The sequence below is a fragment of the Balaenoptera physalus genome (assembly GCF_965194825.1).
Source record: "Balaenoptera physalus genome assembly, chromosome: 15".
Lineage (NCBI taxonomy): Eukaryota > Metazoa > Chordata > Mammalia > Artiodactyla > Balaenopteridae > Balaenoptera > Balaenoptera physalus.
This window is the reverse complement of record NC_138894.1, coordinates 30,514,793-30,586,881: the sequence shown is the minus strand read 5'-3', so window position 1 is coordinate 30,586,881 and position 72,089 is coordinate 30,514,793. Positions and strand designations below refer to the sequence as shown.

Sequence of the window (72,089 nt, the reverse complement as noted above, 5' to 3'; positions counted from 1 at the left end):
CACCTGAATTTAACAACGTTTTGTAGGATGTGATTAAAATTATCACCACATTAAAGTACATGCTCTTAACTCATGTCTGTTCACTCAGCTCTTTGAGGAGATGGACACAGAGCACACATGTCTTCTCTTATACACAGAAGTGAGATGGCTTTCTAAAGGTAGATCACTGGCCTGAGTTTCTGAGTTATGAGAGCTGCTCCAGAGATTTCTTTTCGAAAAACAGTCACCACTGGCATCACATTTCAGTGACACAAAATGGGTTGCAAAAACTTGCTTACTTGTGTGACATATTCAACCTGCTCAACGAACTCAATCTGTCACTTCAGGGGAGAATGATAACTGTGTTCAAGTCAGCAGATAAAGTGGCTGCATTCAAAGCCAAACTGGAATTATGGGGGCAACAAGTGAACATTGGGATTTTTGACATATTTCAAACAGTAGCAAGAGATTTTGAAAGAGACTGAGCCAAGGCCTTCTTTTTCCCAGCTGGTGCATGATCACCTATCTCAGCTTTCAAAAGAGTTTGAGCATTACTTCCCAACTACAAAAGACCTCCAAACTGGGAAACAATGGATCCACGACCCATTTGTGAATAAGCCAGGTGAATCAACTTTCTCTGTGCTAAAGGGGATCAACTGCTTGAGATTGCAAATGACGGTGGCCTTAAAAGTATGTTTCAGACAAATTCAAATCTCCATGTCTGGATTAAAGTCAAGGCAGAATGTCCTGAGATTGCATTGCACAAAAGCACTGAAAAGCCTTCTTTCATTTTGAACATCCTATCTTTGTGAAGCAGGGTTTTCTGCAGTGACAGCAACCAAAATGAGATTATGGTAGACTGGACATAAACAACACACTTCAGGTGTCACTGTCTCCCATCACCCCCTGATGGGACCATCTAGTTGCAGGAAAACAAGCTCAGGGCTCCCACTGATTCTGCATTATGGTGAGCTGTACAATTATTTCATTATATATTACAATGTAATAATAATAGAAATAAAGTGCACAATAAATATAATGCACTTCAGTCATCCCCAAACAATATACCCTCCCCACCCCGGTCCATGGAAAAATTGTCTTCCATGAACCTGGTCCCTGGTGCCAAAAAGCTGGGGGACCACTGATTTAAGGTCACTGTTTCCTCATTGATTTTCTGTCTGAATGATCTATCCATTGATGTTAAGTAGGGTAATAAAGTCCCCTTCTATAATTGTACCACTGTCAATTTCTCCATTTTGTCTATTAATATTTGCTTTATATATTTATGTGCTCCTAAATTAGGTGCATACATGTTTATGAATGTTATATCATCTTCTTGGATTGACTCCTTTATCATTAATATAATGCTCTTCATTGTCTTTTATTATAGATTTTATTTTACTGTCAATTTTGTCTGATATGCATATTGTTATCCCTGCTTTCTTTTATTTATCTTTGCATGAAAGATATCTTTATCTTTTTTCCATCACTTCACTTTTATTCTGTGAGTGTCTTTAGCTCTGAAGTGAGTCTCTTGTAGGCAGCATGTAGATGAGTCTTTTTCACTATTCAATCAGCCATGCTGTGTATCTAAAATAAAAATTGGAGCAGTTAGTCCATTTACATTTTCTTTTAATTGAAGTATACTTGATTTACAACATTGTGTTAGTTTCAGGTACATAGCAAAATGATTCAGTTAAACATATATTACATATATACATGTATATATTCTTTTACAGATTCTTTTCCATTATAGGTTATAACAAGATATTGAATATAGTTCCCTATGTTATACAGCAATTCCTTGCTGTTTAACTATATTATATATAGTAGTGTGTATCTGTTATTCCCCAAATTCTAATTTATTCCCTCCCTTCACCTTTAGTACCATAACATTGTTTCTATGCCTATAACTCTCTTTCTGTTTTGTAAGTAATTTCGTTTGAATCCTTTAAAGATTCCACAAATAAATGATATGATATTTCTCTTCTCTGTCTGACTTACTTCACTTAATATGATAATCTCTAGGTCCATCCATGTTGCTACAAATAGCATTATTTCATCCTCTTTTATGGCTGAGTAATATTCCATTGTATATAAATACCAAATCTTTATGCATTCATAATTTGATAGACATTTAGGGTTTTTTCATGTCTAAGCTATTGTAAATAGTGCTGCTATGAACATTGGAGTGTGTGTACCTTTTTAAATTAGAGTTTTTGTGTAACGTCTCCAGCATTTATTATTTGCAGACATTTTGATGATGGCAATTCTGACGTGTGTGAGGTGATACCTCATTGTAGTTTTGATTTGCATTTCTCCAATATTTAGTGATGTGGAGCATCTTATCGTGTGCCTGTTGGCCATCTGTATATCTTCTTTGGAGAAATGTCTATTTAGGTCTTCTGCCCATTTATTGATTGGTTTGTTAGTTTTTTGATCTTTAGTTGTATGAGCTGTTTTTGCATATTTTGGAAATTAAGCCCTTTTCAGTCTCATCATTTGCAAATATTTTCTCCCAGTCAGTAAGTTGTCTCTTCATTTTGTTTATGGTTTCCTTTACTGTGCAAAAGCTTATAAGTTTGATCAGGTCCCATTTGTTTATTTTTGCTTTAATTTCTTTTGCCTTGGGAAACTGACCTATTGCTATGATATATATCAGAAGATGTTTTGCCTATGCCTTTTGCCTATGTTTTGCCTTCTAGGAGTTTTATAGTGTCTTGTCATATTTAGGTCTTTAAGCCATTTTAAGTTTATTTTTGTACATGGTGTGAGGGAGTGTTATAACTTCATTGATTTATATGCAGCTGTCCAGATTCATCAGCACCAGTTCCTGAAGAGACTGTTTTTCTCTGCTGTATATTCTTGACTCCTGTGTCATGGATGAATAGACCATAGGTGTGTGGTTTATTTCTTGGCTCTCTATTCTGTTCCATTGATCGGTATGTCTGTTTTTGTGCCAATACCACACTGTTTTAATTACTGTAGCTTTGTAGTATTGTCTGGGAGAGCTGTGCCTCCAGTTTTTTTCTTTTTCTTCAGGATTGCTGGGCAATTCTGGGCCTTTTGGGGTTCCATATAAATTTTAGGATTATTTCTCTAGTTCAGTGAAAATTGTCATGGGTAATTTGATAGTGAATGCATTAAATCTGTAGATTGCTTTGGGGAGTATGGCCATTTTTACAATATTAAGTCTCCCAGTCCAAGAGTATGAAATATCTTTCCATTTCTTTGAATCATCTCAAAATACCTTTATCAATGTTTTATAGTTTTCAGCAAATAAGTAATTCACCTCCTTGATCAGATTTATTCCTAGGTTATTTTATTTTTGATTCAATTTTAAATGGGATTGTTTTCTTATTTTCTCATTCTGATATTTCATTGTTAGTTAATGAAATACAAGAGATTTCTGTATGTTAATCTTGTATCCTGCTACCTTGCGGAATTTTTCTCAGTTCTAATAGTTTTTGTGTGGAGTCTTTAGTGTTTTCTATACAGAATATCATTTCATCTGCATTTAATGACAATATTACCTCTTCCCTTCCAAATTGGATATATTTTATTTCATTTTCTTGTCTGATTGCTGTGGTTAGGACTTCCAGCACTATGTTAAATAAAAGTGGAGAGAGTGGACATCCTTGTCTTATTCCAGATTTTAGTAGGAAAGCTTTCAGTTTTTCATGGTTGAGTATTATTTTGGCTGAGGCTTTGTCATAAATGGCTTTTATTGTGTGGAAATATGATCTCTCTATACCCTCCTTAGTGAGAGTTTTTATCATGAATCAATGTTGAATTTTATCAAATGCTTTTTCTGCTTCTATTGAGATGATAATGCAGTTTTTGTGTTTTCATTTGTTGATGTGGTGTATCACACTGATTCATTTGTGTATGTTGAACCATCCTTGTGCCATGGCATGAATCCAACCTGATCATGGTGTGATATTTTTTATGTGTTGTTGGATTCAGTGCATTAGTATTTTGCTGAAGATTTTTGCATCTAAATTCATCAAAGGTATTGACCTGTAATTTTCTGTTTTCATAGTGTCTTTGGTTTTGGTAACAGGGTGACAATTGCTCCCTAGGATGCCTTTGGGAGTGTTCCATACACTTAAATTTTTGGAAGTGTTTGAGAAGAATCAGTAAAGGTTCTTCTTTGTACATTTGGTTAAATTTCTCAGTGAAGCTATCCAACCCTGGACTTTCGTTTGCAGGGAGTGATTTTTTTTATTTAATATCTTTATTGGAGTATAATTGCTTTACAATGGTGTGTTAGTTTCTGCTTTATAACAAAGTGAATCAGCTATACATATACATATATCCCCATATTTCCTCCCTCTTGCACCTCCCACTCACCCTCCCTATCCCACCATTCTGGGTGGTCACAAAGCACCGAGCTGCTCTCCCTATGCTATGCAGCTGCTTCCCACTAGCTATCTATTTTATATTTGGTAGTATATGTAACTCCAAGCCACCCTCTCACTTCGTCCCAGCTTACCCTTCCCCCTCCCTGTGTCCTCAAGTCCATTCTCTACTTCTGCATCGTTATTCCTGTCCTGCCCCTAGGTTCTTCAGAACAATTTCCTTTTTTTTTTTTTTTAGATTCCATATATATGTGTTACATACAGTATTTGCTTTTCTCTTTCTGACTTACTTCACTGTCTATGACAGAGTCTAGGTCCATCCACCTCACTACAAATAACTCAATTTCGTTTCTTTATATGGCTGAGTATTATTCCATTTTATATATGTGCCACATCTTCTTTATCCATTCATCTGTCGATGGACACTTAGGTTGCTTTCATGTCCTGGCTATTGTAAATAGAGCTGCAATGAACATTGTGGTATATCACTATTCTTGAAATATGGTTTTCTCAGGGTATATACCCAGTAGTGGGATTTCTGGGTTGTACAGTAGTTCTATTTTCAGAGATTTAAGGAACCTCCATACTATTCTCCATAGTGGCTGTATCAATTTACATTCCCACCAACAGTGCAAGAGGGTTCCCTTTTCTCCACACCCTCTCCGCATTTATTGTGTGTACGTTTTTGATGATGACCATTCTGACTGCTGTGAGGTGATACCTCATTGTAGTTTTGATTTCCATTTCTCTAATGATATCTGATGTTGAGCATTCTTTCATGTGTTGGTTGGCAACCTGTATATCTTCTTTGGAGAAATGTCTATATAGATCTGCCCATTTTGGATTGGGTTGTTTGTTTTTTTGATATTGAGATGTATGAGCTCCTTGTAATTTTGGAGATGAATCCTTTGTCAGTTGCTTCATTTGCAGTTGTTTTTCATCTTGTCTACTGTTTCCTTTATTGTGCAAAAGATTTTAAGTTTCATTAGGTCCCATTTGTTTATTTTTGTTTGAATTTCCATTTCTCTAGGAGGTGGGTCAAAAAGGATATCACTGTGATTTATGTCATAGAGTGTTGTGCCTATGTTTATCTCTAAGAGTTTTATAGTGTCTGGCCTTACATTTAGGTCTTTAATCCATTTTGAGTTTATTTTTGTGTATGGTGTTAGGGAGTGTTGTAGCTTCATTCTTTTACATGTAGCTCTCCAGTTTTCCCAGCACCACTTATTGAAGAGGCTGTCTTTTCTCCATTGTATATTCTTGCCTCCTTTACCAAAAATAAGGTGACCATATTTGCATGGGTTTATCTCTGGGCTTTCTATCCCGTTCCATTGATCTATATTTCTGTATTTGTTCCAGTACCATACTGTCTTCATTACTGTAACTTTGTAGTATAGTCTGAAGACAGGGAGCCTGATTCCTCCAGCTCCGTTTTTCTTTCTCAAGATTGCTTTGGCTATTCAGGTTCTTTTCTGTTTCCGTATAAATCTTGAAATTTTTTGTTCTACTTCTGTGAAAAATGCCAGTGGTAGTTTGATAGGGATTGCATTGAATCTGTAGATTGCTTTGGGTAGTAGAGTCATTTTCACAATGTTGATTCTTCCAATCCAAGAACATGGTATATCTCTCCATCTGTTTGTATCGTCTTTAATTTCTTTCATCAGTGTCTTATAGTTTTCTGCATACAGGTCTTTTGTCTCCTTAGGTAGGTTTATTCCTAGGTATTTTATTCTTTTCATTGCAATGGTAAATGGGAGTATTTCCTTAATTTCTCTTTCAGATTTTTCATCATTAGTGTAGAGGAATGTAAGAGATTTCTGTGCATTAATTTTATATCCTGCTCCTTTCCAAGTTCGTTGATTACCTCTAGTATTTTCTTGTATCATCTTTAGGATTCTCTATGTATAGTATCATGTCATCTGCAGACAGTGACAGCTTTACTTCTTCTTTTCCAATTTGGATTCCTTTTATTTCTTTTTCTTCTCTGATTGCTGAGGCTAAAACTTCCAAATCTATGTTGAATAATAGTGGTGAGAGTGGACAACCTTGTCTTGTTCCTGACCTTAGAGGAAATAGTTTTAGTTTTTCACCATTGAGAATGATATTGGTTGTGGGTTTGTCATGTATAGCCTTTATTCTGTTGAGGTCAGTTCCCTCTATGCCTACTTTCTGGAGGGTTTTTATCATAAATGGATGTTGAATTTTGTCAAAAGCTTTTTCTGCATCTATTGAGATGATCATATGGTTTTTCTCCTTCAATTTTTTAATATGGTATATCACATTGATTGATTTGCATATATTGAAGAATCTTTGCATTCCTGGGATAAACCCCACTTGATCATGGTTTATGATCCTTTTAATGTGCTGTTGGATTCTGTTTGCTAGTATTTTGTTGAGGATTTTTGCATCTATGTTCATCAGTGATATTGGCTTGTATTTTTCTTTCTTCGTGACATCTTTGTCTGGTTTTGGTATCAGGGTGATGGTAGCCTCGTCGAATGAGTTTGGGAGTGTTCCTCCCTTTGCAATATTTTGGAAGAGTTTGAGAAGAATAGGTGTTAGCTCTTCTCTAAATTTTTGATAGAATTCGCCTGTAAAGCCATTTGGTCCTGGGCGTTTGTTTGTTGGGAGATTTAAAACACAATCTCAATTTCAGTGCTTGTGATTGGTCTGTTTATATTTTTTCCTGATTCACTCTTGGAAGGTTGTGCTTTTCTAAGAATTTGTCCACTTTTTCCAGGTTGTCCATTTTATTGGCATATAGTTCCTTGTAGTATTTTTTCATGATCTTTTGTATTTCTGCTGTGTCAGTTGTTATTTCTCCTTTTTCATTTCTAATTCTATTGATTTGAGTCTTCTCCCTTTTGTTCTTGATCAGTCTGGCTAATGGTTTATCAATTTTTTATATCTTCTCAAAAAACCAGCTTTTAGTTTTATTGATCTTTGTTATCATTTCCTTCATTTCTTTTTCCTTTATTGCTGATCTGATCTTTATGATTTCTTTCCTTCTTCTAACTTTGGGGGTTTTTTTGTTTTTCTTTCTCTAATTGCTTTAGGGGTAAGGTTAGGTTGTTTGTTTGAGATGTTTCTTGTTTCTTGAGGTAGGATTGTATTGTTATGAACTTCCCTCTTAGAACTGCTTTTGCTGCATCCCATAGGTTTGGGGTCATTGTGTTTTCATTGTCATTTGTTTCTAGATATTTTTTGATTTCCTATTTGATTTCTTCAGTGATCTCTTGGTTATGTATTAGTGTATTGTTTAGCCTCCATTTGTTTGTATTTTTTACAGATTTTTCCCAGTAATTTATATATAGTCTCATAGCATTGTGGTTGGAAAAGACACAATATAATTTCAATTTTCTTAGATTTACCAAGGCTTGATTTGTGTCCCAATATATGATCTATCCTGGAGAACGTTCCATGAGCACTTGAGAAGAAAATGTATACTGTTGTTGGATGGAATATCTTACAAATATCAATTAAGTCCATCTTGTGTAACGTATCCTTTAAAGCTTGTGTTTCCTTCTTTATTTTCATTTTGGATGCTCTGTCCATTGGTGAAAGTGGGGTGTTAAAGTCCCCTAAAATGATTGTGTTACTGTCACTTTCCCCTTTTATGGCTGTTAGCATTTGCCTTATATGTTGAAGTGCTTCTATGTTGGGTGCATAAATATTTACACCTGTTATATCTTCTTCTTGGATTGATCCCTTGATCATTATGTAGTGTCCTTCTTTGTCTCTTGTAATAGTCTTTATTTTAAAGTCTATTTTGTCTGATATGAGAATTGCTAGTGCATCTTTCTTTTGATTTCCGTTTGTATGGAATATCTTTTTCCATCCCCTCACTTTCAGTCTGTATATGTCCCTAGGTATGAGGTGAGTGTCTTGTAGACAAAATATATATGGTCTTGTTTTTGTATCCATTCAGCCATTCTATGTCTTTTGGTTGGAACATTTAATCCGTTTCCATTTTAGTTATTTATCAATATGTATGTTCCTATTCCCATTTTCTTAATTGTTTTGGGTTTGTTATTGTAGGTCTTTTCCTTCTCTTGTGTTTCCTGCCTAGAAACGTTGCTTTAACATGTGTTGTAATGTTGGTTTGGTGGTGCTGAATTCTCTTAGCTTTTGCTTGTCTGTAAAATTTAATTTCTCTGTCAAATCTGAATGAGATTCTTGCTGGGTAGAATAATCTTGGTTTTAGGTTTTACCCTTTCATCACTTTATATATGTCCTGCCACTCCCTTCTGGCTTGCAGAGTTCCTGCTGAAAGATCACCTGTTAACCTTATGGGGATTCCCTTGTATATTTTTGGGGTTTTCTTCCCTTGCTGCTTTTAATATTTTTTATTGTATTTAATTTTTCAAAGTTTAATTAATATGTGTCTTGGCATGTTTCTCCTAGTTATATCCTTTATGGGACTCTCTGCACTTCCTGGACTTGATTGACTATTTTCTTTCCCATATTAGGGATGTTTTCAAATATAATCTCTTTAAATATTTTCTCAGTCCCTTTATTTTCCTCTTCTTCTTCTGGGACACCTATAATCCGAATGTTGGTGCGTTTAATATTGTCCCAGAGGTCTCTGAGACTGTCCTCAATTCTTTTCATTCTTTTTTCTTTATTCTGCTCTGCAGTAGTTATTTCCACTATTTTATCTTCCAGGTCACTTATCCGTCGTTCTGCCACAGTTATTCTGCTATTGATTCCTTCTAGAGGATTTTAAATTTCATTTATTAATTTGTTCATCATTGTTTGTTTGCTCTTTAGTTCTTCTAAGTCCTTGTTAAACGTTTTTTTTGTATTTTCTCCATTCTATTTCCAAGATTTTGGATCATCTTTACTATTATTACTCTGAATTCTTTTTCAGGTACACTGCTTATTTCCTCTTCATTTATTTGGTCTGGTGGGATTTTACCTTGTTTCTTCATCTGCTGTGTGTTTCCCTGTCTTCTCATTTTGCTTAACTTACTGTGTTTGGGGTGTCCTTTTCACAGGCTGCAGGTTCGTAGATCCTGTTGTTTCTCATGTCTGCCCACAGTGGGTGAGGTTGATTCAGTGGGTTGTATAGGCTTCTTTCTGGAAGGGACTAGCTCCTGTGTTCTGCTGGATGAGGCTGGATCTTGTCTTTCTGGTGGGCAGGACCTTTTCCTGTGGTGTCTGTGACCTTATTATGATTTGAGGCAGCCTCTCTGCTAATGGGTGGGGTTGTGTTCCTGTCTTGCTTGTTGTTTGGCATAGTGTGTCCAGCACTGCTGCTTGTTGGTCATTGAGTGGAGCTGGGTGTTAGCATTCAGAATGAGATCTCTGTTAGAGCTTTTGCCATTTGATATTACATAGAGCCATGAGGTCTCTGGTGGACCAATGTCCTGAACTCAGCTCTCCCAACTCAGAGGCACAGGCCTGACACCCGGCTTGAGCACCAAGACCCTGTCAGCCACACAGCTCTGAAGAAAAAGAAGAAAAAAGGAAATAAAATAAAATGAAGTTATTAAATTAAAAAATAAAAACTAATTATTAAACATAAAAAAAGTAAAGCATAATTTAAAAAATAGAAAGAAAGAAGAGAGCATCCAAGCTAACAAACAAATCTACCAATGATAACAAGCACTAAAGACTATACTTAAAAAAACAAAAAACAAACAAAAAAGACAGGCAGAACTCCAGGACAAATGGTAAAAGCAAAGCTATATAGACAAAATCACACAAGAAAGCATACACATACCCACTCACAAAAAGGGAAAAAGGAAAAAAATATGTATATCTATATACAAAAAAAAAAAGAGGAAGAGAGCAACTAAATCAATAAACAAATCTACCAATGATAATAAACTCTAAATACTAAACTAAGATAAACATAAAACCAGCAACAAAGTAAATCCAGAAAGCAAACCCCAAGTCTACAGTTGCTCCGAAAGTCCACTGCCTCAATTTTGGGATGATTCTTTGTTTATCCAGGTATCCAGAGACGCAGGGTACATCAAGTAGATTGTGGAGATTTAATTTGCTGCTCCTGAGGCTGCTGGGATAAATTTCCTTTTCTTTTCTTTGTTTGCACAGCTCCTGGGGTTCAGCTTTGGATTTGGCCCTGCCTCTGCATGTTGGTCACCTGAGGGCATCTGTTCCCGCCCACATAGGATGGGGTTAAATGAGTAGCTGATTAGGGGGCTCTGGCTCACTCAGGCCAGGGTGAGGGAGGGGTACGGAATTCGGGGTGAGCCTGTGGCAGCAGAGGCTGGCATGACGTTGCAACAGCTTGAGGTGCACCGTGTGTTCTCCCAGGGAAATTTTTCCTGGATCACAGGACCCTGGCAATGGTGGGCTGTACAGGCTCCCAGGAGGGGAGGTGTGGATAGTGACCTGTGCTTGCACACAGGTTTCTTGGTGGCAGCAGCAGTAGCCTTAGTATTTCCTGCCCGTCTCTGGAGCTCGTTTAGGCTGTGCTCTGAATCCCCTCTCCTCATGCACCCCAAAAGAATGGTCTCTTGCATCTTAGACAGTTCCAGACTTTTTCCTGGACTCCCTCCCAACTTGCTGTGGTGCACTAGCCCCCTTCAGGCTGTGTTCATGCAGCCAACCCCAGTCCTCTCCCTGGGATCTGACCTTCGAAGCTGGAGCCTCAGCTCCCAGCCCCCACCCACCCTGGAGGGTGAGCAGAAAAACCTCTCAAGCTGGTGAGTGCTGGTCGGCACCGATCCTCTGTGCAGGAATCTCTCCACTTTGCCCTCTGCACCCCTGTTGTTATGCTCTCTTCCATGGCTCCAAAGCTTCCCCCCCTGCCAACCCCCATCTTTGCCAGTGAAGGGGCTTCCTAGTGTGTGGAAACTTTTCCCCCTTCAGAGCTCCCTCCCAGAGGTGCAGATCCCATCCCTATTCTTTTGTCTCTGTTTTTCCTCTTTTCTTTTGCCCTAGCCTGGTATGTGGGGAGTTTCTTGTCTTTTGGGAAGTCTGAGGTCTTCTGCCAGCGTTCAGTAAGTGTTCTGTAGGAGCTGTTCCATATATAGATGTATTTCTGATGTATTTGTGGAGAGAAAGGTGATCTCCACGTCTCACTCCTCTGCCATTTTGAAGGTCTCCTGCAGGGAGTTTTTAAACTACACATTCTCTTTCACTTCTAGTGATCAGTCGATGTAAATTATCAGTTTCTTCTTGATTCAGTTTTGGTGGGCTGTATATTTCTAGAAACTTTTCCATCTTCTAGGTTGTCCAATTTGTTGTCAGATAATTGTTCACAGTATTCTCTTATATATATATTTGTATTTCTGCAGTCTTGATTGTAATTTCTCCTGTTCCATTTCTTATGTTCTTTATTTGGGTCCTCTCTTTTCCTCTTGGTGAGTCTTGAGAGAGGTTTGTTAATTTTATTCATTCTTTCCAAAAACCAGCTCTTGGTTTTATTGATTTGTTTGTATTTTTTTAACATCTTTATTGGAGTATAATTGCTTTACAATGGTGTGTCAGTTTCTGTTTTATAACAAAGTGAATCAGTTATACATATACATATGTTCCCATATCTCTTCCCTCTTGCATCTCCCTCCCTCCCACCCCTGTAGGTGGTCACAAAGCACCAAGTTGATCTCCCTGTACTATGCGGCTGCTTCCCACTAGCTATCTATTTTACGTTTGGTATTGTATATATGTCCATGCCACTCTCTCACTTTGTCACAGCTTACCCATCCCCCTCTCCATATCCTCAAGTCCATTCTTTAGTAGGTCAGTGTCTTTATTCCTGTCTTGCCCCTAGGTTCTTCATGAACTTCCTCTTTTTTTTCCCCTAGATTCCATATATATCTGTTAGCATTTGATATTTCTTTTTATCTTTCTGACTTACTTCACTCTGTATGACAGAGTCTAGGTCCATCCACCTCACTGCAAATAACTCAATTTCGTTTCTTTTTATGGCTGAGTAATATTCCATTGTATATATGTGCCACATGTTCTTTATCCATTCATCTGTTGATGGACACTTAAGTTGTTTCCATGTCTTAGCTATTGTAAATAGAGCTGCAATGAACATTTTGGTACATGACTCTTTTTGAATTATGGTTTTCTCAGGGTATATGCCCAATAGTGGGATTGCTGGGTCATATGGTAGTTCTATTTTTAGTTTTTTAAAGAACCTCCAGACTGTTCTCCATAGTGGCTGTATCAATTTACATTCCCACCAACAGTGCAAGAGTGTTCCCTTTTCCCCACACCCTCTCCAGCATATATTGTTTCTAGATCTTTTGATGATGACCATTCTGACTGGTGTGAGATAATATCTCATTGTAGTTTTGATTTGCATTTCTCTAATGGTTAATGATATTGAGCATTCTTTCACGAGTTTGTCGGCAATCTGTATATCTTCTTTGGAGAAATGTCTATTTAGGTCTTCTGCCCATTTTTGGATTGGGTTCTTTGATTTTTGATATTGAGCTGCATGAGCTGCTTGTAAATTTTGGAGATTAATCCTTTGTCAGTTGCTTCATTTGTAAATATTTTCTCCAATTCTGAGTGTTTTCTTTTGGTCTTGTTTATGGTTTCCTTTGCTGTGAAAAAGCTTTTAAGTTTTATTAGGTCCCATTTGTTTATTTTTGTTTTTATTTTCATTTCTCTAGTAGTTGGGTCAAAAAGGATCTTGCTGTGATTTATGTCATAGAGTGTTCTGCCTATGTTTTCCTCTAAGAGTTTGATAGTGTCTGGCGTTACATTCACGTCTTTAATCCATTTTGAGTTTATTTTTGTGTATGGTGTTAGGGAGTGTTCTAATTTCATACTTTTACATGTACCTGTCCAGTTTTCCCAGCACCACTTATTGAAGAGGCTGTCTTTTCTCCACTGTATATGTTTGCCTCCTTTATCAAAGATAAGGTGACCATATGTGCATGGGTTTATCCCTGGGCTTTCTATCTTGTTCCGTTGATCTATGTTTCTGTTTTAGTGCCAGTACCATACTGTCTTGATTACTGTAGCTTTGTAGTATAGTCTGAAGTCAGGGAGTCAGATTCCTCCAGCTCCATTTTTCTTTCTCAAGATGGCTTTGACTATTCAGTCTCTTTTGTGTTTCCATACAAACTGTGAAATTTTTTGTTCTAGTTCTGTAAAATATGCCAGTGGTAGTTTGATAGGGATTGCATTGAATCTGTAGATTGTTTTGGGTAGTAGAGTCATTTTCACAATGTTGATTCTTCCAATCCAAAAACATGGTATATCTCTCCATCTATTTGTATCATCTTTAATTTCTTTCATCAGTGTCTTATAATTTTCTGCATACAGGTCTTTTGTCTCCTTAGGTAGGTTTATTCCTAGATATTTTATTCATTTTGTTGCAATGGTAAAAGGGAGTATTTTCTTAATTCCACTTTCAGATTTTTCATCATTAGTGTATAGGAATGAAAGAGCTTTCTGTGCACTAATTTTGTATCCTGCTACTTTACCAAATTCATTGTTAAGCGCTAGTAGTTTTCTGGTAGCATCTTTAGGATTCTCTATGTATAGTATCATGTCATCTGCAAAGAGTGACAGCTTTACTTCTTCTTTTCCGATTTGGATTCCTTTTATTTCTTTTTCTTCTCTGATTGCTGTGGCTAACACTTCCAAAACTATGTTGAATAATAGTGGTGAGAGTGGGCAACCTTGTCTAGCTCCTGATCTTAGTGGAAATGTTTTCAGTTTTTCACCATTGAGGATGATGTTGGCTGTGGGTTTGTCATATATGGCCTTTATTATGTTGAGGAAAGTTCCCTCTATGCCTACTTTCTGCAGGGCTTTTATCATAAATGGGTGTTGAATTTTGTCGAAAGCTTTCTCTGCATCAATTGAGATGATCATATGGTTTTTCTCCTTCAATTTGTTAATATGGTGTATCACATTGACTGATTTGAGTATACTGAAGAATCCTTTCATTCCTGGAATAAACCCCACTTGATCATGGTGTATGATCCTTTCAATGTGCCATTGGATTCTGTTTTCTAGTATTTTGTTGAGGATTTTTGCATCTATGTTCATCAGTGATATTGACCTGTATTTTTCTTTCTTTGTGACATATTTGTCTGGTTTTGGTATCAGGGAGATGTTGCCTCGTAGAATGAGTTTGGGAGTGTTCCTCCCTCTGCAATATTTTGGAAGAGTTTGAGAAGGATAGGTGTTAGCTCTTCTTTAAATGTTTGATTGAATTCACCTGTAAAGGCATCTGGTCCTGGGCTTTTGTTTGTTGGAAGATTTTTAATCACAGTTTCAATTTCAGTGCTTGTGATTGGTCTGTTCGTATATTGTATTTCTTCCTGGTTCAGTCTCAGGCAGGTTGTGCATTTCTAATAATTTGTCCATTTCTTCCAGGCTGTCCAGTTTATTTTCATAGAGTTGCTTGTAGTAATCTCTCATGATCGTTTCTATTTCTGCAGTGTCAGTTGTTACTTCTACTTTTTCATTTCTAATTCTAATGATCTGAGTCTTCTCCCTTTTTTTGTTGATGAATCTGGCTAATGGTTTATCAATTTTGTTTATCTTCTCAAAGAACTAGCTTTTAGTGTTATTGAACTTTGCTATCATTTCCTTCATTTCTTTTTCATTTATTTCTGATCTGATCTTTATGGTTTCTTTCCTTCTGCTATCTTTGGGGTTTTTTTGTTCTTCTTTCTCTAATTGCTTTAGGTGCAAGGTTAGGTTGTTTATTTGAGATGTTTCTTGTTTCTTAAGGTAGGATTGTATTGCTATAAACCTCCCACTTTGAACTGTTTTTGCTGCATCCCACAGATTTTGGGTCGTCGTGTTTTCATTGTCATTTGTTTCTATGTATTTTTAAATTTCCTCTTTGATTTCTTCAGTGATCTCTTGGTTATTAAGTAGTGTATTGTTTAACCTCCATGTGTTTGGTTTTTTTACAGATCTTTCCCTGTAATTGATATCTAATCTCATAGCGTTGTGGTCAGAAAAGGTACTTGATACGATTTCAATTTTCTTAAATTTACCAAGGATTGATTTGTGTCCCAAGATATGATCTATCCTGGAGAATGTTCCATGAGCACTTGAGAAGAAGGTATATTCTGTTCTTTTTGGATGGAATGTCCTATCAATATCAGTTAAGTCCATCTTGTTTAATGTATCATTTAAAGCTTGTGTTTCCTTATTTATTTTCATTTTGGATGCTCTGTCCATTGGTGAAAGTGGGGTGTTAAAGGCCCCTAGTATGATTGTGTTACTGTTGACTTCCCCTTTTATCGTTGTTAGTATTTGCCTTATGTATTTAGGTGCTCCTATGTTGGGTGCATAAATATTTACAACTGTTATATATTCTTGGATTGATCCCTGGATCATTATGTAGTGTCATTCTTTGTCTCTTGTAATAGTCTATATTTTAACATCTATTTTGTCTGATATGAGAATTTCTGCTCCAGCTTTCTTTTGATTTCCATTTGCATGGAATATCTTTTTCCATCCCCGCACTTTCATTCTGTATGTTTCCCTAGGTCTGAAGTTGGTCTCTTGTAGACAGCATATATACGGGTCTTGTTTTTGTATCCATTCAGCTAGTCTGTGTCTTTTGGTGGGAGCTTTTAATCCATTTACATTTAAGGTAATTATCAATATGTATGTTCCTATTCCCATTTTCTTAATTGTTTTGGGTTTGTTATTGTAGGTCTTTACCTTCTCTTGTGTTTCCTGCCTAGAGAAGTTCCTTTAGCATTTCTTGTAAAGCTGGTTTGATGGTGCTGAACTCTCTCCGCTTTTCTTGTCTGTAAAGTCTTTAATTTCTCCATCAAGTCTGAATGAGATCCTTGCTGGGTAGAGTAATCTTGGTTGTAGGTTTTTCTCCTTCATCACTTTAAATATGCCCTGCCACCCCCTTCTGGCTTGCAGAGTTTCTGCTTAAAGATCAGCTGTTATCCTTATGGTGATTACGTTTTGTGTTATTTGCTATTTTTCCCTTGCTGCTTTTTTTTTAATCAATCATCAATTTTATACACATCACTGTATACATGTCAATCCCAATTGCCCAATTCAGCACACCACCATCCTCACCCCACCACAGTTTTCCCCCCTTGGTGTCCATATGTTTGCTCTCTACATCTGTGTCTCAACTTTTGCCCTGCATCCCGGTTCATCTGTACCATTTTTCTAGGTTCCACATACATGCGTTAATATACGATATTTGTTTTTCTCTTTCTGACTTACTTCACTCTGTATGACAGTCTCTAGATCCATCCACTTCTCAACAAATGACTCAATTTCGTTCCTTTTTATGGCTGAATAGTATTCCATTGTATATATGTACCACAACTTCTTTATCCATTCATCTCTCAATGGGCATTTTGTTGCTTCCATGACCTGGCTATTGCAAATAGTGCTGCAATGAACATTGGGGTGCATGTGTCTTTTTGAATTATGGTTTTCTCTGGGTATATGCCCAGTAGTGGGATTGCTGGGTCATATGGTAATTCTATTTTTAGTTTTTTAAGGAACCTCCATATTGTTCTCCATAGTGGCTGTATCAATTTACTTTCCCACCAAAAGTGCAAGAGGGTTCCCTTTTCTCCACACCCTCTCCAGCATTTGTTGTTTGTAGATTTTCTGATGATGCCCATTCTAACTGGTGTGAGGTGATACCTCATTGTAGTTTTGATTTGCATTTTTCTAATAACTAGTGATGTTGAGCATCTTTTCATGTGCTTCGTGGCCATCTGTATGTCTTCTTTGGAGAAATATCTATTTAGGTCTTCTGCCCATTTTTGGATTGGGTTGTTTGTTTCTTTAATATTGAGCTGAATGAGCTGTTTATATATTTTGGAGATTAATCCTTTGTCCGTTGATTCATTTGCAAATATTTTCTCCCATTCTGAGGGTGGTCTTTTCATCTTGTTTATGGTTTCATTAGCTATGCAAAAGCTTTGAAGTTTCATTAGGTCCCATTTGTTTATTTTTGTTTTTATTTCTGTTATTCTAGGAGGTGGATCAAAAAAGATCTTGCTGTGATTTATGTCAAACTGTGTTCTTCCTATGTTTTCCTCTAAGAGTTTTATAGTGTCCAGTCTTACATTTAGGTCTCTAATCCATTTTGAGTTTAATTTTGTGTATGATTTTAGGGAGTATTCTAATTTCATTCTTTTACATGTGGCTGTCCAGTTTTCCCAGCACCACTTATTGAAGAGACTGTCTTTTCTCCACTGTATATCTTTGCCTCCTTTGCCATAGATTAGTTGACAATAGGTGTGTGGGTTTATCTCTCGTCTTTCTATCTTGTTCCATTGATCTATGTTGCTGTTTTTGTGCCAGTACTATATTGTCTTGATTACTGTAGCTTTGTAGTATAGTCTGAAGTCAGGGAGTCTGATTCCTCCAGCTCCATTTTTTTCCCTCAAGACTGCTTTGGCTATTCGGGGTCTTTTGTGTCTCCATACAAATTTTAAGATGATTTGTTCTAGTTCTGTAAAAAAATGCCATTGGTAATTTGATAGGGATTGCATTGAATCTGTAGATTGCTTTGGGTAGTATAGTCATTTTCACAATATTGATTCTTCCAATCCAAGAACATGGTATATCTCTCCATCTGTTGGTATCATCTTTAATTTCTTTCATCAGTGTCTTATAGTTTTCTGCATACAGGTCTTTTGTCTCCCTAGGTAGGTTTATTCCTAGGTATTTTATTCTTTTTGTTGCAATGGTAAATGGGAGTGTTTCCATAATTTCTCTTTCAGATTTTTCATCATTAGTGTATAGGAATGCAAGAGATTTCTGTGCATTAATTTTGTATCCTGCAACTTTACCAATTCATTAATTAGATCTAGTAGTTTTCTGGTGGCAGTTTTAGGATTCTCTATGTATAGTATCATGTCATCTGCAAACAGTGGCAGTTTTACTTCTTCTTTTCCAATTTGTATTCATTTTATTTCTTTTTCTTCTCTGATTGCCGTGGCTAGGACTTCAAAACTATGTTGAATAATAGTGATGACAGTGGAATCCTTGTCTCATTCCTGATCTTAGAGGAAAAGCTTTTAGTTTTTCACCGTTGAGAATGATGTTTGCTGTTGGCTTGTCGTATATGGCCTTTATTATGTTGAGGTAGGTTCCCCATATGTCTACTTTTTGGAGAGTTTTTTTCATAAATGGGTGTTGAATTTTGTCAAAAGCTTTTTCTGCATCGATTGAGAAGATCATATGGTTTTTATTCTTCAATTTGTTAATATGGTGTATGACATTGATGGATTTGCGTATATTGAAGAATACTTGCATCCCTGGGATAAATCCCACTTGATCGTGGTTTATGATCCTTTTAATGTGTTGTTGGATTCTGTTTGCCAGTATTTTGTTGAGGATTTTTGCGTCTATATTCATCAGTGATATTGGTCTGTAATTTTCTTTTTTTGTAGTATCTTTGTCTGGTTTTGGTATCAGGGTGATGGTGACCTCATAGAATGAGTTTGGGGGTGTTCCTTTCTCTGCAATTTTTTGGAAGAGTTTGAGAAGGATGGGTGTTAGCTCTTCTCTAAATGTTTGATAGAATTCACCTGTGAAGCCATCTGGTGCTGGACTTTTGTTTGTTGGAAGATTTTTAATCACAATTTCAACTTCATTACTTGTGATTGGTCTGTTCATATTTTCTATTTCTTCCTGGTTCAGTCTTGGAAAGTTATATCTTTCTAAAATGTGTCCATTTCTTCCAGGTTGTCCATTTTATTGGCATAGAGTTGCTTGTAGTAGTCTCTTAGGATGTTTTGTATTTCTGTGGTGTCTGTTGTAACTTCTCCTTTTTCATTTCTGATTTTATTGATTTGAGACCTCTCCCTCTTTTTCTTGATGAGTCTGGCTAATGACTTATCAATTTTGTTTATCTTCTCAAAGAACCAGCTTTTAGTTTTATTGATATTTGCTATTGCTTTCTTTGTTTCTATTTCATTTATTTCTACTCTGATCTTTATGATTTCTGTCTTTCTGTTAATTTGGGTTTTCTTTGTTCTTCTTTCTCTAGTTTCTTTAGGTGTAAGTTTAGATTGTTTACTTGAGATTTTTCTTGTTTCTTTAGGTAGGCTTGTATAGCTATAAACTTCCCTCTTAGAACTGCTTTTGCTGCATCCCATAGGTTTTCAGTCGTTGTGTTTTCATTGTCCTTTGTCTCTAGGTATTTTTTGATTTCTTCTTTGATTTCTTCAGTGAGCTCTTGGTTATTTAGTGACGTATTATTTAGCCTCCATGTGTTTGTGTTGTTTACCTTTTTTTCCTTGTAATTCATTTCTAATCTCATAGTGCTGTGGTCAGAAAAGATGCTTGATATGATTTCAATTTTCTTAAATTTACTGAGGCTTGATTTGTGACCCAAGATGTGATCTATCCTGGAGAATGTTCCTTGCGCACTTGAGAAGAACGTGTAATCTGCTGTTTATGGATGGAATGTCCTATAAATATCAATTAAATCTATCTGGTCTATTGTGTCATTTAAAGCTTTTGTTTCCTTATTAATTTTCTGTCTGGATGATCTGTCCATTGGTGTAAGTGAGGTGTTAAAGTCCCCTACTATTATCGTGTTACTGTCGATATCCTCTTTTATAGCTGTTAGTAGTTGCCTTATGTATTGAGGTGCTCCTATGTTGGGTGCATATATATTTATAATTGTTATATCTTCTTCTTGGATTCATCCCTTTATCATTATGTAGTGTAAATTTCCTTATCTCTTGTAACATTCTTTATTTTAAAGTCTATTTTATCTGATATGAGTATAGCTACTCCAGCTTTATTTTGATTTCCATTTGCATGGAATATCTTTTTCCATCCCCTCACTTTCAGTCTGTATGTGTCCCTAGGTCTAAAGTGGGTCTCTTGTAGACAGCATATGTATGGGTCTTGTTTTTGTATCCATTCAGCCAGTCTGTGTCTTTTGGTTGGAGCATTTAATCCATTCACCTTTAAGGTAATTATAGATATGTATGTTCCTATTCCCATTTTCTTAATTGTTTTGGGTTTGTTTTTGTAGGTCCTTTTCTTCTCTTGTGTTTCCCACTTAGAGAAGTTCCTTTAGCATTTGTTGTAGCGCTGGTTTGGTGGTGCTGAATTGTCTTAGCTTTTGCTTGTCTGTAAAGCTTTTGATTTCTCCATCAAATCTAAATGAGATCCTTGCCGGGTAGAGTAATCTTGGTTGTAGGTTCTTCCCTTTCATCACTTTAAGTATATCATGCCACTCCCTTCTGGCTTGTAGACTTTCTGCTGAGAAATCAGATGTTAACCTTATGGGAGTTCCCTTGTATGTTATTTGTCATTTTTCCCTTGCTGCTTTTAATATGTTTTCTTTGTATTTAATTTTTGATAGTTTGATTAATTTGTTTGATTAGTTTGATTAGTTTGTGTCTTGGCGTGTGTCTCCTTGGTTTTATCCTGTATGGGGCTCTATGTGTTTCCTGGACTTGATTACCTATTTCCTTTCCCATATTAAGGAAGTTTTCAACTATAATCTCTTCAAATATTTTCTCGGTCCCTTTCTTTTTCTCTTCTTCTTCTGGGACCCCTATAATTCGAATTTTGGTGCATTCAATCTTGTCCCAGACGTCTCTGAGTCTGTCCTCAATTCTTTTCATTCTTTTTGTCTTTATTCTGCTCTGCAGTAGTTATTTCCACTATTTTATCTTCCAGGTCACTGATCCGTTCTTCTGCCTCAGTTATTCTGCTATTGATCCCTTCTAGAGAATTTTTAATTTCATTTATTGTGTTGTTCATCATTGTTTGTTTGCTCTTTAGTTCTTCTAGGTACTTGTTAAACGTTTTTTGTACTTTCTCCATTCTATTTCCATGATTTTTGATCATCCTTACTATCATTATTCTGAATTCTTTTTCATGTAGACTGCCTCTTTCCTCTTCATTTGTTAGGTCTGGTGGGATTTTACCTTGCTCCTTCATCTGCTGTGTGTTTCTCTGTGTTCTTATTTTGCTTAACTTACTGTTTTGGGGGGTCTCCTTTTTGCAGGCTGCAGGTTCGTAGTTTCCATTGTTTTTGGTGTCTGCCCCCAGTGTAAGGTTGGTTCAGTGGGTTGTGTAGGCTTCCTGGTGGAGGGGACTAGTGCCTGTGTTCTGGTGGATGAGGCTGGATATTGTCTTTCTGGTGGACAAGTCCACGTCTGGTGGTGTGTTTTGGGGTGTCTGTGGCCTTATTATGATTTTAAGCATCCTCTCTGTTAATGGATGGGGCTGTGTTCCTGTCTTGCTAGTTGTTTGGCATAGGGTGTCCAGCACTGTAGCTTCCTGGTCGTTGAGTGAAGCTGGGTCTTGGTGTTGAGATGGGGATCCTTGGGAGATTTTCACCGTTTGATATTACATGGAGCCGGGAGGTTTCTTGTGGACCAGTGTCCTGAAGTTGGCTCTCCCACCTCAGAGGCACAGCACTGACTCCAGGCTAGAGCACCATGTGCCTTTCATCCACACGGGTCAGAATAAAATGGAGAAAAAATAGAAAGAATAAAAGAAAGAGGATAGAATAAAATAAAATAAAATAAAGTAAAATAAAATAAAGTTATTAAAATAAAAAATAGTTATTAAGACAAAATTTTTTTAAGTAAAAAAAAAAAAAAAAAACGGACAGACAGAACCCTAGGACAAATGGTGAAAGCAAAGCTATACAGACAAAATCACACACAGAAGCATACACATACACACTCACAAAAAGAGAAAAAGGGGAAAAAATAATATATCTTTGCTCCCAAAGTCCACCTCCTCAATTTGGGATGATTCGTTGCCTATTCAGGTATTCCACAGATGCAGGGTACATCAAGTTGACTGTGGAGATTTCATCCACTGCTCCTGAGGCTGCTGAGAGAGATTTCTCTTTCTCTTCATTGTTCACAGAGCTCCTGGGGTTCAGCTTTGGATTTGGATGCGCCTCTGTGTGTAGGTCGCCTGAGGGCGTCTTTTCTTCGCTCAGACAGGACGGGGTTAAAGGAGCAGCTGATTCGGGGGCTCTGGCTCACTCAGGCCGAGGGGAGGCAGGGATACGGATGCGGGGTGAGCCAGGGGCGGCAGAGGCCGGCGGGATGTTGCACCAGCCTGAGGCACCATGCGTTCTCCCCAGGAAGTTGTCCCTGGATCATGGGACCCTGGCAGTGGAGGGCTGAACAGGCTTCCAGGAGGGGCAGTGTGGATAGTGACCTGTTCTCTCACACAGGCTTCTTGGTGGTGGCAGCAGCAGCCTCAGCATTTCATGCCCGTCTCTGGGGTCCGCACTGACAGCCGCATCTCGTGCCCGTCTCTGGAGCTCCTTTAAGCAGCACTCTTAAACCCCTCTCCTCGCGCACCAGGAAACAAAGAGGGAAGAAAAAGTCTCTTGCCTCTTCGGCAGTTCCAGATTCTTTCCCGGACTCCCTCCCGGCTAGCTGTGGCGCACTAGCCCCCTTCAGGCTTTGTTCACGCGACCAACCCCAGTCCTCTCCCTGAGATCTGCCCGAAGCCCGAGCCTCAGCTCCCAGCCCCCTCCCGTCCCGGCGTGGGAGCAGACAAGCCTCTCGGGCTGGTGTGTGCTGGTCGGCACGGATCCTCTGTGTGGGAAGCTCTCTGCTTTGCCCTCCACACCCCTGTTGCTGCACTCTCCTCCATGGCTCTGAAGCTTCCCCCTCCACCCCCCGCAGTCTCTGCCCGTGAAGGGGCTTCCTAGTGTGTGGAAACCTTTCCTCCTTCACAGCTCTCTCCCAGTGATGCAGGTCCTGTCCCTATTCTTTGTCTCTGTTTTTCTGTTTTCTTTTGCCCTACCCAGGTACGTGGGGAGTTTCTTGCCTTTTGGGTAGTCTGAGGTCTTCTGCCAGCATTCAGTAGGTGTTCTACAGGAGCAGTTCCACCCATAGATGTATTTCTGATGTATCTGTGGGGAGGAAGGTGATCTCCGTGTCTTACTCTTCTGCCATCTTGAATCATATCCTGTTTCTATTTTATAAATGTCTATTGTATTTATTTCCTGTCTGATCTTTATTATTTTCTTCCTTCTGCTGACTTCAGGTTTTGTTTGCTTTTCCTTTTCTAATACTTTTAGTTTGTAGGTTAGGTTGTTTATTTGAGATTTTTTTCTTGTTTCTTGAGGAAAACCTGTATCTCTATGAACTCCCTCTTAGGACTACTTTTGCTGCATCACGTAGAGTTTGTATGGTTGTGTTTTCAGTGTCAGTTTTCTGAAGGTTTTTTTAAATTTTCTATTTGATTTCATTGTTGACCCATTGCTTTTTCATGGGCATGATATTTAGTTTCCATGCAGTTGTTTTTTTCTCATTTCTCTTTCTGTGGTTGATTTATAGTTTCATGCTGTTGTGGTTAGAAATGTGTGTAATAATTTCTATCCTCTTAAATTTGTTGAGGCTTGTTTTTTGTCCTAGTATGTGGTCTATCCTAGAGAATGTTCCATGTGTGCTTGAAAAGAATGTGTATTCTATGTTTTTTGAATGTAATGTCCTGAACATATAAATTAAGTCTGTTCTCTTGTGTCATTTAAGATCTCTCTTGCCTTGTTGATTTTCTATCTGGAAGATCTGTCCATTGATGTCAGTGGAGTGTAGAAGTCTCCTACTATTATTGTATTCCCATATTTTCTCCTTTTGTGTTTGTTAGTATTTGTTTTATATGTTTAGGTGTTCCTATATTGGGTGCCTATATGTTAAGGAGTGTAATATTCTCCTCATGTATTGATCTTTTTATCATTATATAGTGTCTTTCTTTATGGCCTTTGTTTTAAAGCCTATTTTGTCTGCTGTGAGTATTGTTAGCCTTGCTTTCTTGTCATTTCCATTTTCATGAAATAACTTTTTTCCCATCCCCTCACTTTCAATCTATGTTGTCCTTTGCAATAGAGTGGGTCTCTTATAGGCAGCATATTGTAGGCTCCTGTTTTATTATACAATCTACCATTGTATGTCTTTAGATTGGAGCATTTAATCCACTGACAATTAAGGGAATTATTGATAGGCATATATTTATTAACATTTTAAAACTTGTTTTCTATTTGATTTTGTATTTCTTTTTTCTTTTTGTTTTTCCTTTTGTGATTTGATGGTTTTCTTTTGTATTATGCTTGAGTTCCCTTCTTTTTGATTTTTGTGAATCTATTGTATATTTTTGACTTGTGGTTACTCTGGTTTTCAATTATGTTACCCCATTAGTGCAGCTACTTACTCTAGACAGGTTGTCATAGAAACTCAAATACATTCTTAAAACTCTACATTTTCTTACTCCCCTCCCCCACATTTTTTTTATTTTGACGTCCTATTTTACATCTTCATGCATATCCCTTCACTGTTCACTGTAGTTATAATCACCTTTACAAAATTATTTTTGATTTTTAAAATACCTATGTAATGGCTTAAGTGATCTACAATCCTTTTATATATTTGCTTATCCTATTGTGATTTCCCCTTTCCTATAGATTCATGCTCCTTTTCTATTTAGAAAAGACCTTTCAATATTTCTTTTAGGATAAATTTGGTATTGCTGTAATCTTTTAGTTTTTGCTTGTCTGAGAAATTCTTTATGTTTCCTATTCTAAATGATAGTCTTGCTATGTAGAATATCCTAGGTTGCTTGTTTTTCCCTTTCAGAACTTTGAATATATCTTTCCACTCCCCCTGGCCTTCAAAGTTTCTGTAGAGGAATCAGCTGACAGCCTTATGGGAGTTCCCTTGAAACTAACTCTTTGTGGTTTTTTTTTTTCCTGCTTTTGGAATCCTCTCTTTATTTTTAACTTTTCCATTTTAATTATACTATGTCTTGGAGTAAATTTGTTTGGGTTCATCTTGTTAGGGACCCTCTGTGCTTCCTGTGTCTGGATATTTGTTTCCTTCTTTAGGTTTGGGAATTTTTCAGCCATAATTTCTTTGAATACATTATTGATCCCCCTTTCTCTTCTTTCTCCTTCTGGCATTCTTACTATGCATAGGTTGGCATGCTTTATACTATCCCATAGATCTCTTATGTTGCTTTCATTTTTTATCATTTGTCTTCTGTCATTCTGATTGGGAGATTTACATTATTCTAACTTCCAGATCACTTATTTGTTCTTCTGCATTACATTTTTTTTGCCATTTATGGCCTTTAGCTTGGTTTTCTGTTGGCAGTTGTGTCTAATTTTGATTGGCTCCTTGTTATAGTTTCTAATTCCTTGTTACAGTGATCTGCATTTTTACCAATGGCCTTTCTTAATTTCCTCAGTATTTTTATTATCTTCTTTTTGAACTCCGGGTGTGGTAGACTGCAGATGTCTGTTTCATTGTTTGTTATTTTAATTGGGAATGGGCTCCTCTGCTTTTTCATTTTACTTTTATTTCTCTGACTCCATGAATTTTGAGGAAATAGCTATCTACCGTGGTCTTGAAGGGCTATTTTTATGTGGGCGTTTCCCTGAGTAGCCTGTGTGGTCCAATATTTTTGGTGTCAGGGCTGTTGTTGGCATGGATGCCTGCAATGTCTTTTCTCAGGGTGTGATGACCATTATCCCTTTGATAAGGAGTTTAATTAGTGTTGTGGTGACCAGAGCCTGCACTGGATATTGTGCAGGGCCTCCTCTTTGCTCTATGGTTGTCACAGCCCTGTCAGGGGCAGGGTCTGCTTCCCAGGTGTTTGAGTAGAAGCCCCCAGATCTGGTTCTAAGCTTCAGTGGGAGGTAGGCAGGACTGGAGCACTCCATCTGGGAAAGGAGTCACTGTGTGTTCCTCCTCAGGAGCTGTCTGCCAGGACAAGTGATTCTGTGATGGTACCTGCTATGTGGTGTGCATGCCCACAAAGTTCACTGTTGTTGCCACTGCCCTTGGGGTCACTTCTGCTGCAGGAGCACTGGTTATTGGCTCAGATGTCCCTCAGGCAATAATTGGCTCAGATTTCAGTCCTGCTTCTATGTGTGGGCACCCACAAATCCTGCTATGGGCGCACCACTTATCAGCTTGGTGGTGTCCCAGGTGCTGCTACTGGCATAAATTCACTGAACTCGTGCACCCACCAGGGATTTGCTCAGATTCAGCCATCTCTCCAAGTGTGGGCACCACACTGGTGCTTGCATGCTCCCAGAGTTGAGCACACTGAAAATGAGGCTGCTATGGCAGGGTCACACCCCTCTCTTCATGTGCATGTTAACAATAGTGCTTCTATGGGGGACCTGGGCTCTGTCCTATACACACCTTCAGATGTGGCCTGGACCACACTCCAGATCCTTTGGGCTGTCTCCATGCAGGTAAACCATGTCCTCTTCCTGGATCAGTCCACTGAAGCCTGAGTTACAGTACCCAGCTGCTGCACACACAAGCAGGCATATGGATCTTGGGCCAGGAAATACAGCAAGGTAACACAGACCATCTGTGCTTGTCTCTGTTCTCCCTACAGCAAGCTGACTGCTGCTCTCTCCTCTGAGCTTCTGATCCTCCCTATCTGTCCCACTGACATCTGAGTTGATGAAGGGGATCCCCATTGTGAAGAAATTTTTCCCCTTTCACAGCTCTCTCCCAGGGGCTCAGGTCTTGTCCTGATTCCTTTCTTTCCCCCTTCATTCTACCTAGTTACATGGTGATATTTCTTGCATCTTTTGTTGTATGAGGTCTTCTGCCAGCATTCAGTGGGTATTCTATGAGAATTGTTCCACATGTAGATATATTTTTTATTTATTTGTGTGTGGGGGTGAGCTCCACATCATTTCATTCCATCATCTTGATCACCCCCCTAGTCCATTTACTTTTAAAGTGATTATTGATAGGTGTGTATTTAATGCCACTTTGTTTCTTGTTTTCTGGTTGTTTTGTAGTTCTCTCTTCTTTTAGTCTCTTACCTTGTGGTTTGATGATTTTCTTTAATATTAAATTTGGGTTCTTTTTTTAAAACTTTTACTATATATTGGAGTATAGTTGATTAACAATTTTGTGTTAGTTTCAGGTGTACTGCAAAGTGATTCAGTTATACATATACATATACCTGTTCTTTTTCAGATTCTTTTCCCATTTAGGTTATTACATAATATTGAATAAAGTTCCTTGTGTTATACAGTAGGTCCTTGTTGATTAACTATTTTATACATAGTACTGTGTATATGTTAATCCCAAATGCCTAATTTATCCCTCCCCTCCCACCTTTCTCCCATTATAACCATAAATTTGTTTTCTAAGTCTGTGAGTCTTTTTCTGTTTTTTAAAAACGTTCATTTGTATCATTTTTTAGATTCCACAAATAAGTAATATCGTATGATATTTGTCTTTGTCTGACTTACGTCACTTAGTATGATAATCTCTAGGTCCCTCCATGTTGCTGCAAATGACACTATTTCCTTCTTTTTTATGGCTGAGTAATATTCCATTATATATATATATACCACATCCTCTTTATCCATTCGTCTGTCGATGGACATTGAGGTTGCTTCCATGTCTTGGCTATTGTAACTAGTGCTGCAATAAACATTGGAGTTCATGTGTCTTTTCAAATTATGGTTTTCTTCAGATATATGCCCAGGAGTGGAATTTCAGGATCATATAATAGCTCTATTTTTAGTTTTTTAAGGATCCTCCATAATGTTTTCCATAGCAGATGTACCAATTTACATTCCCACCAACAGTGTAGGAAGGTTCTCTTTTCTCCACACCCTCTCCAGCATTTATAGTTTGTAGACATTTTGATGATGACCATTCTCACAATGTGAAGTAATACCTCACTGTAGTTTTGATTTGCATTTCTGTAATAATTAACAATGTTGAGCATCTTTTCATGAACCTTTTGACCATCTGTACGTCTTCTTTGGAGAAATATCTATTAAAGTCTTCTGCCCATTTTTGATTGGGTTGGTTGTTTTTTGATATTGAGCTTCTTGTATATGTTGGAGATTAATTTCTTGTCAGTTGAATCGTTTCCAAATGTTTCTCCCATTCTGTGGGCTGTCTTTTCATTTTGTTTATGGTTTCCTTTGCTGTGCAAAAGCTTTTAGGTTTAATTAGGTCCCATTTGTTTATTTTTGTTTTATTTTCATTACTCTAGGGGGTGGATCCCAAAAGAATTTGCTGATTTATGTCAAAGAGTGTTCTGCCTATGTTTTCCTCTAAAAGTTTTATAGTATACAGTCTTACATTTAGGACTTTAATAAATTTTGAGTTTATTTTTGTGTATGGCATTAGAGAACATTCTAATTTCAGTCTTTTACATGTAGCTGTACAGTTTTCTGAGCACCAGTTATTGAAGAGACCATCTTTTCTCCATTGTATATTCTTGCCTCCTTTGTCATACATTGATTGCCACAGGTGTGTGGGTTTGTTTCTAGGCTTTCTGTCCTGTTCCATTGATCTATATGTCTGTTTTTGTGCCTGTACCATACTGTTTTGATGACTGTAGCTTTTAGTATAGTCTGAAGTCAGGGACTCTGATTCTTCCAGCTTAGGTTTTCTTTCTCAAGATTATTTTTGCTATTTGGGGTCTTTTGTATTCCATACAAATTTAAACTTTTTTTGTTCTAGTTTGGGGAAAATGCCATTGGTAATTTGATAGGGATGGCCTTGAATCTGTAGATTGCCATGAGTAGTATAGTCATTTTTACAATATTGATTCTTCCAATCCAAGAACATGGTATATATATCTTTCCATCTGTTTGTGTCATCTTCTATTTATTTCATCAGTGTCATAGTTTTCGGAGTACAAGTCTTTTGTCTCCCTAGGTAGGTTTATTCCTAGGTATTTTATTCTTTTTGATGTGATGGTAAATGGGATTCTTTAATTTCTCTTTCTGATCTTTCGTTCTTAGTGCACAGAAATGCAACAGATTTCTGTGTATTAATTTTGTATCCTGCAACTTTACCAAATTCAATGATGAGCTCTAGTAGTTTTCTGGTAGCATCTTTAGGATTTTCTATGTATACTATCATGTCATCTGCAAACAGTAAGTTTTATTTCTTCTTTCCCAATTTGGATTCCTTTCATTTCTTTTTCTTCTCTAATTGCCATGACTAAGACTTCCAAAACTATGTTGAATAAAAGGGGTGAGAGTGGATATTCTTGTCTTGTTCCTGATCTTAGAGGAAATGCTTTCAGCTTTTCCCTGTTGAATATGATGCTATCTGTGGCTTTGTCATATATGGATTTATTAATTTGAGGTATGTTCCTTCTATGCTCACATTCTGGAGAGTTTTTATCATAAATGGGTGTTGAATTTTGTCAAAAGCTTTTTCTGCATCTATTGAGATGATCATATGTTTTTTATTCTTCAATTTGTTAATGTGGTATATCACACGGATTGATTTGTGGATATTGAAGAATCCTTGCATCCCTGGGATAAATCACACTTGCTCATGGTATATGATTCTTTTAATGTATTTTCCTTTGTTTTTGTGTATCTATTGTACGTTTTGATTTGTGATTACCATGAGGTAATATATATCAACCTATAACTATATCTACTTCTTTTAGACTGATAGTTGTTTAAATTCAAGCATATTCTAAAAGCTCTCTTTTACTTCACCCTCCCACATTTTATGTTCAAGTGTCATATCTTACATCTTTATGTATATCACTTAAATATTTTCTATAGTTATATTTGATTTTACAATTTCTGTCTTTTAACTTTTGTACCAGCTTATTAAAGTAGTTGATCAACAGCCTTCACTACGTGTTTACCTTTATCAGTGGGATTTTTTCCCTTCAATTATTTTTTTATTTTATGTTATAAACTTTTCTTTTTGTTTTCTTTTTTTTTTGGTTTTTTGAATTTTATTTATTTTTTTTATACAGCAGGTTCTTATTACTTATATATTTTATACATATTAGTGTATATATGTCAATCCCAGTCACTCAATGCATCACACCACCAACACCTTCCCTACCCCGCTTTCCCTCCTTGGTGTCCATAGGTTTCTTCTCTACATCTGTGTCTCTACTTCTGCCTTGCAAACCAGTTCATCTTAACATTTTTCTAGATTCCACATATACGCATTAATATACAATATTTGTTTTTCACTTTCTGACTTACTTCACTCTGTATGACAGTCTCTAGGTCCATCCACATCTCTACAAATGGTCCAATTTCATTCCTTTTTATGGTTCAGTAATATTCCATTGTATATATGTACCACATCTTCTTTATCCATTCATCTGTTGATGGGCATTTAGGTTGCTTCCATGACCTGGTATTGTATATAGTGGTGAAATGAACACTGGGGTGCATGTGTCTTTTTGAATTATGGCTTTCTCTGGGTATGTGCCCAGTAGTGGGATTGCTGGGTCATGTGGTAATTCTGTTTTTAGTTTTTTAAGGAACCTCTATACTGTTCTCCATAGTGGCTGTATCAATTTATATTTTCACAAACAATGCAAGAGTGTTCCCTTTTCTCCACACCCTCTCCAGCATTTGTTGTTCATAGATTTTCTGATGATGACCATTCTAACTGGTGTGAGGTGATACATCATTGTAGTTTTGATTTGCATTTCTCTAATAATTAGTGATGTTGAGCAGCTTTCCATGTACCTCTTGGCCATCTGTATGTCTTCTTTGGAGAAATGTCTATTTAGGTCTTCAACCCATTTTTTCATTGGCTTTTTTTTTTTTTAATATTGAACTGCCTGAGCTGTTTATCTAATTTGGAGATTAATCCTTTGTCCATTGATTCATTTGCAAATATTTTCTCCCATTCTGAAGGTTGTCTTTTCATCCTGTTTACAGTTTCCTTTGCTGAGCAAAAGCTTTTAAGTTTCATTGGGTTCCATTAGTTTATTTTTGTTTTTATTTCCATTACTCTAGGAGGTGGGTCAAAAAAGATCTTGCTGCGATTTATGTCATAGAGTGTTCCTCCTATGATTTCCTCTAAGAGTCTGGCCTTACATTTAGGTCTTTAATACATTTTGAGTTTATTTTTCTGTATGGTGTTAGGGACGGTTCTAATTCCATTCTTTTACATGTAGCTGTCCAGTTTTCCTGGCACCATTTACTGAAGAGACTGTCTTTTCTCCATTGTATATACTAGTCTCCTTTGTCATAGATTAGTTGGCCATAGGCGTGTGGGTTTATCTCTGTGCTTTCTATCCTGTTCCATTGATCTATATTTCTGTTTGTGCCAGTACCATACACTCTTGATTACTGTAGCTTTATAGTATAGTCTGAAGTCAGGGCATCTGATTCCTCAAGCTCCGTTTTTTTCCCTCAAGATTGTTTTGGCTATTCAGGGTTTTTTGTATCTCCATACAAATGTGAAGACTTTTTCCTTGTTCTGTAAAAAATGCCATTGGTAAGTTGATAGGGATTGCATTGAATCTGTAGATTCCTTGGGTAGTATAGTCATTTTCACAATGTTGATTCTTCCAATCCAGGAACATGGTATATCTCTCCATCTGTTTGTATCATCTTTAATTTCTTTCATCAGTGTCTTATAGTTTTCAGCATATAAGTCTTTTGTCTCTTTATGTAGGTTTATTCCTAGGTATTTTATTCTTTTTGTTGCAATGGTAAATGGGAGTGTTTCCTTAATTTCTCTTTCAGATTTTTCATCATTAGTGTAGGGGAATGCAAGAGATTTCTGTGCATTAATTTTGTACCTTGTTACTTTACCGAATTCATTGATAAGCTCTAGTATTTTTCTGGTAACATCTTTAGGATTCTGTATGTATAATTTCATGTCATCTGCGAAAAGTGACAGCTTTACTTCTTCTTTTCCGATTTGGATTCCTTTTATTTCTTTTTCTTCTCTGATTGCTGTGGCTAAGACTTCCAAAACTATGTTGAATAATTGTGGTGAGAGTGGGCATCCTTCCTTTGTTCCTGATTTTAGAGGAAATGGTTTCAGTTTTTCACCATTTAGAATGATGTTGGCTGTGGGTTTGTCATATATAGCCTTTATTATGTTGATGAAAGTTCCCTCTATGTGTACTTTCTGTAGAGATTTTGTCATAAATGGGTGTTGAATTTTGTCGGAATTTTTTCTGTGTCTATTGAGATTATAATGTGGTTTTTATTCTTGAGTTTTTAATAAGGTGTATCACACTGATTGATTTGCATGTATTGAAGAATCCTTGCATTACTGAGATAAAGCCCACTTGATCATGGAGTATGATCCTTTTAATGTGCTGTTGGATTCTGTTTGCTAGCATTTTGTTGAGGATTTTTGCATCTATATTCAACAATGATATTGGTCTGTAGTTTTCTTTTTTTGTGACATCTTTGTCGGGTTTTGGTATCAGGTTGATGGTGGCCTCGTAGAATGAGTTTGGGAGTGTTCCTCCCTCTTCTATATTTTGGAAGAGTTTGAGAAGACTGGGGGTCTTCCACGGGAAGTGCTGAGGATGCAGAAGTCCTAGGAGGCTTGAAAAGCTCACTAGCGTGAAGGCACTACGTAGACTACGTTTTCATGTGAAATGCTGCATGCCTCATCTTGTGCATGCAATACATGAACCTTACTATGAGCTTGCCTAGCAGTGTCGTGTTCCCTTTAGTAATTGGTGCCTTTGGGATGCCTCATGCAAGGAATGCAAGCACCCTATCACTCTCAGGAAAACGCCCTTTTCCTAACATGGGCAATCCAGCACGTAAGACTGGTAGCAGCACTGTATTTCAGGCAGCTTTGAGGCTGCAGCTATACTTCTTTACAGCTGGGAAGTGCAACTATTAGCATAGATTCCGAATCCAAAAGTTGAAAACTGCCCAAGTATGTTTAGTTTTCAGCGAGCAAAAAGAGACTGAAGGACAGCTCTGGAAACTTTCCCGATTAATTTTAAACCAGGGAGTTGTGCAATGTGTGAATGGTCTACATGACATAAGACTTTAGTTAGGTTATGCACAAGATTAGGCATGCAGCATTTCCCAAGAAAACGTAGTCCATGTAGTGCCTTCACGCTAGTGAGCTTTTCAAGACTCCTAGGACACCTGAGTCATCAGCACCTCCCGTGGAAGAACACTGTATCCCGAATGTCTGTTCCTCGGTGACTTCACAACATTCAGGGACCTTGGGCCTCCGGATCATATCAATTAATGCGGAGAGAAAGGCGATACACTGCTTTCCTCGTTGGATAGCTAGATGTCCGAGCTTTCTAAAGGCCACCCGAACACAGGTCCAACAGGTCTTTTAGGTGTACGGCCAGTGGTTCCCAGCACTGAATCTTGGCTGCAATGAAGAAACACTCTCGGTACGGTTTATATTCTGAACCCTTACTTGCTGTCTGTCTATGCCAAGCAGACAGTTGACTTCTGAAGCAGCCTGACAAAGGCACAGTTTTCCCCTGAAACACCCACTAGCCTTTGATAAGGTGTACAGACGGCGAGGTCTATCCCAAGGCAGTAAGTTCGTCACGCTACTCGCTCCATGCAGAATTGCCTTGGTACGAAGTTTTAACTGGGAAGGGCAGGGTGCTGCTTGAGACTCTTTGCCTTTGTCAGAAACTACACGTAATATGCAGTGTGCAACTTTGATATTGGTGACCTAGTGTGAGAAGCACTGTTTTCCCCACTGGAGAGCAGGATACTTGCAGCGTCAAAGTTTCCTGCGGAACAGTGTTGCTGCCTGTGTTGTCTTCACTTCTAGAATGCCTTTGTGGAGAAAAGAGAGAGTACCTAGAGAAACAGAATGTGTCCTGTGCACTGCAGGAGGCATGCCAGAGCCCTCATTGCCAAAGGGAAAGCGAGATCTCTCCACAAGGTTCAAAGTATCCTTCAGATATTCCATCCTCGAGTTGAGGAGTGCAGAGGATTTCCATTTACTTTTGGGCAGGTAGTGCAGGAACTCTAGTATGTTTTTCCTAAGGCCACTGCGTCCTCACCGTGTCCCATAGAAGAACACTTCGTACAGGATCAGTCTTCTTGGCGACTGCACAGCATTAGGCTCTCTAAGGCCTCCGGATCACCACTTTGAAAGCAGAGTGAAAGGTAACCTTCTGCTTTCTTCTCCAGATAGCTAGATGGCCAAAGCATTCAAGAGACCTCCGGAACACAGCTCTAGCAGGTGTTAAGTGTAATGCCAGTGGCTCTCAGTGCAGAGTGTGAGCTGCAATGAAAACACTCTATTCTTGGTGTCCGTTCTGGGTACACTTACTTACCTGACCTTTCTCTAGGCCACGCGCAGACTAGACATTACATGCAGTCTTGAAAATGTATGCTTTCCCGTGAACTCTACTACACTTCACGAAGGTGCGAGGACCCATAACCTCCCTAAAGTCTTAAGTCCCGTAGACCATTCAGACATTGCACAACTCCCTGGTTCAAAATTAATCCAGGAAGGTACCAGAGTGGTCCTTCAGTCTCTTTTTGCTTTCTGAAAACTAAAAGTACTTGGGCAGGATTCAACTTTCAGAATCGGAATCTTTGCGAATATTTGCACTTCCCAGCTGTAAAGAAGGACAGCTGCAGCCTCAAATATGCCGGAAATACAGTGCTGCTGTCAGTCTTATGTGCTGGAATGGCCCTGTTAGGAAAAGGGCGGTTTCCTGTGAGCACTAGGGTGCTTGCAGTTCCTTGCATGAGGCATCCCAAAGGTGCCAATACTAAAGGGAACACGACTCTGCCAGGCAGGCTCATAGTAAGGTCCATGTATTGCATGCACAAGATTAGGCATGCAGCATTTCCCATGAAAACGTAGTCCATGTAGTGCCTTCACGCTAGTGAGCTTGTCAGGACTCCTACGACTCCTGCGTCCAAAGCACCTCCCGTGGAAGAACACTGCATCCCGAATGTCTCTTCCTGGGCGACTTCACAACATTCAGGGACCTTGGGCCTCCTGATCATATCTCTTAATGCGGAGAGAAAGGCGACACACTGCTTTCTTCGTTGGATAGCTAGATGTCCGAGCTTTCTAAAGGCCGCCTGAACACAGCTCCAGCAGGTCTTTTAGGTGTACGGCCAGTGGTTCCCAGCACTGAACCTGGGCTGCAATGAAGAAACACTCTCTGTAGGGTTTACAATGTGAACCCTTACTTGCTCTCTCTCTATGCCAAGTAGACAATTGACTTCCGAAGCAGCCTGACAAAGGTACAGTTTTCCCCTGAAACACCCACTAGCCTTTGATAAGTTGTAGGGGCAGCGAGGTCTATCCTAAGGCAGTAAGTTCGTCACGCTACTTGCTCCATGCAGAATTGCCTTGGTACGAAGTTTTAACTGGGAAGGGCAGGGTGCTGCTTGAGACTCTTTGCCTTTGTCAGAAACTACACGTAATATGCAGTGTGCAACTTTGATATTGGTGACCTAGTGTGAGAAGCACTGTTTTCCCCACTGGAGAGCAGGATACTTGCAGCGTCAAAGTTTCCTGCGGAACAGTGTTGCTGCCTGTGTTGTCTTCACTTCTAGAATGGCTTTGTGGAGAAAAGAGAGAGTTCCTAGAGAAACAGAATATGTCCTGTGCCCTGCAGGAGGCATGCCAGAGCCCACATTGCCAAAGGGAAAGCTAGACTTCTCCACAAGGTTCAAATTATCCTTCAGATATTCCACCCAGGAATTGAGAAGTGCAGAGGTTTTCCATTTACTTTTGAGCAGTTAGTGGAGGAATTCTAGTATGCTTTTCCTAAGGCCACTGCCTCCTCACCGTTTCCCATTGAAGAACACTGCATACATTTTCAGTCTTCTGGCAACTGTACAGCATTTGGCACTGTAAGGCTAATGTTACCACCTCAAAGGCCTAGGTCTACAGTCTAGGTTCTTTACATGGATATACTTGAGTTGCTTCAACTATGCACATGCTAGCAGTTTAAGAAAAGAAGACCTTCACCCGCATGACTCGGCCTCTAGCTGTTCCCAACGCTGCACCGCTCACAAATCCCCAAACACTCAGGCCATCCTCTTGTACGTTTCTCATCCGAGTGCAGATCTGCCACTACTAAGAGACCTGGAATGCTTCCTAGAGCTCAAGGACCACACTGGATAAGGCTACAGGGATTCAGGTGCTTGCCAATCTGCGTCATGACACGAGAGGAAAGTTAGCTTGACGCTAGTGGTCAAACGGGTTCACCAATTCACTAAAGATTACTGAAGGATGAGCAGCTACCAAAGAATTGCAACCTCCAAGTTTCTTTCCTAGAAACTCACTTGTCATCACAAAGGCAACTGTGCTAGGCAGAGAACATGTGCAACTACACTCTTACTCAGGGAGAATTGAGCCCGCAACTCTAAATCCCAATGAGGAAAATAAAGTTTCCCTTAAAGACTTATTTCCAAAGGGCCCACAGAACACTGACCCTGCTGTTTCCTTCCCTATTTTGTATCTACAAGGTGCTTTAGAAGGGAGATACTTGAGTTGTTTCAAGTTACTACAATATAGGGGTTTAAAAAAAGAAGCCCTTCAGTGCCCATGACTCGGCATCTAACTTTTCCCATTAGTGCATTGCTCACAACTCCCTGAACGCACAGGCCGTAATTATTGTACGTTTCTCATCCTAGTGCAGATACGCCAGTACTAAGAGACATGGAATGCTGCTTAGAGCTCAGGAACTAATCTGAATAAGGCTATATGGATTCTGCTGCACGCTAACCTGTGGCATGATACAAGAGGAACTTTAGCTTGAAGCTAGTGGTCTAACGGGTTTGCCAATTCACTGAAGATTACCGAAGGATGACCATGACCAACTAATGGCAACCTCCAACTTTCTTTACTAGATACTCACTTGTCATCACAAAGGCAACTGTTCTGTGAAAGGAACTTGTGCAACTACAGTGTTTCTCAGGGAGAATTGAGCCCGCAACTCTCTAAATCCCAATGAAGAAAATAAAGTTTCCCTTCAACCCATATATTCAAAAGGGCCCACGGAGCCTTGACCCTGCTGTTTCTTTCTCTATTTTGTACCACATAGGTGCTTTAGAAGGGAGATACTTGAGTTGTGTCAACTTACCACATTCTAGAGTTTAAACAAAAGGAGCCCTTCATCTCCCATGACTCAGCAACTAGTTGTTCCCAACGCTGCACTGCTCACAACTCGCCAAACACACAAGCCGTCCTTCTTGTACGTTTCTCATCCTAGTGTAGAACCGCCAGTTCTAAGAGACCTGGAATGCTTCCTAGAGCTCAGGAACCAATCTGAATAAGGCTATATGGATTCTCCTGCATGGTACCCTGTGGCATGATACAAGAGGAACGTTAGCTTGAGGCTAGTGGTCAAACGGGATCCCCAATTCACTGAAGATTACTGAAGGACAAGCACCTTCCAAGGAATGGCAACCTCAAGTTTTTTTCCTAGGAACTCGCTTTTCATCACAAACGCATTGTGCTATGAAGAGAACATGTGCAACTACAGTGTTTTTCACAGAGAATTGAGCCCACAATTATCTAAATCCCAATGAAGAAAATAACGTTTCCCTTCAAGCCTTATTTTGAAAAGGACACGCAGAGCACTGACCCTGCTGTTTCTTTCTCTATTTTGTACCCCCAAGGTGCTTTAGATGGGAGATATTTGAATTGCTTCAACTTTCCACATGCTAGCGGTTTAAGAAAAGAAGACCTTCACCGCCATGCCTCGGAATCTAGCTGTTCCCAAGGCTGCACTGCTCACAACTCCCCAAACACACAGGCCGTCCTTCTTGTACATTTCTCATCCTCGTGCAGATATGCCACTACTAAGACACCTGGAATGTTTCCTAGAGCTCAGGAACCACAGTGGATAAGGCTACAGGGATTCAGCTGCATGGAAATCTGTGTCATGATACAAGAGGAATGTTAGCTTGATGCTAGTTGTCAAACGGGTTCGCCAATTCACTGAAGATTAGCGAAGGTAGGACACCACCAAAGAATGGCAATCTCCAAGTTTCTTTACTAGAAACTCACTAGTCAACACAAAGGCAATTGTGCTATGAAGGGAACTTGTGCAACTACAGTGTTTCTCAGGGAGAACTGAGCACGCAACTCTCTAAATCTCAATGAGGAAAATAAAGTTTCCCTTCAAGTCTTATTATCAAAAGGGTCCGCAGAGCCTTGACAATGCAGTTTCTTTCTCTATTTTGTACCTCCAAGGAGTTTTAGAAGGGAGATACTTGAGTTGCTTCAACTTACCACATTCAAGAGGTTTAACAATAGAAGCCCTTCATCCGGGAGACTCGGCATCTAGCTATTCCCAACGCTGAACTGCTCACAACTTCCCAAACACACAGGACGACCTCTTGTACGTTTCTCATCCTCGTGCAGATCTGCCACTACTAAGAGGCCTGGAATGCTTCCTAGATCTCAGGAACCACACTGGATAAGGCTACAGGTATACAGCTGCATGCCAATCTGTGTCATGATACAAGAGGAACGTTAGCTTGACGCTAGTGGACAAACGGGTTCGCCAATTCACTGAAGATTACCGAAGGATGAGCACCTACCAAAGAATGGCAACCTCCAAGTTTCTTTCTAGGAACTAACTTGTCATCACAAAGGTAATTGTGCTTTGAAGAAAACATGTGCAACTACAGTGTTTCTCAGGGAGAATTGAGCCCACAACTCTCTAAATGCCAATGAAAATAAAGTTTCCCTTGAAGCCTTATTTTCAAAAGGGCCCGCAGAACATTGACCCTGCTGTTTCTTTCTCTATTTTGTACCTCCAAGGTGCTTTAGAAGGGAGATACTTGAGTTGCTTCAACTTACCACATCCTAGTGGTTTAACAATAAAAGCCCTTCACCTCCCCTGACTCGGCATCTAGCTGTTCCCATTGGTGCACTTCTCACAATTCCCCAAATACTCAGGCCGTCCTCTTGTACGTTTCTCAACCTAGTGCAGATCTGCCACTACTAAGAGACCTGGAATGCGTCCTAGAGTTGAAGAACTACACTGGATAAGGCAACAGGGATTCAGCTGCATGCCAATCTGTGTCATGGTACAAGAGGAACATTAGCTTGATGCTAGTGTTCAAACAGGTTTCCCAGTTTTGTGAAGATTACTGAACGATGAGCACCTACCAAAGAATGGCAACCTCCAAATTTCTTTCCTAGAAATTGACTTGTCATAACAAAGGCAATCGTGCCATGAAGGGAACGTGTGGAAGTACAGTGATTCATAGTGAGAATTTATCCCGCAACTCTCTAAATCCCAATGAGGAAAATAAAGTATCCCTTCAAGACTTATTTTAAAAAGGGCCCACAGAGCATTGACCCTGCTGTTTCCTTCTCTATTTTGCATCTCCAAGGTGCTTTAGAAGGGAGATACTTGAGTTGTTTCAACATACCACAATCTTGGAGTTTAAAAAAAGAAGCCCTTCACTGCCCATGACTCGGCATCTAACTGTTCCCATTGGTGCATTGCTCACAACTCCCTGAACTCACAGGCCGTAGTTCGTCTACGTTTCCCATCCTAGTGCAGACCCACCAGTACTAAGAGACCTGGAATGCTTCGTGGAGCTCAGGAACCAATCTGAATAAGACTATATGGATTCTGCTGCATGCTAACATGTGGCATGATACAAGATGAACGTAAGCTTGAGGCTAGTGGTCAAACGGGTTCGTAAATTAACTGAAGATTTTGGAAGGACGAGCACCTACCAAAGAATGGCAACCTCCAAGTTTCTTTCCTAAGAAATCACTTGTCATCACAAAGGCAATTTTGCTATGAAGAGAACATGAGAAACTACAGTGTTTGTCAGGGAGAATTGAGCCCGCAACTTTCTGAATACCAATGAAGAAAATAAAGTTTCCTTTGAAGCCTTATTTTCAAAAGGGACCACAGAGCATTGACCCTGCTGTTTATTTCTCTAGTTTGTACCACCAATGTGCTTTAGAAGGGAGATACTTGAGTTACTTCAACTTACCACATCCTAGAGGTTTAACAAAAGAAGCGCTTCACCCCCATGACTCGGCATCTAGCTGTTCCCAACGTTGCACTGCTCAGAACTCCCCAAACACACAGGCTGTCCTTCTTGTATATTTCTAATCCTAGTGCATACCCGCCAGTTCCATGAGACCTGTAATGCTTCCTAGAGTGAATAAGCACACTGAGTAAGGCTACATGGATTCTGCTGAATGCCAACCTGTGGCATGATACAAGAGGAACGTTAGCTTAAGGCTAGTGGTCAAACGGGGTCGTTAATTCACTGAAGATTACCGAAGGACGAGCACCTACCACAGAATGGCAACCTCCAAGTTTCTTTGCTAGAAACACATTTTTCATCACAAAGGCAATTGTGCTAGGAAGAGAAGATGTGCTACTACACTGTTTGTCTGGGAGAATTGAGCCCGTACTCTCTAAATCCCAAAAAAGAATATAAAGTTTCCTTTCAAGACTTATTTTCAAAAGGGACTGCAGAGCATTGAACCTGCTGTGTCCTTCTCTATTTTTTATCTCCAATGTGCTTTAGAAGGGAGATACTTGTGTTGTTTCAACATACCACAGTCTAGGAGTTTAGAAAAAGAAGCCCTTAACTGCCTATGACTCGGCATCTAACTGTTCCCTTTGGTGCATTGCTCACAAACTCCCCGAAATCACAGGCCATACTTCTTGTGCTTTTCCCATCCTAGTGCAGACCCGCCAGTACTAAGAGACCTGGAATGCTTCCTAGAGCTCAGGAACTAATATGAATAAGGCTATATGGATTCTGCTGCACGCAAACCTGTGGCATGATACAAGAGGAACGTTAGCTTGAGGCTAGTGGTCAAACGGATTCGCCAATTCACTGAAGATTACTGAAGGACGAGCACCTACCAAAGAATGGCAACCTCCAAATTTCTTTCCCAGGAACTCACTAGTCATCACAAAGGCAATTGTGCTATGAAGAGAATATGTGCAACTACACTGTTTGTCAGGGAGAATTGAGCCCGCAACTCTCTAAATCCTAATGAAGAAAATAAACTTTCCCTTCAAGCCTTATTTTCAAAAGGGCCCGCAGAGCATTGACCCTGTTATATCTTTCTCTATTTTGTACCACCAAAGTGCTTTAGAATGGAGATACTTGAGTTGCTTAAACTTACCACATTCTAGAGGTTTAAGAAAAGAAGACCTTCACCCCCATGACTCGGCATCTAGCTGTTCCCAACTCTGCTCTGCTCAGAACTCCCCAAACACACACTATCCTTCTTTTACGTCTCACATCCTAGTGCAGATCTGCCACTACTAAGACACCTGGAATGCTTCCTAGAGCTTAAAAACCACACTCAATAAGGCAACAGGGATTCAGCTCAATGTCAATCTGTGTCATGATACAAGAGAAACGTAAGCTTGAGGCTAGTCGTCAAACGGGTTCTCAAATTCACTGAAGATTACTGAAGGACGAGTACCTACCAAAGAATGGCAACCTCCAAGTTTCTTTCCTAGGAACTCACTTCTCATCACAAAGGCAATTTTGCTATGAAGAGAACATGTGCAAGTACAGTGTTTGTCAGGGAGAATTGAGCCTGCAACTCTCTAAATCCCAATGAAGAGAATAAAGTTTCCCTTCGAGCCTTATTTTCAAAAGGGACCGCAGAGCATGGACCCTGTTGTTTATTTCTGTATTTTGTATCACCAAGGTGCTTCAGATGGGAGATACCTGAGTTGCTTCAACTTACCACATTCTAGAGGTTTAACAAAAGAAGACCTTCACCCCCATGACTCGACATCTAGCTGCTCCCAATGCTGCACTGCTCACTAACTCCCGAAACACACAGGCCGTCTTGTTGTACGTTTCTCAAAGTAGTGCAGATCTGCCAATACTAAGTGACCTGGAATGCTTCCTAGAGCTCAAGAACCACACTGGATAAGGCTACAGGGATTCAGCTTCATGCCAATCTGTGACATGACACAAGGGGAACGTTAGCTTGACACTATTGGTCAAAAGGGTTCGCCAATTCACTGAAGATAACCGAAGTATGAGCACCATTAAGAATGGCAACCTCCAAGTTTCTTTACTAGAAACGCACTTGTCAGGACAAAGGCAATTGTCCTGTGAAGGGAACTTGTGTAACTACCGTGTTTCTCAGGGAGAATTGAGCCCACAACTCTCTAAATTCCAATGAGGAAAATAAAGTTTCCATTCAAGCCTTATTTTCAAAAGGGTGCGCAGAGTATTGACCCTGCTGTTTCTTTCTCTATTTTGTACCACCAAAGAGCTTTAGAAGGGAGATACTTGACTTCTTTCAACTTACTGCATTCTAGAGGTTTAACAAAAGAAGACCTTCACCACCATGACTCGGTATCTTGCTGTTCCCAACGCTGCACTGCTCACAACTCCCCAAACATACAGGCCGTCCTGTTGTACGTTTCTCAAAGTAGTGCAGATCTGCCAATACTAAGTGACCTGGAATGCTTCCTAGAGCTCAAGAACCACACTGGATAAGGCTACAGGGATTACGCTGCATGCCAATCTGTGTCATGATACAAGAGGAAGGTTAGCTTGATGCTAGTGGACAAACGGGTTCGCCAAATTCACTGAAGATTACCGAAGGACGAGCACCTACCAAAGAATGGCAATCTCCAAGTTTCTTTCCTAGAAATTCACTGGTCATCATAAATGCAATTGAGCCGTGAATGGAACGTGTGGAACTACAGTGCTTCATCGTGAGAATTGATCCTGCAACTCTCTAAATCCCAATGAAGAAAATGAAGTATTCCATCCAGACTTATTTTCAAAAGGGCCCACAGAGCATTGAACCTGCTGTTTCCTTCTCTATTTTGCATCTCCAAGGTGCTTTAGAAGGGAGATACGTGAGTTCTTTCCACATACCATAATCTAGCAGTTTAAAAAAAGAAGCCATTCACTGCCCATGACTTGGCATCTAACTGTTCCCATTGGTGCATTGCTCACAACTCCCCGAACTCACAGGCCGTAGTTCTTGTACGTTTCCCATCCTAGTGCAGACCCACCAGTACTAAGAGAACTGGAAGGCTTCCTAGAGCTCAGGAACCAATCTGAATAAGGCTATATGATTTCTGCTGCATGCTAACCTGTGGCATGATACAAGAGGAACGTTAGCTTGAGGCTAGTGGTCAAAAGGGTTCGCAAATTCACTGAAGATTACTGAAGGACGAGCACCTACCAAAGAATGGCAACCTCCACGTTTCTTTCCTAGGAACTCACTTGTCATCACAAAGGCAATTTTGCTATGAAGAGAACATATGCAACTACAGTGTTTGTCAGGGAGACTTGAGCCCGCCACTCTCTAAATCCCAAAGAAGAATATAAAATTTTTCTTCAAGCCTTATTTTCAAAAAGGACTGCAGAGCATTGACCCTGCTGTTTATTTCTTTATTTTGTACCTCCAAGGTGCTTCAGAAGGGAGATACTTGAGTTGCTTCAACTTACCACATTCTAGAAGTTCAACAAGAGCAGACCTTCACACCCATGACTCGGCATCTAGCTGTTCCCAAGGCTGCACTGCTCACAACTGCCCAAACACACAGGGCAGACTTCTTGTATGTTTCTCATCCTAGTGCAGATCTCCCACTACTAAGAGACCTGCAATACTTCCTAGAGCTCAAGAACTACACTGGATAAGTCTACAGGGATTCAGCTGAATGCCAATCTGTGTCATGGTATATGAGGAACGTTAGTCTGACGCTAGTGGTCAAACGGGATTGCCAATTCCCTGAAGATTACCGAAGGACGAGCAGCTACCAAAGAATGGAAACCTCCAAGTTTCTTTCCTAGACACTCACTTGTCATTACAAAGACAATTGTGCTATGAAGAAAACATGTGCAACTACACTGTTTCTCTGGGAGAACTGAGTCCGTAAATCTGTAAATCCCAATGAAGAAAATAAAGTTTCCCTTCAAGCCTTATTTTCCAAAGTGCCCGCAGAGCCTTGATCCTGCTGTTTCTTTCTCTATTTTGTACCTCCATGGTGCTTTAGAACGGAGATACTTTAGTTGTTTCAACTTACCATATTCTAGAGGTTTAACAAAATAATACCTTCACCCCCATGGCTCGGCATCCAGCTGTTCCCAACGCTGCACTGCTCACAACTCACAAAGCACACAGGTCGTCCACTTGTACGTTTCTCAACCTAGTGCAGATCTGCCACTACTAAGAGACCTGGAATGCTTCCTACAGCTCAAGAACCACAATGGATAAGGCTAGAGAGATTCAGCTGTATGCCAATCTCTGTCATGATAGAAGAGGAACGTTACCTTGACAACATTGGTCAAACGGGTTCGCCAATTCACTGAAGATTACCGAAGGATGAGCACCACCAAAGAATGGAAATCTCCAAGTTTCTTTACTAGAAACTCACTTGTCATCACAAAGGCAATTGAGCCGTGAAGGGAACGTGTGGAAGTACAGTGCTTCATAGTGAGAATTGATCCCGCAACTCTCTAAATTCCAATGAGGAAAATAAAGTATCCCTTCAAACCTTATTTTCAAAAGTGCCCGCAGAGCATTGACCCTGCTGTATCCTTCTCTATTTTGCATCTCGAAGGTGCTTTAGAAGGGAGATACTTGAGTTGTTTCAACCTACTACAATCTAAGAGTTTAAAAACAGAAGCCCTTCACTGCCCACGACTCGGGATCTAACTCTTCCCTTTGGTTCATTGCTCAGAACTCCCCAAAATCACAGGCCATAGTTCTTGTACGTTTCCCATCCTAGTGCAGACCCGCCAGTACTAAGAGACCTGGAATGCTTCCTAGAGCTCAGGAACCAATATTAATAAGGCTATATGAATTCTGCTGCATGCTAACCTGTGGCATGATACACGAGGAACGTTAGCTTGACGCTAGTGGTCAAACGGGTTCGCCAATTTACTGAAGATTACTGAAAGAAGAGCACCTTCCAAAGAATTGCAACCTCCAAGTTTCTTTCCTTGAAACTCACTTGTCATCAGAAAGGCCATTTTGCTATGAAAAGAACATGTGCAACTACACTGTTTGTCTGGGAAAATTGAGCCCGTAATTTTCTAAATCCCAATGAAGAAAATAAAGTTTCCCTTCAAGCCTTATTTGCAGAAGGGCCCGCAGAGCCTTGATCCTGCTGTTTCTTTCTCTGTTTTGTACCTCCAATGTGCTTTAGATGGGAGATACTTGAGTTGTTTCAACTTACCAAGTTCAGCATGTTTAACAAAGGAAGCCCTTCACACCATGACTCGGCATATAGGTGTTCCCAATGCTGCACTGCTCACAAATACCAAAACACACAGGCCGTCCTCTTGTATGTTTTTCATAGTAGTGCAGTTCTGCCAATACTAAGAGACCTGGAATGCTTCCTAGAGCTCAATAACCACAACGGATAATGCTACAGGGTTTCAACTGCATGCCAATCTTTGTCATGACACAAGAGGAACGTCAGCTTGACCCTAGTGGTCAAACGGGGTCGCTAATTCACTGAATATTACCGAAGGACGAGCACCTACCAAAGAATGGCAACCCCCAAGTTTCTTTCTTAAAAACTCACTTGTCATCACAAAGGCAATTGTTATATGAAGAGAACATGTGCAACTACACTGTTTCTCTGGGAGAATTGAGCCCGTAACTCTCTAAATCCCAATTAAGAAAATAAAGTTTCCCTTGAAGCCTAATTTTCAAAAGGGCCCGCAGAGCACTGACTCTGCTGTTTCTTTCTCTATGTTGTACCTCCAAGGTGCTTAAGAAGGGAGATACTTGAGTTCCTTCAACTTATCACATTCTTCAGCTTTAACAAAAGAAGACATTCACCCCCATGATTTGGCATCTAGCTGTTCCCAACGCTGCACTGCTCACAGCTCCCCAAACACTCAGGCCGTGTTCTTGTACGTTTCTCATCCTAGTGCAGATATGCCACTAGAAAGACACTTGGAATGCTTCCTAGATTTCAATAACCACACTTGATAAGGCTACAGGGATTTAGCTGCATGCCAATCTGCATCATGATAAAAGAGGAACGTGATCTTGACGCTAGTGGTCAAAAGAGTTCGCCAATTCACTGAAGATTACCAAAGGATAAGCAACTACCAAAGAATGGCAAGCTCCAGGTTCCTTTCCTAGAAATTTGCTTGTCATCACAAAGGCAATTGTGCCAAGAAGGGAGCGTGTGGAAGTACAGTGCTTCATAGTCAGAACTGATCCTGCAACTCTCTAAATCCCAATGAGGAAAATAAAGTATCCCTACAAGACTTATTTTCAAAAGGGCCCACAGAGCATTGACTATGATGTTTCCTTCTCTATTTTGCATTTCCAACGTGCTTTCGAAGGGAGATACTTGAGTTGTTTCAACCTACCACAATCTAGGAGTTTAAAAATAGAAGCCCTTCAATGCCCATGACTCGGCATCTAACTGTTCCCATTGGTGAATGGCTCACAACTCCCCAAACTCACAGGCCGTAGTTCTTGTACGTTTCCCATCCTAGTGCAGACCCGCCAGTACGAAGAGAACTGGAATGCTTCCTAGAGCTCAGGAACCAATATTAATAAGGCTATATGGATTCTGCTGCATGCTAACCTGTAGCATGATACAAGAGGAACGTTAGCTTGAGGCTAGTGGTCAAACGGGTTCTCAAATTCACTGAAGATTACAGAAGGACGAGAATCTACCAAAGAATGGCAACCTCCAAGTTTCTTACCTAGGAACTCACTTGTCATCACAAAGGCAATTTTGCTATGAAGAGAACATTTGCAACTACAGTGTTTGTCAGGGAGAATTGAGCCTGCAACTCTCTAAATTCCAATGAAGAAAATAAAGTTTCCATTCGAGCCTTATTTTCAAAAGGGACCGCAGAGCATTGACCCTGTTGTTTATTTCTCTATTTTGTATCGCCAAGATGCGTCAGGTGGGAGATACCTGAGTTGCTTCAACTTACCACATTCTAGAGGTTTAACAAAAGAAGACCTTCACCCCCATGGCTCGGCATCTAGCTGTTCCCAAGGCTGCACTGCTCACAACTGCCAAAACACACAGGCCATCCTTATTGTCCATTTCTCATCTTACGGCAGCTCTGCCACTACTAAGAGACCTGCAATGCTTCCTAGAGCTCAAGAACCACACTGGATAAGGCTACAGGGATTCAGCTGCATGCCAATCTGTGTCAAGATACAAGGGGAACGTTAGCTTGACACTATTGGTCAAAAGGGTTCGCCAATTCACTGAAGACAACCGAAGTATGAGCACCACTAAAGAATGGCAACCTCCAAGTTTCTTTACTAGAAACGCACTTGTCATCACAAAGGCAATTGTGCTGTGAAGGGAACTTGTGAAACTACAGTGTTTCTAAGGGAGAATTGAGCCCACAACTCTCTAAATCACAATGAGGAAAATAAAGTTTCAATTCAAGCCTTATTTTTAAAAGGGCCCACAGAGCATTGACCCTGTTGTTTCTTTCTCTGTTTTGTACCTCCAGGTGATTTAGAAGGGAGATACTTGAGTTCTTTCAACTCACCACATTCTAGTGGTTTAACAAAACAAGCCCTTCACCCCCATGATTCGACATCTAGCTGCTCCCAATGCTGCACTGCTCACTAACTCCCGAAACACACAGACCGTCCTGTTGTACGTTTCTCAAAGTAGTGCAGATCTGCCAATACTAAGTGACCTGGAATGCTTCCTAGAGCTCAAGAACCACACTGGATAAGGCTACAGGGATTACGCTGCATGCCAATCTGTGTCATGATACAAGAGGAAGGTTAGTTTGACGCTAGTGGACAAACGGGTTCGCCAATTCACTGAAGATTACCGAAGGACGAGCACCTACCAAAGAATAGCAACCTCCAAGTTTCTTTCCTAGAAAATCACTTGTCATCACAAAGGCAATTGTGCTATGAAGAGACCATGTGCAACTACACTGTTTGTCTGGGAGAACTGAGTCCGTGGCTCTCTAAATCCCAATGAAGAAAATAAAGTCTCCCTTCAATCCTTATTTTCAAACGGGACAGCAGAGCCTTGACCCTGCTGTTTCTTTCTCTATTTTGCACCTCCATGGTGCTTTAGAAAGGAGATACTTGAGTTGCTTCAACTCACCACATTCTAGCGGTTTAACAAAAGAAGCCCTTCACCCCCATGACTCGACATCTAGCTGCTCCCAATGCTGCACTACTCACTAACTCCCGAAACACACAGGCCATCCTTCTTTTACGTGTCTCATCTTATTGCAGATCTGCAACTACTAAGAGACCTAGAATTCTTCATAGAGATCAAGAAGCACACTGGATAAGGCTACAGGGATTCAGCTGCATTCCAATCTGTGTCATGATACAAGAGGAAAGTCAGCTTGACGATAGTGGTCAAACGGGGGCGCTAATTCACTGAAGATTACCGAAGGATGAGCACCTACCAAAGAATGGCAACCTCCAAGTTTCTTTCCTCGAAAGTCACTAGTCATCACAAAGTCAATTGTGCTATGAAGAGAACATGTGCAACTACACTGTTTGTCGGGCAGAATGAACCCCGTAACTCTCTAAATCCCAATTAAGAAAATAAAGTTTCCCTTCAAGCCTTGTTTTCAAAAGGCCCCGCTGAGCATTGACCCTGCTGTTTCTTTCTCTATGTTGTACCTCCAAGGTGCTTTAGAAGGGAGATACTTGAGTTGCTTCAACTTACCACATTCTTCAGCTTTAACAAAAGAAGAACTTCAACCCCATGACTCAGCATCTAGCTGTTCCCAACGCTGCACTGCTCACAACTCCCCAAACACTCAGGCCGTCCTCTTTTACGTTTCTCATCCTAGTGCAGATCTGCCACTACTAACAGACATGGAATGCTTCCTAGAGTTCAAGAACCACACTTGATAAGGCTACAGGGATTTAGCTGCATGCCAATCTGCGTCATGATACTAGAGGAACGTTAGCTTGATGCTAGTGGTCCAACGGGTTCGCCAATTCACTGAAGATTACCGAAGGACGAGCACCTACCAAAGAATGGCAATCTCCAAGTTTCTTTCCTAGAAATTCGCTTGTCATCACAAATGCAATTGAGCCGTGAAGGGAACGTGTGGAAGTACAGTGCTTCATCGTGAGAATTGATCCTGCAACTCTCTAAATCCCAATGAGGAAAATGAAGTATTCCATCCAGACTTATTTTCAAAAGGGCCCACAGAGCATTGACCCTGCTGTTTCCTTCTCTATTTTGCATCTCCAAGGTGTTTTAGATGGGAGATACTTGAGTTCTTTCCACATACCATAATCTACCAGTTTAAAAACCAAGCCGTTCACTGCCCATGACTTGGCATCTAACTGTTCCCATTGGTGCATTGCTCACAACTCCCCGAACTCACAGGCTGTAGTTCTTGTACGTTTCCCATCCTAGTGCAGACCCGCCAGTACTAAGAGACCTGTAATTCTTCCTAGAGCTCAGGAACCAATCTGAATAAGGCTATATGATTTCTGCTGCATGCTAACCTGTGGCATGATACAAGAGGAACGTTAGCTTGAGGCTAGTGGTCAAATGGGTTCGCAAATTCACTGAAGATTACTGAAGGACGAGCACCTACCAAAGAACGGCAACCTCCAAGTTTCTTACCTAGGAACTCACTTCTCATCACAAAGGCAATTTTGCTATGAAGAGAACATATGCAACTACAGTGTTTGTCAGGGAGACTTGAGCTCGCAACTCTCTAAATCCTAAAGAAGAATATAAAATTTCCCCTCAAGCCTTATTTTCAAAAGGGACTGCACAGCATTGACCCTGCTGTTTATTTCTTTATTTTGTACCTCCAAGGTGCTTCAGAAGGGAGATACTTGAGTTGCTTCAACTTACCACATTCTAGAAGTTTAACAAAAGCAGACCTTCACCCCCATGACTCAGCATCTAGCTGTTCCCAAGGCTACACTGCTCACAACTCCCCAAACACACAGGCCGTCCTTCTTGTATGTTTCTCATCCTAGTGCAGATCTGCCACTACTAAGAGATCTGCAATAGTTCCTAGAGCTCAAGAACCACACTGGATAAGTCTACAGGGATTCAGCTGAATGCCAATCTGTGTCATGATATAAGAGGAACGTTAGTTTGACGCTAGTGGTCAAAAGGGATCGCCAATTCCCTGAAGATTACTGAAGGACGAGCACCTACCAAAGAATGGCAACCTCCAAGTTTCTTTCCAGACACTCACTTGTCATTACAAAGGCAATTGTGCTATGAAGAGAACATGGGCAACTACACTGTTTGTCTGGGAGAATTGAGCCCGTAGTTATCTAAATCCCAATGAAGAAAATAAAGTTTCCCTTCAAGCCTTATTTGCAAAAGGGCCCGCAGAGCCTTGATCCTGCTGTTTCTTTCTCTGTTTTGTACCTCCAATGTGCTTTAGATGGGAGATACTTGAGTTGTTTCAACTTACCAAGTTCTAGAGGTTTAACAAAAGAAGACCTTCACCCCATGACTCGGCATATAGGTGTTCCCAATGCTGCACTGCTCACAAATCCCAAAACACACAGGCCGTCCTCTTGTACGTTTGTCATAGTAGTGCAGATCTGCCAATACTAAGAGACCTGGAATGCTTTCTAGAGCTCCAGAACCACAATGGATAAGGCTACAGGGATTCAACTGCATGGCAATCTGTTTCATGACACAAGAGGAACGTTACCTTGACACTATTGGTGAAACGGGATCGCCAATTCCCTGAAGATTACAGAAGGATGAGCACCACCAAAGAATGGAAACCTCCAAGTTTATTTACTAGAAACTCACTTGTCATCACAAAGGCAATTGTGCTGTGAAGGGAACTTGTGCAACTACAGTGTTTGTAAGGGAGAATTGAGCCCACAACTCTCTAAATTCCAATGAGGAAAATAAAGTTTCCCTTCAAGCCTTATTTTTAAAAGGGCCCACAGAGCATTGACCCTGTTCTTTCTTTCTCTGTTTTGTACTCCAGGTGATTTGGAAGGGAGATACTTGAGTTCTTTCAACTTACCACATTCTAGAGGTTTAACAAAAGAAGACCTTCACCACCATGACTTGGTATCTTGCCGTTCCCAACGCCGCACTGCTCACAACTCCCCAAACACACAGGCCGTCCTGTTGTACGTTTCTCAAAGTAGTGTAGATCTGCCAATACTAAGTGACCTGGAATGCTTCCTAGAGCTCAAGAACCACACTGGATAAGGCTACAGGGATTATGCTGCATGCCAATCTGTGTCATGATACAATAGGAAGGTTAGTTTGACGCTAGTGGACAAACGGGTTCGCCAATTCACTGAAGATTACCGAAGGACGAGCACCTACCAAAGAATAGTAACCTCCAAGTTTCTTTCCTAGAAACTCACTTGTCATCACAAAGGCAATTGTGCTATGAAGAGACCATGTGCAACTACACTGTTTTTCTGGGAGAACTGAGTCCGTAGCTCTCTAAATCCCAATGAAGAAAATAAAGTTTCCCTTCAAGCCTTATTTTGAAACGGGACAGCAGAGCCTTGACCCTGCTAAATCTTTCTCTATTTTGCACCTCCATGGTGCTTTAGAAAGGAGATACTTGAGTTGCTTCAACTTACCACATTCTTCAGCTTTAACAAAAGAAGAACTTCAACCCCATGACTCGGCATCTAGCTGTTCCCAACGCTGCACTGCTCACAACTCCCCAAACACTCAGGCCGTCATCTTTTACGTTTCTCATCCTAGTGCAGATCTGCCACTACACCATAGTAACAAATTGAAGAAGAAAAACCATATGATCATCTCAATAGATTCAAAAAAAAGCTTTTGACAAAATTCAACACCCATTTATGATAAAAGCTCTCCAGAAAGTGGGCATAGAGGGAACCTACCTCAACATAATAAAGGCCATATATGACAAACCCACAGCAAACATCATTCTCAATGGTGAAAAACTGAAAGCATTTCCTCTAAGATCAGGAACAAGACAAGGATGTCCACTCTCACCACTATTATTCAACATAGTTCTGGAAGTCTTAGCCACGGCAATCAGAGAAGAAAAAGAAATAAAAGGAATACAAATTGGAAAAGAAGAAGTAAAACTGTCATTGTTTGCGGATGACATGATATTATACATAGAGAATCCTAAAACTGCCACCAGAAAACTGCTAGAGCTAATTAATGAATATGGTAAAGTTGCAGGATACAAAATTAATGCACAGAAATCTCTTGCATTCCTATACACTAATGATGAAAAATCTGAAAGAGAAATTATGGAAACACTCCCATTTACCATTGCAACAAAAAGAATAAATTACCTAGGAATAAACCTACCTAGGGAGACAAAAGACCTGTATGCAGAAAACTATAAGACACTGATGAAAGAAATTAAAGATGATACCAACAGATGGAGAGATATACCATGTTCTTGGATTGGAAGAATCAACATTGTGAAATGACTATACTACCCAAAGCAATCTACAGATTCAATGCCATCCCTATCAAATTACCAATGGCATTTTTTACGGAACTAGAACAAATCATCTTAAAATTTGTATGGAGACACAAAAGACCCCGAATAGCCAAAGCAATCTTGAGGGAAAAAAACGTAGCTGGAGGAATCAGACTCCCTGACTTCAGACTATACTACAAAGCTACAGTAATCAAGACAATATGGTACTGGCACAAAAACAGAAACATAGATCAATGGAACAAGATAGAAAGCCCAGAGATTAACCCACGCACCTATGGTCAACTAATCTATCACAAAGGAGGCAAAGATATACAATGGAGAAAAGACAGTCTCTTCAATAAGTGGTGCTGGGAAAACTGGACAGCTACATGTAAAAGAAAGAAATTAGAATACTCCCTAACACCATACACAAAAATAAACTCAAAATGGATTCGAGACCTAAATGTAAGACTGGACACTATAAAACTCTTAGAGGAAAACATAGGAAGAACACTCTTTGACATAAATCACAGCAAGATCTTTTTTGATCCACCTCCTAGAGTAATGGAAATAAAAACAAAAATAAACAAATGGGACCTAATGAAACTTCAAAGCTTTTGCACAGCAAAGGAAACCATAAACAAGACGAAAAGACAACCCTCAGAATGGGAGAAAATATTTGCCAACGAATCAACGGACAAAGGATTAATCTCCAAAATATATAAACAGCTCATTCAGCTCAATATTAAAGAAACAAACACCCCAATCCAAAAATGGGCAGAAGACCTAAATAGACATTTCTCCAAAGAAGACATACAGATGGCCACGAAGCACATGAAAAGATGCTCAACATCACTAATTATTAGAGAAATGCAAATCAAAACTACAATGAGGTATCACCTCACACCAGTTAGAATGGGCATCATCAGAAAATCTACAAACAACAAATGCTGGAGAGGGTGTGGAGAAAAGGGAACCCTCTTGCACTGTTGGTGGGAATGTAAATTGATACAGCCACTATGGAGAACAATATGGAGGTTCCTTAAAAAACTAAAAATAGAATTACCATATGACCCAGCAATCCCACTACTGGGCATATACCCAGAGAAAACCGTAATTCAAAAAGACACATGCACCTGAATGTTCATTGCAGCACTATTTACAATAGCCAGGTCATGGAAGCAACCTAAATGCCCATCAGCAGACGAATGGATAAAGAAGTTGGTACATATATACAATGGAATATTACTCAGCCATAAAAAGGCACGAAATTGAGTCATTTGTTGAGACGTGGATGGATCTAGAGACTGTCATACAGAGTGAAGTAAGTTAGAAAGAGAAAAACAAATATCGTATATTAACGCATGTATGTGGAACCTAGAAAAATGGTACAGATGAGCCAGTTTGCAGGGCAGAGGTTGAGACACAGATGTAGAGAATGAACATATGGACACCAAGGGGGGAAAACTGCGGTGGGGTGGGGATGGTGTTGTGCTGAATTGGGTGATTGGGATTGACATGTATACACTGATGTGTATAAAATTGATGCCTAATAAGAACCTGCAGTATAAAAAAACAAACAAACGAAACAACTAATACTAAACTTTCGTTGGGTTACTTGTATGGAAATATGTTAATATAAATGTTTCAGACATTACATGAAATTTCTATAAATCTTATATGTTCTGGTATAATGTTATAAGTCATAATCCTAGTTATTACCTTAAAATGTATATTTCAGAAATAACTAATTTTCTTGTCAACTGCATTATTATGAACTTTCATCAAATTATTAACTGTGGTCATTTTTAAGTCTTTTGTCATTTACAGACAGTTCTGTGTGTACTCTGATGCTTTTGCAAATATGTTCCTATAAAAGGGTCTCATCTTTAAGAAATTCATGGAAAAGACTCTGACAAGTACAGGTTTCTGGTAACTGACTGTACTGCTGAACTGAATGAATAAGCATTTTCAGAACTCTAATGAAAAACTGATGAACTCATAAAAGTGCTAACAAAAGATCAAGATGAAAAAAAAAATTTAATTACATGGGACTGAGTGAACTGATGAGGATGAGTATAATTTTTGTGACTTTCTGTCTGAATTAAAAAAAAAAATTCCAACAAGGACTCAGAGGCAAAGAATATACAAATCAATTTTCACTGCAAAGTAAAGGAGCTGTTACAGTGGAGGATTACTGGACTGAATGTCAATATCATGACATAGTATGAGTGTGTTTCATGTTTGGTAATTGCAATCATTGTTGCTTTTGTTGTGGTCATCCATGTACAATGCTTGGTGTCAGTCTATTTATCTCTTGTAAAAATAAAATACAGTGTGTGTGTGTGAAAAAAATAAAAAAATAAAAAAATTTAAAAAAAAAAGAAGCCCTTCACCTCCCATGACTCAGAATCTACCTGTTCCCAACGCTGCACTGCCCACAACTCCCCAAACACACCGGCCGTCCTGTTGTACGTTTCTCAAAGTAGTGCAGATCTGACAATACTAAGTGACCTGGAATGCTTCCTAGAGTTCAAGAACCACACTTGATAAGGCTACAGGGATTTAGCTGCATGCCAATCTGTGTCATGATACAAGAGGAACGTTAGCTTGACGCTAGTGGTCCAACGGGTTCGCCAATTCACTGAAGATTACCGAAGGACGAGCACCTACCAAAGAATGGCAATCTCCAAGTTTCTTTCCTAGAAATTCGCTTGTCATCACAAATGCAATTGAGCCGTGAAGGGAACGTGTGGAAGTACAGTGCTTCATCGTGAGAATTGATCCTGCAACTCTCTAAATCCCAATGAGGAAAATGAAGTATTCCATCCAGACTTATTTTCAAAAGGGCCCACAGAGCATTGACCCTGCTGTTTCCTTCTCTATTTTGCATCTCCAAGGTGTTTTAGATGGGAGATACATGAGTTCTTTCCACATACCATAATCTACCAGTTTAAAAACCAAGCCGTTCACTGCCCATGACTTGGCATCTAACTGTTCCCATTGGTGCATTGCTCACAATTCCCCGAACTCACAGGTTGTAGTTCTTGTACGTTTCCCATCCTAGTGCAGACCCGCCAGTACTAAGAAACCTGTAATTCTTCCTAGAGCTCAGGAACCAATCTGAATAAGGCTATATGATTTCTGCTGCATGCTAACCTGTGGCATGATACAAGAGGAACGTTAGCTTGAGGCTAGTGGTCAAATGGGTTCGCAAATTCACTGAAGATTACTGAAGGATGAGCACCTACCAAAGAATGGCAACCTCCAAGTTTCTTCCTAGGAACACACTTGTCATCACAAAGGCAATTTTGCTATGCAGAGAACATTTGCAACTACAGTGTTTGTCAGGGAGACTTGAGCCCGCAACTCTCTAAATCCTAAAGAAGATTATAAAAGTTCCCTTCAAGCCTTATTTTCAAAAGGGACTGCACAGCATTGACCCTGCTGTTTATTTCTTTATTTTGTACCTCCAAGGTGCTTCAGAAGGGAGATACTTGAGTTGATTCAACTTACCACATTCTAGAAGTTTAACAAAAGCAGACCTTCACCCCCATGACTCGGCATCTAGCTGTTCCCAAGGCTACACTGCTCACAACTCCCCAAACACACAGGCCGTCCCTCTTGTATGTTTCTCATCCTAGTGCAGATCTGCCACGTCTAAGAGATCTGCAATACTTACTAGAGCTCAAGAACCACACTGGATAAGTCTACAGGGATTCAGCTGCATGCCAATCTGTGTCATGATATAAGAGGAACGTTAGTTTGACGCTAGTAGTCAAGCGGGATCGCCAATTCCCTGAAGATTACCGAAGGACGAGCACCTACCAAAGAATGGCAACCTCCAAGTTTCTTTCCTAGACACTCACTTGTCATTACAAAGGCAATTGTGCTATGAAGAGAACATGTGCAACTACACTGTTTGTCTGGGAGAATTGAGCCCGTAATTATCTAAATCCCAATGAAGAAAATAAAGTTTCCCTTCAAGCCTTATTTGCAGAAGGGCCCGCAGAGCCTTGATCCTGCTGTTTCTTTCTCTGTTTTGTACCTCCAATGTGCTTTAGATGGGAGATACTTGAGTTGTTTCAACTTACCAAGTTCTAGAGGTTTAACAAAAGAAGCCCTTCACCCCGTGACTCGGCATATAGGTGTTCCCAACGCTGCACTGCTCACAAATCCCAAAACACACAGGCCGTCCTCTTGTACTTTTGTCATAGTAGTGCAGATCTGCCAATACTAAGAGACCTGGAATGCTTCCTAGAGCTCAAGAACCACAATGGATAATGCTACAGGGATTCAACTGCATGGCAATCTGTTTCATGATACAAGAGGAACGTTACCTTGACACTATTGGTGAAACAGGATCGCCAATTCCCTGAAGATTACGGAAGGATGAGCACCACCAAACAATGGAAACCTCCAAGTTTATTTACTAGAAACTCACTTGTCATCACAAAGGCAATTGTGCTCTGAAGGGAACGTGTGAAACTAGATTGTTTCTCAGCTAGAATTGCGCCCTCAACTCTCTAAAACCCAATGAGAAAAATAAAGTTTCAATTCAAGCCTTATTTTTAAAAGGGCCCACAGAGCATTAACCCTGTTGTTTCTTTCTCTATTTTGTACCTCCAGGTGATTTAGAAGGGAGATACTTGAGTTCTTTCAACTTACCACATTCTAGAGGTTTAACAAAAGAAGCCCTTCACCTCCTATGACTCGGAATCTACCTGTTCCCAACGCTGCACTGCTCACAACTCCCCAAACACACGCCGTCCTTCTTGTACGTTTCTCTGCCTAGTGCAGACCCGCGAGTTCTAAGAGACCTGGAATGCTTCCTAGAGGCAAGAACCACACTAAATAAGGCTACATGGATTCTGCTGAATGCCAACCTGTGGAGAGATACAAGAGGGACGTTAACTTAAGAATAGTGGTCAAACGGGGTCGTCCATTCCCTGAAGATTACGGAAGGATGAGCACCTACCATAGAAGGGCAACCTCCAAGTTTCTTTCCTAGAAACTCACTTGTCATCACAAAGGCAATTGTGCTAGGAAGAGAACATGTGCAACTACACTGTTTGTCAGGGAGAATTGAGCCCGTAACTCTCTAAATCCCAATTGAGAAAATAAAGTTTCCCTCCAAGCCTTATTTGCAAAAGGGCCCGCACAGCATTGTCCCTGCTGTTTCTTTCCCTATGTTGTACCTCCAAGGTTCTTTAGAAGGGAGATACTTGAGTTGCTTCAACTTACCACATTCTAGAGGTTTAACAAAAGAAGACCTTCAGCCCCATGACCCGGCATCTAGCTGTTCCCAACCCTGAACTGCTCACAACTTTCCAAACACACAGGCCGTCCTCTTCTTCGTTTCTCATCCTAGTTCAGATCTCCCACTACTAAGAGACCTGGAATGTTTCTAGAGCTCAGGAACCACACTGGATAAGGCAACAGGGATTCACCTGAATGCCAATCTATGTCATGATACAAGAGGAACGTTAGATTGAGGCTAGTGGTCAAACAGGTTCGCCAATTCACTGAAGATTACCAAAGGATGAGCGCCTAACAAAGAATGGCAACCTCCAAGGTTCTTTCCTAGAAATTCTCTTCTCATCACAAAGGCTATTGTGCCATGAAGGGGACGTGTAGAAGTACAGTGCTTCATAGTGAGAATTGATCCCGTAACTCTCTAAAACCCACTGAGGAAAATAAAGTATCCCTTCAAGACTTATTTTCAACAGGGCCCACAGAACATTGACCCTGTTGTTTCCTTCTCTATTTGTATCTCCAAGGTGTTTTAGAAGGGAGATACTTGAGTTGTTTCAACTTACCACGATCTAGTGTTTTAAAAAAAGAAGGCCTTCACTGCCCATGACTCGGCATCTCACTGTTCTCATTGGTGCATTGCTCACATCTCCCCGAATGCACAGGCCGTAGTTCTTCTACGTTTCTCATCCTAGTGCAGACCCTCCAGTACTAAGAGACCTGGAATGCTTCCTAGAGCTCAAGATACAATCTGAATAAGGCTATATGGATTCTGCTGCATGCTAACCAGTGGCATGATACAAGAGGAATATTAGCTTGAGGCTAGTGGTCAAACGGTTTCGCCAATTCACTGAAGATTACTGAAGGACGAGCACCTACCAAAGGATGGAAACCTCCAAGTTTCTTTCCTATGAACTCACTTGTCATCAAAAAAGCAATTGTGCCATGAAGAAAACATGTGCAACTACAGTGTTTGTCAGGGAGAATTGAGCCCGCAACTCTCTAAATCCCAGTGAAGAAAATAAAGTTTCCCTTCAAGCCTTATTTTCGAAAGAATCTGCAGAGCATTGACCCTGCTGTTTCTTTCTCTATTTTGTACCACTAAGGTGCTTCAGTAGGCAGATACATGAGTTGTTTCAACTTACCACAATCTCGGGGTTTAAAAAAAGATGCCCTACACAGGTCATGACTCGGCGTCTAACTGTTCCCAATGGTGTATCGCTCACAACTCCCCAAACGTAGGGACTTCCTTCTTGTACGTTTCTCATCCTAGTGCAGACCCGCCAGTTCTAAGAGACCTGGATTGCTTCTTAGAGCTCAAGTACCACACTGAACAAGGCTACATGGATTCTCCTGCATGCAAACCTGTGGCATGATACAAGAGGAACGTTAGCTTCAGGCTAGTGGTCAAATGGGATCGCCAATTCCCTGAAGTTTACTGAAGTACGAGCACCTGTCAAAGAACGGCAACCTCCAAGTTTCTTTACTAGACACTCACTTGTCATCACAAAGGCAATTGTGCTGTGAAGAGAACATGGGCAACTAAAGAGTTTCTCAGGGAGAATTGAGCCCAAAACTCTCTAAATCCCAATGAGGAAAATAAAGTATCCCTTGAAGACTTATTTTCAACAGGGCCCACAGAGCACTGACCCTGCAGTTTCCTTCTCTATTTTGTATCTCCAAGGTGTTTTAGTAGGGAGATACATTTGTTGTTTCAACATACCACAATCTAGGAGTTTAAAAAAAGAAGCGCTTCACTGTGCATGATTCGGCAACTAACTGTTCCCATTGGTGCATTTCTCACAACTCCCAGAAATCACAGGCCGTAGTTCTTGTACGTTTCCCATCCTAGTGCAGACCCACCAGTACTAAGAGACCTGGAATGCTTCCTAGAGCTCAGGAACCACACTGAATAAGGCTACATGCATTCTGCTGCATGCCAACCGGTGCCATGATACAAGAGGCACGTTAGCTTGAGGCTAGTGTTAAATGGGGTTGCCAATTCACTGGAGATTACTGAAGGATGAGCACCTACCAAAGATTTTCAACCTCCAAGTTTCTTTCCTAGAAACTCATTTGTCATCACAAAGGCAATTGTGCTAAAAACATAACATGTGCCGCTAAAGTGATTCTCATGGAGTATTCAGCCCGCAACTCTATATATCCCAATGAGGAAAATAAAGTTTCCCTTCAAGCCTTATTTATAAAAGGGCCCACAGAGCTCTGCCCCTGCTTTTTCTTTCTCTATTTCGTACCTCCAAGGTGCTTTACAAGGGAGATCCTTGAGTTGTTTCAAGTTACCACATTCTAGAGGTGTAACAAAAGAAGCCCTTCACCTCCCATGACTCGGCAACTAGCTGTTCCCACACTTCACTGCTCATAACATCCAAAACACACAGGCAGTCCTTCTTGTACGTGTCTCATCCTAGAGCAGACCCGCCAGTATGAAGAGTCCTGGAATGCTTCCTGGAGCTCAGGAACCCACCTGAATAAGGTTACATGGATTCTGCTGCATGCCAACCTGTGGCATAATACAAGAGGAACGTTAGCTTGAGGCTAGTGTTCAAATGGGGTCTCCAATTCACTGAAGAGTACCGAAGGATGAGCCCCTACCAAGGAATGGCAACGTCCCCGTTTCTTTCCTAGAAACTCACTTGTCATCACAAAGGCAATTGTGCTATGAAGAGAACATGTGCAACTACAGGGTATTGCAGGGAAAATTGAGCCCGCAACTCTATCAAGACCAATGAAGAAAATAAAGTTTCCCATCAAGCCATATTTACAAAAGGGCCCGCAGAGCATTGACCCTGCTGTTTCATTCTCTATTTTGTACCACCAAGGTGCTTTAGAAGGGAGATTCTTGAGTTGTTTCAAGTTACCACATTCTACAGGTTTAATAAAAATAGACCTTCACCTCTCATGACTCGGCATCTAGCTGTTCCCAACGCTACACTGCTCTCAACTCCCCAGACACACAGGCCGTCCTTCTTGTACTTTTCTCATCATAGTTCAGAACCGCCAGTACTAAGAGACCTGGAATGCTTCCTAGAGTTAATAACCACCCTGAATAAGCCTACATGTATTCTGCTGCATGCCAACCTGTGGAATGATACAAGAGGAACTTTAGCTTGAGTCTAGTGGTCAAACGGGTTCGCCTATTCACTGAAGATTACCGAAGGATGAGCACCAGCAAAGAATGGCAACCTCCAAGTTTCTTTCCTAGAAACTGACTTGTCATCACAAAGGCAATTGTGCCGTGAAGAGAATATGTGCAGCTGCAGTGTTTCTCAGGGAGAATTGAGCATGCAACTCTCTAAATTCCAATGAGGAAAATAAAGTTTCCCTTCAAGCCTTATTTTCAAAAGGGTCCGCAGAGACTGGACCCTGGTATTTCTTTCTGTACCTTGTAACTCAAGGGTGCTTTAGAAGGGAGATACTTCAGTTGTTTCAACTTGCCACAATCTAGATGTTAACCCCAAAGCCCTTCACTACCTGTGACTCGGTATCTAGCTGTTCCCAACTATGAATTGCTCACAAAGGCGCAAACACCCAGGCCGTCTTTCTTCTAATTTTCTCATCCTAGTAAAGACCCGGCACTGCTAAGAGAAATGAAATGCTTCCTAGAACCCAAGAACCACACTAAATAACGCTACATGGATTCTGCTGCATGCCAATCTGTGGCATGATACAAAACAACGTTAGCTTGACGCTAGTCGTCAAATGCGTTCACCAATTCCCTGAAGATTACTGAAGGACGAGCACCTACCAAAGAATGGCAACCTCCAAATTTCTTTTCTAGAAATTCGCTTGTCATCACAAAGGCAATTGTGCCATGAAGGGAACGTGTGGAAGCACAGTGCTTCATAGTGAGAATTGATCCCGCAACTCTCTAAATCCCAATGAGGAAAATAAAGTATCCCTTCAAGACTTATTTTTAAAAGGGCGCACAGAGCATTGTCCCTGCTGTTTCTTTCTGTATTTTGTATCTCCAAGGTGCCTTTAGAAGGGAGATACTTGTGTTGTGTCAAAATACCACAATATAGGAGTTTAAAAAAAGAAGCCCTTCACTGCCCATGACTCGGCATCTAACTGTTCCCATTGGTGCATTGCTCACAACTCCCCGAACTCACAGGCCGTAGTTCTTCTATGTTTCCTATCCAAGTGCAGACCCACGAGTACTAAGAGACCTGGAATGCTTCGTAGAGCTCAGGAACCAATCTGAATAAGGCTATATGGATTCTGCTGCATGCTAACATGTGGCATGATACAAGAAGAACGTAAGCTTGAGGCTAGTGGTCAAACGGATTCGCCAATTCACTGAAGATTACTGAAGGACGAGCACCTACCAAAGAATGGCAACCTCCAAGTTTCTTCCTAGGAACTCACTTGTCATCACAAAGGCAATTGTGTTATGAAGAGAACATGTGCAACTACATTGTTTGTCAGGGAGAATTGAGCCCGCAACTCTCTAAATCCTAATGAAGAAAATAAAGTTTCCCTTCAAGCCTTATTTTCAAAAGGGCCCGCAGAGCATTGACCCTGCTGTTTCTTTCTCTATTTTGTACCACCAAAGTGCTTTAAAATGGAGAAACTTGAGTTGCTTCAACTTACCACATTCTAGAGGTTTAAGAAAAGAAGACCTTCACCCCCATGACTCGGCATCTAGCTGTTCCCAACACTGCTCTGCTCAGAACTCCCCAAACACCCAGGCCGTCCTTCTTTTACGTGTCACATCCTAGTGCAGATCTGCCACTACTAAGACACCTGGAATGCTTCCTAGAGCTCAAAAACCACACTGGATAAGGCTACAGGGATTCAGCTGCATGCCAATCTGTGTCATGATACAAGAGGAACGTTCGCTTGACGCTAGTCGTCAAACGGGTTCACCAATTCACTGAAGATTACCGAAGGATGAGCACCACCAACGACTGGCAACCTCCAAGTTTCTTTACTAGAAACTCACTTGTAATCACAAAAGTAATTGTGCTATGAAGTGAACTTGTACAACTACAGAGTTTCTCAGGGAGAATTGAGCCCACAACTCTCTAAATCCCAATGAGGAAAATAAAGTTTCCCTTCAAGACTTATTTCCAAAAGGGACCACAGAGCATTGACCCTGCTGTTTCTTTCTCTATTTTGAATCTCCAAGGTGCTTTAAAAGGGAGATACTTGTGTTGTGTCAAAATACCACAATCTAGGAGTTTAAAAAAATAAGCCCTTCACTGCCCATGACTCGGCATCTAACTGTTCACATTGGTGCAATGCTCACAACTCCTCAAACTCACAGGCCGTAGTACTTGTACGTTTCCCATCCTAGTGCAGACCCGCCAGTACTAAGAGAACTGGAATACTTCCTAGAGCTCAGGAACCAATCTTAATAAGGCTATATGGATTCTGCCGCATGCTAACCTGTGGCATGATACAAGAGGAACGTTAGCTTGAGGCTAGTGGTTAAACGGGTTCTCAAATCCACTGAAGATTACTGAAGGACGAGCACCTACCAAAGAATGGCAACCTCCAAGTTTCTTTCCTATGAACTCACTTGTCATCACAAAGGCAATTGTGCCATGAGGAGAACATGTGCAACTACAGTGTTTGTCAGGGAGAACTGAGCCTGCAACTCTCTAAATCCCAATGAAGAAAATAAAGTTTCCATTCGAGCCTTATTTTCAAAAGGGACCGCAGAGCATTGACCCTGCTGTTTTTTCTCTGTTTTGTATCACCAAGGTGCTTCAGATGTTAGATACTTGACTTGCTTCAACTTACCACATTCTAGAGGTTTAACAAAAGGAGACCTTCACCCCCATGACTAGGCATCTATCTGTTCCCAAGGCTGCAGTGCTCACAACTCCCAAAACACACAGGTCATCCTTCTTGTACGTTTCTCATCCTAGTGCAGATATGCCACTACTAAGAGACCTGCAATGCTTCCTAGAGCTCAAGAACCACCCTGGATAAGGCTACAGGGATTCAGCTGCATGCCAATCTGTGTCATGATACAAGGGGAACGTTAGCTTGACACTATTGGTCAAAAGGGTTTGCCAATTCACTGAAGATAACCGAAGTATGAGCACCACTAAAGAATGGCAAACTCCAAGTTTCTTTAGTAAAAACGCACTTGTCATCACAAAGGCAATTGTGCTATGAAGGGAACTTGTGCAACTACAGTGTTTCTCAGGGAGAATTGAGCCCACAACTCTCTAAATTCCAATGAGGAAAGTAAAGTTTCCCTTCAAGCCTTATTTTCAAAAGGGCGCGCAGAGTATTGACCCTGCTGTTTCTTTCTCCATTTTGTACCACATAGGTTCTTTAGAAGGGAGATACTTCAGTTCTTTCAACTTACCACATTCTAGAGGTTTAAGAAAAGAAGCCGTTCACCTCCCATGACTCGGCATCTAGCTGTTCCCAACGCTGCACTGCTCACAACTCCCCAAACACAAAGGCTACCCATCTTCTACATTTCTCCTCCTAGTGCAGACCCGCAAGTTCTAAGATACCTGGAATGCTTCCTAGAGTCAAGAACCACACTAAATAAGGCTACATGGATTTTGCTGAATGCCAACCTGTGGCATGATACAAGAGAAACGTTAGCTCAAGGCTAGTGGTCAAACAGGTTCTCCAATGCACTGACGATTACCGAAGGATGAGCACCTAGCAAAGAATGGCAAACTCCAAGTTTCTTTCCTAGGTACTCACTTGTCATCACAAAGACAATTGTGCTATGACGAGAACATGGGCAACTACAGAGCTTGTAAGGGAGAATTGAGCCTTCTACTCTGTAAATCCCAATGAGGAAAATAAAGTTTCCCTTCAAGCCTTATTTTCAAAAGGGTCAGCAGAGCATTTACCCTGCTGTTTCTTTCTCTATTTTGTACCTCCAAGGTGCTTTAGAAGGGAGATACTTGAGTTGTGTCAACTTACCACATTCTAGAAGTTTAACAAAAGAAGGCCTTCACCTCCCATGCCTCAGCATCTAGCTGTTCAGAACGCTGCACTGCTCACAACTCCCCAAACACACAGGCCGTCCTTCTTCTACGTTTCTCATCCTAGTGAAGACCCGGCAGTTCTCAGAGACCTGGAATGCTTCCTAGAGTCAAGAACCACAGAGAATAAGGCCACATGGATTCTGCTGAATGCCAACCTGTGGCATGATACAAGAGGAACGTTAGCTTAAGTCTAGTGGTCAAACGGAGTAGCCAATTCACTGAAGATTACCGAAGGGAGAGCACCTACCAAAGAATAGCAACCTCCAAGTTTCTTTCCTAGAAACTCACATGTCATAACAGTGGCAATTGTGCTATGAAGTGAACATGTGAAACTACACTGTTTGTCTGGGAGAATTGAGACCGTAACTCTCTAAATCCCAATGAAGAAAATAAAGTTTCCCTTCAAGCCTTATTTTCAAAAGGGCCCACAGAGCAGTGACCCTGCTGTTTCTTTCTCTATGTTGTACCTCCAAGGTGCTTTAGAAGGGAGATACTTGAGTTGCTTCAACTTACCACATTCTAGAAGTTTAACAAAAGCAGACCTTCACCCGCATGACTCAGCATCTAGCTGTTCCCAAGGCTGCACTGCTCACAACTCCCCAAACACACAGGCCATCCTTCTTGTATGTCTCTCATCCTAGTTCAGATCTGCCACGACTAAGAGACCTGTAATACTTCCTAGAGCTCAAGAACCACACTGGATAAGGCTACAGGGATTCAGCTGCATGCCAATCTGTGTCATGATATAAGAGGAACGTTAGTTTGACGCTAGTGGTCAAACGGGATCGCCAATTCCCAGAAGATTACTGAAGGACGAGCGCCTAACAAAGAATGGCAACCTCCAAGGTTCTTTCCTAGAAATTCGCTTCTCATCACAAAGGCTATTGTGCCATGAAGGGGACCTGTAGAAGTATAGTGCTTCATAGTGAGAACTGATCCCGCAACTCTCTAAAACCCACTGAGGAAAATAAAGTATCCCTTCAAGACGTATTTTCAACAGGGCCCACAGAACATTGACCCTGCTGTTTCCTTCTCTATTTTGTATCTCCAAGGTGTTTTAGAAGGGAGATACTTGAGTTGTTTCAACTTACCAGTATCTAGTGTTTTAAAAAAAAGAAGCCCTTCACTGCCCATGACTCGGCATCTCACTGTTCTCATTGGTGCATTGCTCACATCTCCCCGAAAGCACAGGCCGTAGTTCTTCTACGTTTCTCATCTTAGTGCAGACCCTCCAGTACTAAGAGACCTGGAATGCTTCCTAGAGCTCAGGATCCAATCTGAATAAGGCTGTATGGATTCTGCTGCATGCTAACCAGTGGCATGATACAAGAGGAATATTAGCTTGAGGCTAGTGGTCAAACGGGTTCGCCAATCCACTGAAGATTACTGAAGGACGAGCACCTACCAAAGGATGGAAACCTCCAAGTTTCTTTCCTATGAACTCACTTGTCATCACAAAGGCAATTGTGCCATGAGGAGAACATGTGCAACTACAGTGTTTGTCAGGGAGAATTGAGCCTGCAACTCTCTAAATCCCAATGAAGAAAATAAAGTTTCCCTTCAAGCCTTATTTTCAAAAGAATCTGCAGAGCATTGACTCTGCTGTTTCTTTCTCTATTTTGTACAACCAAGGTGCTTTAGAAGGTAGATACATGAGTTGTTTCAACTTACCACAATCTCGGGGTTTAAAAAAAGAAGCCCTACACAGGTCATGACTCGGCGTCTAACTGTTCCCAATGGTGTATCGCTCACAACTCCTCAAACGTAGGGACTTCCTTCTTGTACGTTTCTCATCCTAGTGCAGACCCGCCAGTTCTAAGAGACCTGGATTGCTTCTTAGAGCTCAAGTACCACACTGAACAAGGCTACATGGATTCTCCTGCATGCAAACCTGTGGCATGATACAAGAGGAACGTTAGCTTCAGGCTAGTGGTCAAACGGGATCGCCAATTCACTGAAGTTTACTGAAGTACGAGCACCTATCAAAGAATGGCAACCTCCAAGTTTCTTTACTAGACACTCACTTGTCATCACAGAGGCAATTGCGCTGTGAAGAGAACATGGGCAACTAAAGAGTTTCTCAGGGAGAATTGAGCCCAAAACTCTCTAAATCCCAATGAGGAAAATAAAGTATCCCTTGAAGACTTATTTTCAACAGGGCCCACAGAGCATTGACCCTGCAGTTTCCTTCTCTATTTTGTATCTCCAAGGTGCTTTAGTAGGGAGATACATTTGTTGTTTCAACATACCACAATCTAGGAGTTTAAAAAAAGAAGCGCTTCACTGCGCATGATTCGGCAACTAACTGTTCCCATTGGTGCATTTCTCACAACTCCCAGAAATCACAGGCCGTAGTTCTTGTACGTTTCCCATCCTAGTGCAGACCCACCAGTACTAAGAGACCTGGAATGCTTCCTAGAGCTCAGGAACCACACTGAATAAGGCTACATGCATTGTGCTGCATGCCAACCGGTGCCATGATACAAGAGGCACGTTAGCTTGAGGCTAGTGTTAAATGGGGTCGCCAATTCACTGGAGATTACTGAAGGATGAGCACCTACCAAAGATTTTCAACCTCCAAGTTTCTTTCCTAGAAACTCATCTGTCATCACAAAGGCAATTGTGCTAAAAACATAACATGTGCCGCTAAAGTGATTCTCATGGAGTATTCAGCCCGCAACTCTATATATCCCAATGAGGAAAATAAAGTTTCCCTTCAAGCCTTATTTACAAAAGGGCCCACAGAGCTCTGCCCCTGCTTTTTCTTTCTCTATTTCGTACCTCCAAGGTTCTTTAGAAGGGAGATCCTTGAGTTGTTTCAAGTTACCAAATTCTAGATGTTTAACAAAAGAAGCCCTTCGCCTCCCATGACTCGGCAACTAGCTGTTCCCAACACTGCACTGCTCATAACATCCCAAACACACAGGCAGTCCTTCTTGTACGTGTCTCATCCTAGAGCAGACCCGCCAGTATTAAGAGTCCTGGAATGCTTCCTGGAGCTCAGGAACCAACCTGAACAAGGTTACATGGATTCTGCTGCATGCCAACCTGTGGCATGATACAAGAGGAACGTTAGCTTGAGGCTACTGTTCAAATAGGGTCGCCAATTCACTGAAGAGTACCGAAAGTTGAGCCCCTACCAAAGAATGGCAACTTCCAAGTTTCTTTCCTAGGAACTCAGTTGTCATCACAAAGGCAATTGTGCTATGAAAAGAACATGTGCAACTACAGGGTATTTCAGGGAAAATTGAGCCCGCAAATCTCTAAAGACCAATGAAGAAAATAAAGTTTCCCTTCAAGCCTTATTTACAAAAGGGCCCGCAGAGCATTGACCCTGCTGTTTAATTCTCTATTTTTTACAACCAAGGTGCTTTAGAAGGGAGATACTTGAGTTGTTTCAAGTTACCACATTCTACAGGTTTAATAAAAATAGCCCTTCACCTCTCATGACTCGGCATCTAGCTGTTCCCAACGCTACACTGCTCTAAACTCCCCAAACAAACAGGCCGTCCTTCTTGTACTTTACTCATCATAGTGCAGATCCACCAGTACTAAGAGACCTGGAATGCTTCCTAGAGTTAATAACCACCCTGAATAAGCCTACATGGATTCTGCTGCATGCCAACCTGTGGAATGATACAAGAGAAACTTTGGCTTGAGGCTAGTGGTCAAACGGGTTCGCCTATTCACTGAAGATTCCCGAAGGATGAGCCCCAGCAAAGAATGGCAACCTCCAAGTTTCTTTCCTAGAAACTGACTTGTCATCACAAAGGTAATTGTGCCGTGAAGAGAACATGTGCAGCTACACTGTTTCTCAAGGAGAATTGAGCATGCAACTCTCTAAATCCTAATGAGGAAAATAAATTTTCCCTTCAAGCCTTATTTTCAAAAGGGTCCGCAGAGACTTGACCCTGTTATTTCTTTCTGTACTTTGTAACTCAAGGTTGCTTTAGAAGGGAGATACTTCAGTTGTTTCAACTTGCCACAATCTAGAGGTTTACCCACAGAAGCCCTTCACTTCCACTGACTCGGCATCTAGCTGTTCCCAACTCTGCATTTCTCACAAAGGCCCAAACACCCAGGCCGTCTTTCTTCCAGTTTTCTCACCCCAGTGCAGACCCGGCCCTTCTAAGAGACCTGGAATGCTTCCTAGAGCTGAAGAAACACACTGAATAACGATACATGGATTCTGCTGCATGCCAACCTGTGGCATGATACAAAACAACGTTAGCTTGAGGCTAGTCATCAAATGCGTTCACCAATTCACTGAAGATTACTGAAGGACGAGCACCTAGCAAAGAATGGCAGCTTCCAAGTTCCTTGCCTAGAAACTCACTTGTCATCACAAAGGCAATTGTGGTATGCAGAGAACATGTGCAACTACAGTGTATGTCAGGGTAAATTGAGCCCACAACTCTCTAAAAACCAATGAAGAAAATAAAGTTTCCCTTCAAGCGTTATTTTAAAAAGGGCCCACAGAGCATTGACCCTGCTGTTTCTTTCTCTATTTTGTACCACCAAGGTGCTTTAGAAGGGAGATACTTGAGTTGTTTCATTTTACCACATTCTACAGGTTTAATAAAAATAGCCCTTCGCCTCCCATGACTCGGCATCTAGCTGTTCCCAATGCTTCATTACTCACAACTCCCCAGACATACAGGCCATCCTTCTTGTACTTTTCTCATCATAGTGCGGATCCCCCAGTACTAACAGACCTGGGATGCTTCCTGGAGCTCAGGAACCACCTTGAATAAGGCTACATGCATTGTGCTACATGCCAAACTGTGGCATGATACAAAACAACGTTAGCTTGATGCTAGTGGTCAAAAGCATTGCCCAATTCACTGAAGATTACTGAAGGACGAGGACGTACCAAAGAATTGCAACCTCCAACTTTCTTTCCTAGAAACACACATGACATTGGAAAGGCAATTGTGCTATGAAAAGAACATGTGCAACTACAGTGATTCCCAGGGAGAATTGAGCCCGCAACTCTCTAAATCCCAATGAGGAAAATAAAGTTTCCCTTCAAGCCTTATTTACAAAAGGCCCCGCAGAGCATTGACCCTGCTGTTTCATTCTATATTTTGTATCACCAAGGTGCTTTAGAAGGGAGATACTTGAGTTGTTTCAAGTTACCACATTCTACAGGTTTAATAAAAATAGCCCTTCACCTCTCATGACTCGGCATCTAGCTGTTCCCAACGGTACACTGCTCTCAGCTCCCTAGACACACAGGCCGTCCTTCTTGTACTTTTCTCATCATATTGCAGATCCGCCAGTACTAAGAGACCTGGAATGCTTCCCAGAGTTAATAACCACACTGAATAAGCCTACATGGATTCTGCTGCATGCCAACCTGTAGAATGATACAAGAGGAACGTTAGCTTGAGGCTAGTCGTCAAACGGGTTCGCCTATTCACTGAAGATTACCGAAGGATGAGCACCAGCAAAGAATGCCAACCTCCAAGTTTCTTTCCTAGAAACTCACTTGTCATCACAAAGGCAATTGAGCCATGAAGAGAACATGTGCAGCTACACTGTTTCTCAAGGAGAATTGAGCATGCAACTCTCTAAATCCTAATGAGGAAAATAAATTTTCCCTTCAAGCCTTATTTTCAAAAGGGTCCGCAGAGACTTGACCCTGTTATTTCTTTCTGTACTTTGTAACTCAAGGTTGCTTTAGAAGGGAGATACTTCAGTTGTTTCAACTTGCCACAATCTAGAGGTTTACCCACAGAAGCCCTTCACTTCCACTGACTCGGCATCTAGCTGTTCCCAACTCTGCATTTCTCACAAAGGCCCAAACACCCAGGCCGTCTTTCTTCCAGTTTTCTCATCCCAGTGCAGACCCGGCCCTTCTAAGAGACCTGGAATGCTTCCTAGAGCTGAAGAAACACACTGAATAACGATACATGGATTCTGCTGCATGCCAACCTGTGGCATGATACAAAACAACGTTAGCTTGAGGCTAGTCGTCAAATGCGTTTACCAATTCACTGAAGACTACTGAAGGACGAGCACCTACCAAATAATGGCAACTTCCAAGTTCCTTGCCTAGAAACGCACTTATCACAAAGGCAATGGTGCTATGAAGAGAACCTGTGCAACTACAGAGTATGTCAGGGAAAATTGAGCCTGCAACTCTCTAAAAACCAATGAAGAATATCAACTTTCCTTTCAAGCCTTATTTACAAAAGGGCCCACAGAGCATTGACCCTGCTGTTTCTTTCTCTATTTTCTACCACCAAGGTGCTTTAGAAGGGAGATACTTGAGTTGTTTCATTCTACCACATTCTACAGGTTTAATAAAAATAGCCCTTCACCTCCCATGACTCGGCATCTAGCTGTTCCAAATGCTACATTGCTCACAACTCCCCAGATATACAGGCCGTCCTTCTTGTACTTTTCTCATCATAGTGCAGATCCGCCAGTAGTAAGAGACCTGGAATGCTTACTAGAGCTCAAGAACCACACGGAATAAGGCTACATGGATACTGCTGCATGCCAGCCGGTGGCATGATACAAAAGGGAGATTAGCTTGAGCCTACTGATAAATGGGGTCGTCAATTCACTGAAGATTACTGAAGGATGAGCACCTACCAACGATTTTCAAACTCCAAGTTTCTTTCCTAGAAACTCATTTGTCATCACAAAGGCAATTGTGCTAAGAAGAGAACATGTGCCGCTAAAGTGTTTCTCAGGCAGGATTCAGCCCGCAACTCTCTATATCCCAAAGAGGAAAATAAAGTTTCCCTTCAAGCCTTATTTACAAAAGGGCCCACAGAGCATTGACCCTGCTTTTTCTTTCTCTATTTCGAACCTCCAAGGTGCTTTAGAAGGGATATCCTTGAGTTGTTTCAAGTTACCACATTCTAGAGGTTTAACAAAAGAAGCACTTCACCCCCCATGACTCGGAAACTGGTTGTTCCCATCACTGCACTGCTCATGACATCCAAAACACACAGGCAGTCCTTCTTGTACGTGTCTCATCCTAGAGAAGACCCGCCAGTATTAAGAGACATAGAATGCTTCCTGGAGCTCAAGATCCAAACTGAATAAGATTACATGGATTCTGCTGCATGCCAACCTGTGGCATGATACAAGAGGAACGTTAGCTTGAGGCTACTGTTCAAATGGGGTCGCCAATTCACTGAAGAGTACCGAAGGACGAGCCCCTACCAAAGAATGGCAATTTCCAAGTTTCTTTCCCAGGAACTCACTTGTCATCACAAAGGCAATTGTGCTATGAGGAGAACATGTGCAACTATAGGGTATGTCAGGGAAAATTGAGCCTGCAACTCTCTAAAGACCAATGAAGAAAATAAAGTTTCCCTTCAAGCCTTATTTACAAAAGGGCCCTCAGAGCATTGACCCTGCTGTTTCATTCTCTATTTTGTACCACCAAGGTGCTTTAGAAGGGAGATTCTAGAGTTGTTTCAAGTTACACATTCTACAGGTTTAATAAAAATAGCCCTTCACCTCTCATGACTCGGCACCTAGCTG

At 40.6% G+C, this 72,089-nt stretch overlaps 3 long non-coding RNA genes across 9 annotated transcripts; all 3 read right to left on the bottom strand.

Annotated features, from left to right (window-relative positions):
* Positions 1-36,066: 36,066 nt before the first annotated feature.
* Positions 36,067-47,349, bottom strand: LOC309643900. 7 transcript variants are annotated; one of them, XR_014254137.1, is made up of 5 exons: positions 46,893-47,349; positions 44,257-44,581; positions 41,852-42,521; positions 36,726-38,962; positions 36,067-36,149 (listed from the first exon to the last, which is right to left on the bottom strand). It is a non-coding gene; the product is annotated as an uncharacterized lncRNA (long non-coding RNA). The 7 variants fall into 7 exon arrangements; XR_014254138.1 differs by adding an exon at positions 39,697-40,119 and having other exon boundaries at positions 36,131-37,391; XR_014254139.1 differs by having other exon boundaries at positions 36,131-37,391; positions 37,968-38,962.
* A 1,543-nt stretch (positions 47,350-48,892) lies between these two features.
* Positions 48,893-50,884, bottom strand: LOC309643901. Its single transcript, XR_014254144.1, has 2 exons — positions 50,685-50,884; positions 48,893-50,110 (listed from the first exon to the last, which is right to left on the bottom strand). It is a non-coding gene; the product is annotated as an uncharacterized lncRNA (long non-coding RNA).
* A 13,568-nt stretch (positions 50,885-64,452) lies between these two features.
* LOC309643902 lies at positions 64,453-66,281 on the bottom strand. Its single transcript, XR_014254145.1, has 2 exons — positions 65,897-66,281; positions 64,453-65,316 (listed from the first exon to the last, which is right to left on the bottom strand). It is a non-coding gene; the product is annotated as an uncharacterized lncRNA (long non-coding RNA).
* Between the last annotated feature and the right edge of the window lie 5,808 nt (positions 66,282-72,089).